General features: G+C 48.4%; 2 protein-coding genes and 1 pseudogene across 4 annotated transcripts; 1 reads left to right on the forward strand and 2 right to left on the reverse strand.

Annotated features, from left to right (window-relative positions):
- Positions 1-5478: 5478 nt before the first annotated feature.
- Positions 5479-18274, reverse strand: LOC147976198 (protein Brevis radix-like 4; annotated as a pseudogene). Its single transcript, XR_015601368.1, has 3 exons — positions 17000-18274; positions 16584-16923; positions 5479-5710 (listed from the first exon to the last, which is right to left on the reverse strand). The product of XR_015601368.1 is annotated as a protein Brevis radix-like 4 (transcript).
- Positions 18275-18336: 62 nt separating this feature from the next.
- Positions 18337-21252, forward strand: LOC147976199 (putative clathrin assembly protein At2g25430). The gene is made up of 2 exons (XM_087518604.1): positions 18337-18676; positions 19039-21252. Exon 2 carries the CDS (start codon positions 19116-19118, stop codon positions 21030-21032), a length of 1917 nt encoding a protein of 638 aa, XP_087374730.1. The 5' UTR covers positions 18337-18676; positions 19039-19115; the 3' UTR covers positions 21033-21252.
- A 2115-nt stretch (positions 21253-23367) lies between these two features.
- On the reverse strand, positions 23368-29294 carry LOC147976200 (uncharacterized). 2 transcript variants are annotated; one of them, XM_087518606.1, is made up of 11 exons: positions 28815-29294; positions 28603-28737; positions 28037-28103; positions 26264-26360; positions 26062-26155; positions 25893-25976; positions 25636-25676; positions 24752-24817; positions 24018-24077; positions 23867-23918; positions 23368-23763 (listed from the first exon to the last, which is right to left on the reverse strand). In XM_087518606.1, exons 1-11 carry the CDS (start codon positions 28978-28980, stop codon positions 23687-23689), a joined length of 939 nt encoding a protein of 312 aa, XP_087374732.1. In that variant the 5' UTR covers positions 28981-29294; the 3' UTR covers positions 23368-23686. The 2 variants fall into 2 exon arrangements, with proteins under 2 accessions (XP_087374732.1, XP_087374731.1); XM_087518605.1 differs by having other exon boundaries at positions 26062-26158; positions 28815-29292.
- Between the last annotated feature and the right edge of the window lie 42442 nt (positions 29295-71736).

Here is a 71736-nt window from a genome sequence, read left to right on the forward strand (position 1 = left end):
CGAGCGCTTCCCTTCTTCCAGCTAATGAAGAAAAAGGGGCCCTTTGAGTGGACTGAAGAGGCCGACAAGGCGTTCCAGGATCTCAAGAGATACCTGACCAGCCCGCCGGTCATGGTGGCTCCACGCCCTCAAGAGCCCCTGGTGCTTTACCTCACCGCCACTCCGTACTCCGCCAGCGCAGCCCTGGTGGCGGTAAGAGAGGAGCGTCGAATCAAAACCGCAGCAGCAGCCCGGGACAAGGCAAAACAGGAACAAGGAAGGCCCACAGAAACCGCCACCGCAGCTGAGGAGGATCAGCTGCCGCAGAGGAGTGCACCGGAGGCGGAAGAGGCCCCTCCCCCAGATGGCCAGCCTCAGGAGGCCTCATCGCCTCAAGAGGCGCCATGGTCTCCGAAGGGAGCCGCCAGCACTGATGCACCCAACCTCGTCGAGCACCTGGTGTACTTCGTCAGCACGGTGTTGCGGGATGCGAGGGCACGGTACCCCATGCCTCAGAAACTCCTCCTCGCGCTACTGGTGGCCTCGCGCAAGCTGCGGCACTATTTTCAGGGTCACCCCATCAAGGTCGTCTCGTCATACCCCCTGGAGAGAGTGCTCAGGAGCCCTAACTCAGATGGAAGGGTCGCTGAGTGGAACATAGAACTGCAAGCGTTTCAGCTCGAATTCAGCACGACCAGAGTCATCAAGGGAGCAGCGTTGGCGGATTTTGTGGCAGAATGAACAGAGGCACCAGGCCTCAAGGCCGACGAGGATCGGTCCCTCTCCCTGGGAAGCGAGGCGCCAGAAGGCTGGGTCATGTACTTCGATGCGGCGTTCTCCAGGCATGGCGCTGGGGCTGGGGCGGTGCTTATATCGCCCACTCAGTACAAGCTCTACTACGCTGTGCAGCTCTGTTTCCAGCAAGGTGAAAAGTGTTGGGGAACGTTGCAGAAAACAAAAAAAAATTCCTACGGTTTCACCAAGATCCATCTATGAGTTCATCTAGCAACGAGTGATTGGATGCATCTACGTACCTTGTAGATCGCGAGCGGAAGCGTTCAAAGAACGGGGATGAGGGAGTCGTACTCGACGTGATTCGAATCACCGAAGATCCTAGCACCGAACGGATGGCACCTCCGTGTTCAACACACGTATGGTCAGCGTGACGTCTCCTTCTTCTTGATCCAGCAAGAGGGAAGGAGAGGTTGAGGAAGATGGCTCCAGCAGCAGCACGATGGCGTGGTGGTGGTGGAGCTGCAGTACTCCGGCAGGGCTTCGCCAAGCTCTATGGAGGAGGAGGAGGTGTTGGAGAGGGAGAGGGAGGCACCAAAGATCAAGGTAAGAAGTCCTCCATCTCCCCACTATTTATAGGAGGGCCAAGGGGGGGGCGCCGGCCCTAGGATATCTAATCTCCTAGGGTGGTGCGGCCAAGGGGAGGAATCCCTCCTCCCCAAGGCACCTAGGAGGTGCCTTCCCCTCCTAGGACTCTTCCTCCTTGAAACCCTAGGCGCATGGGCCTCTTGGAGCTGGTGCCCTTGGCCCATGTAGGCCAAGGCGCACTCCCTACAGCCCATGTGGCCCCCCGGGACAGGTGGCCCCACCCGGTGGACCCCCGGGACCCTTCCGGTGGTCCCGGTACAATACCGGTGACCCCAAAACTTGTCCCGATGGCCGAAATAGGACTTCCCATATATAAATCTTTACCTCCGGACCATTCCGGAACTCCTCGTGACGTCCGGGATCTCATCCGGGACTCCGAACAACATTCGGGTTACTGCATATACATATCCCTACAACCCTAGCGTCACCGAACCTTAAGTGTGTAGACCCTACGGGTTCGGGAGATATGTAGACATGACCGAGATCGCTCTCCGGTCAATAACCAACAGCGGGATCTGGATACCCATGTTGGCTCCCACATGCTCCTCGATGATCTCATCGGATGAACCACGATGTCGAGGATTCAAGCAACCCCGTATACAATTCCCTTTGTCAATCGGTATGTTACTTGCCCGAGATTCGATCGTTGGTATCCCAATATCTCGTTCAATCTCGTTACCGGCAAGTCACTTTACTCGTACCGTAATGCATGATCCCGTGACCAGACACTTGGTCACTTTGAGCTCATTATGATGATGCATTACTGAGTGGGCCCAGTGATACCTCTCCGTCATACGGAGTGACAAATCCCAGTCTTGATCCGTGTCAACCCAACAGACACTTTCGGAGATACCCGTAGTATACCTTTATAGTCACCCAGTTACGTTGTGACGTTTGGCACACCCAAAGCACTCCTACGGTATCCGGGAGTTACACGATCTCATGGTCTAAGGAAAAGATACTTGACATTGGAAAACTCTAGCAAATGAACTATACGATCTTATGCTATGTTTAGGATTGGGTCTTGTCCATCACATCATTCTCCTAATGATGTGATCTCGTTATCAATGACATCCAATGTCCATAGTCAGGAAACCATGACTATCTGTTGATCAACGAGCTAGTCAACTAGAGGCTTACTAGGGACATATTGGTGTCTATTATTTACACATGTATTACGATTTCCGGATAACACAATTATAGCATGAATAAAGACAATTATCATGAACAAGGAAATATAATAATAATGCTTTTATTATTGCCTCTAGGGCATATTTCCAACAGTCTCCCACTTGCACTAGAGTCAATAATCTAGTTACATTGTGATGAATCGAACACCCATGGAATTCTGGTGTTGATCATGTTTTGCTCTAGGGAGAGGTTTAGTCAATGGATCTGCTACATTCAGGTCCGTGTGCACTTTACAAATATCTATGTCTCCATCTTGAACATTTTCACGAATGGAGTTGAAGCGACGCTTGATGTGCCTGGTCTTCTTGTGAAACCTGGGCTCCTTGGCAAGTGCAATAGCTCCAGTGTTGTCACAGAAGAGTTTGATTGGCCCCGACGCATTGGGTATGACTCCTAGGTCGGTGATGAACTCCTTCACCCAAATTGCTTCATGCGCTGCCTCCGAGGCTGCCATGTACTCTGCTTCACATGTAGATCCCGCCACGACGCTCTGCTTGCAACTGCACCAGCTTACTGCCCCGCCATTCAAAATATACACGTATCCGGTTTGTGACTTTGAGTCATCCAGATCTGTGTCGAAGCTAGCGTCGACGTAACCCTTTACGACGAGCTCTTAGTCACCTCCATAAACGAGAAACATTTCCTTAGTCCTTTTCAGGTACTTCAGGATATTCTTGACCGCTGTCCAGTGTTCCTTGCCGGGATTACTTTGGTACCTTCCTACCAAACTTACGGCAAGGTTTACATCAGGTCTGGTACACAGCATGGCATACATAATAGAACCTATGGCTGAGGCATAGGGTATGACACTCATCCCTTCTATATCTTCTGCCGTGGTCGGACATTGAGCCGAGCTCAATTTCACACCTTGTAACACAGGCAAGAACCCCTTCTTAGAATGATCCATATTGAATTTCTTCAATATCTTATCAAGGTATGTGCTTTGTGAGAGACCTATGAGGCGTCTTGATCTATCTCTGTAGATCTTGATGCCTAATATATAAGCAGCTTCTCCAAGGTCCTTCATTGAAAAACTTTTATTCAAGTAGGCCTTAATGCTGTCCAAGAGTTCTATATCATTTCCCATCAAAAGTATGTCATCTACATATAATATGAGAAATGCTACAGAGCTCCCACTCACTTTCTTGTAAACGCAGGCTTCTCCATAAGTCTGCGTAAACCCAAACGCTTTGATCATCTCATCAAAGCGAATGTTCCAACTCCGAGATGCTTGCACCAGCCCATAAATCGAGCGTTGGAGCTTGCACACCTTGTCAGCATATTTAGGATCGACAAAACCTTCCGGCTGCATCATATACAATTCTTCCTTAAGGAAACCATTAAGGAATGCCGTTTTGACGTCCATTTGCCATATTTCATAATCATAGAATGTGGCAATCGCTAACATGATTCGGACGGACTTCAGCTTCGCTACCGGTGAGAAAGTCTCATCGTAGTCAACCCCTTGAACTTGTCGATAACCCTTAGCGACAAGCCGAGCTTTATAGATGGTCACATTACCATCCGCGTCTGTCTTCTTCTTAAAGATCCATTTATTTTCTATGGCTCGCCGCTCAACGGGCAAGTCAGTCAAAGTCCATACTTTGTTTTCATACATGGATCCTATCTCGGATTTCATGGCTTCTAGCCATTTGTCGGAATCCGGGCCCGCCATCGCTTCTTCATAGTTCGAAGGTTCACCGTTGTCTAACAACATGATTTCCAAGACAGGGTTGCCGTACCACTCTGGTGCGAAACGTGTCCTTGTGGACCTTCGAATTTCAGTAGGAGCTTGATCAGAAGTATCTTGATCATCATCATTAACTTCCTCTCTAGTCGGTGCAGGCACCTCAGGAACATTTTCTTGAGTTGCGCCATTTTCCGGTTCAAGAGGTAATACTTCATCAAGTTCTACTTTCCTCCCACTTACTTCTTTCGAGAGAAACTCTTTCTCTAGAAAGGACCCATTCTTGGCAACAAAGATCTTGCCTTCGGATCTTAGGTAGAAGGTATACCCAATAGTTTCTTTAGGGTATCCTATGAAGGCGCATTTTTCCGACTTGGGTTCGAGCTTTTCAGGTTGAAGTTTCCTGACATAAGCATCGCATCCCCAAACTTTTAGAAATGACAGCTTAGGTTTCTTCCCAAACCATAATTCAAACGGTGTCGTCTCAACGGATTTCGACGGAGCCCTATTTAAAGTGAATGCGGCAGTCTCTAAAGCATACCCCCAAAAAGATAACGGTAAATCGGCAAGAGACATCATAGATCGCACCATATCTAATAGAGTGCGATTACGACGTTCGGACACACCATTACGCTGAGGTGTTCCAGGCGGCGTGAGTTGTGAAACTATTCCACATTTTCTTAAGTGTGTGCCAAACTCGTGACTCAAGTATTCTCCTCCATGATCTGATCGCAGAAACTTGATTTTTCTGTCACGTTGATTCTCAACCTCACTCTGAAATTCCTTGAACTTTTCAAAGGTCTCAGACTTGTGTTTCATTAAGTAGACATACCCATATCTACTCAAGTCATCAGTGAGGGTGAGAACATAACGATAGCCACCGCGAGCCTCAACACTCATTGGACTGCACACATCAGTATGTATGATTTCCAATAAGTTGGTTGCTCGCTCCATTGTTGCTGAGAACGGAGTCTTGGTCATTTTACCCATGAGGCATGGTTCGCACGTGTCAAATGATTCGTAATCAAGAGACTCTAAAAGTCCATCAGCATGGAGCTTCTTCATGCGTTTGACACCTATGTGACCAAGGCGGCAGTGCCACAAGTACGTGGGACTATCATTATTAACCTTACATCTTTTGGTACTCACACTATGAATATGTGTAGCATTACGCTCGAGATTCATTAAGAATAAACCATTCACCATCGGAGCATGACCATAAAACATATCTCTCATATAAATAGAACAACCATTATTCTCGGATTTAAATGAGTAGCCATCTCGTATTAAACGAGATCCTGATACAATGTTCATGCTCAAACTTGGCACTAAATAACAATTATTGAGGTTCAAAACTAATCCCGTAGGTAAATGTAGAGGTAGCGTGCCGACGGCGATCACATCGACTTTGGAACCATTCCCGACGCGCATCGTCACCTCGTCCTTCGCCAGTCTCCGCTTATTCCGCAGCTCCTGCTTTGAGTTACAAATGTGAGCAACTGCACCGGTATCAAATATCCAGGAGCTACTACGAGTATTGGTAAGGTACACATCAATTACATGTATATCACATATACCTTTCGTTTTGCCAGCCTTCTTGTCCGCTAAGTATTTGGGGCAGTTCCGCTTCCAGTGACCACTTTCCTTGCAACAAAAGCACTCAGTCTCGGGCTTGGGTCCATTCTTTGGCTTCTTCCTGGCAGCTTGCTTGCCGGGCGCGGCAACTCCCTTGCCGTCCTTCTTGAAGTTCTTTTTACCCTTGCCCTTCTTGAACTTAGTGGTTTTATTGACCATCAACACTTGATGTTCCTTCTTGACTTCTACCTCTGCTGATTTCAGCATAGCAAATACTTCAGGAATGGTCTTTTCCATCCCCTGCATATTGAAGTTCATCACAAAGCTTTTGTAGCTCGGTGGAAGCGACTGAAGGATTCTGTCAATGACCGCGTCATCCGGGAGATTAACTCCCAGCTGAGTCAAGCGGTTATGTAACCCAGACATTGTGAGTATGTGCTCACTGACAGAACTATTTTCCTCCATCTTACAGCTGAAGAATTTGTCGGAGACTTCATATCTCTCGACCCGGGCATGAGCTTGGAAAACCATTTTCAGCTCTTCAAACATCTCATATGCTCTGTGTCTCTCAAAACGCTTTTGGAGCCCCGGCTCTAAGCTGTAAAGCATGCCGCAGTGAACGAGGGAGTAGTCATCGGTACGTGCCTGCCAAGCGTTCATAACGTCTTGTTCTGCAGGGAGAACAGGTGCATCACCTAGCGGTGCTTGTAGGACATAATCTTTCTTGGCAGCTATGAGGATGATCCTCAGGTTCCGGACCCAGTCCATGTAGTTGCTGCCATCGTCTTTCAGCTTGGTTTTCTCTAGGAATGCGTTGAAGTTGAGGACTACGTTGGCCATTTGATCTACAAGACATATTGTAAAGATTTTAGACTAAGTTCATGATAATTAAGTTCATCTAATCAAATTATTCAATGAACTCCCACTTAGATAGACATCCCTCCAGTCATCTAAGTATAACATGATCCGAGTTAACTAGGTTGTGTCCGATCATCACGTGAGACGGACTAGTCAACGTCGGTGAACATCTTCATGTTGATCATATCTTCTATACGACTCATGCTCGACCTTTCAGTCTTCTGTGTTCTGAGGCCATGTCTGTACACATGCTAGGCTCGTCAAGTCAACCTAAGTGTTTTGCATGTGTAAATCTGTCTTACACCCGTTGTATGTGAACGTTAGAATCTATCACACCCGATCATCACGTGGTGCTTCGAAACAACAAACTGTCACAACGGTGCACAGTTAGGGGGAACACTTTCTTGAAATTATTATGAGGGATCATCTTATTTACTACCGTCGTTCTAAGCAAACAAGATGAAAAACATGATAAACATCACATGCAATCAAATAATAATAGTGACATGATATGGCCAATATCACATAGCTCCTTTGATCTCCATCTTGGGGCTCCATGATCATCTTGTCACCGGCATGACACCATGATCTCCATCATTGTGTCTCCATGAAGTTGCTCGCCAACTATTACTTCTACTACTATGGCTAACGCGTTTAGCAATAAAGTAAAGTAATTTACATGGCGTTTCTCAATGACACGCAGGTCATACAAAAATAAAGACAACTCCTATGGCTCCTGTCGGTTGTCATACTCATCGACATGCAAGTCGTGATTCCTATTACAATAGCATGAACAACTCATACATCACATATATATCATTCATCATTCATCACAACTTTGGCCATATCATATCACAAAGCACTTGCTGCAAAAACAAGTTAGACGTCCTCTAATTGTTGTTGCAAGTTTTACGTGGCTGAAGTAGGGTTCTAGCAAGAATGTTTTCTTACCTACGTGAAAGCCACAACGTGATTTGTCAACTTCTATTTACCCTTCATAAGGACCCTTTTCATCGAATCCGCTCCAACTAAAGTAGGAGAGACAGACACCCGCCAGCCACCTTATGAAACTTGTGCATGTTAGTCGGTGGAACCGGTCTCACGTAAGCGTACGTGTAAGGTTGGTCCGGGCCGCTTCATCCCACAATACTGTTGAAGCAAGATAAGACTAGTAGCGGAAAGAAAGTTGACAACATCAATGCCCACAACAAATTTGTGTTCTACTCGTGCAAGAGAACTACGCATAGACCTAGCTCTGATACCACTGTTGGGGAACGTTGCAGAAAACAAAAAAAAATTCCTACGGTTTCACCAAGATCCATCTATGAGTTCATCTAGCAACGAGTGATTGGATGCATCTACGCACCTTGTAGATCGCGAGCGGAAGCGTTCAAAGAACGGGGATGAGGGAGTCGTACTCGACGTGATTCGAATCACCGAAGATCCTAGCACCGAACGGACGGCACCTCCGTGTTCAACACACGTACAGTCAGCGTGACGTCTCCTTCTTCTTAATCCAGCAAGAGGGAAGGAGAGGTTGAGGAAGATGGCTCCAGCAACAGCACGACGGCATGGTGGTGGTGGAGCTGCAGTACTCTGGCAGGGCTTCGCCAAGCTCTATGGAGGAGGAGGAGGTGTTGGAGAGGGAGAGGGAGGCACCAAAGATCAAGGTAAGAAGTCCTCCATTTCCCCACTATATATAGGAGGGCCAAGGGGGGGGCGCCGGCCCTAGGAGATCTAATCTCCTAGGGTGGTGCGGCCAAGGGGAGGAATCCCTCCTCCCCAAGGCACCTAGGAGGTGCCTTCCCCTCCTAGGACTCTTCCTCCTTGAAACCCTAGGCGCATGGGCCTCTTGGAGCTGGTGCCCTTGGCCCATGTAGGCCAAGGCGCACCCCCTACAGCCCATGTGGCCCCCCGGGACAGGTGGCCCCACCCGGTGGACCCCCGGGACCCTTCCGGTGGTCCCGGTACAATACCGGTGACCCCAAAACTTGTCCTGATGACCCCAAAACTTGACCCCAAAACTTCCCATATATAAATATTTACCTCCGGAACTCCTCGTGACGTCCGGGATCTCATCCGGGACTCCGAACAACATTCGGGTTACTGCATATACATATCCCTACAACCCTAGCGTCACCGAACCTTAAGTGTGTAGACCCTACGGGTTCGGGAGACATGTAGACATGACCGAGATCGCTCTCCGGTCAATAACCAACAGCGGGATCTGGATACCCATGTTGGCTCCCACATGCTCCTCGATGATCTCATCGGATGAACCACGATGTCGAGGATTCAAGCAACCCCGTATACAATTCCCTTTGTCAATCGGTATGTTACTTGCCCGAGATTCGATTGTCGGTATCCCAATATCTCGTTCAATCTCGTTACCGGCAAGTCACTTTACTCGTACCGTAATGCATGATCCCGTGACCAGACACTTGGTCACTTTGAGCTCATTATGATGATGCATTACTGAGTGGGCCCAGTGATACCTCTCCGTCATACGGAGTGACAAATCCCAGTCTTGATCCGTGTCAACCCAACAGACACTTTCGGAGATACCCGTAGTATACCTTTATAGTCACCCAGTTACGTTGTGACGTTTGGCACACCCAAAGCACTCCTACGGTATCCGGGAGTTACACGATCTCATGGTCTAAGGAAACGAACTATACGATCTATACGATCTTATGCTATGTTTAGGATTGGGTCTTGTCCATCACATCATTCTCCTAATGATGTGATCTCGTTATCAATGACATCCAATGTCCATAGTCAGGAAACCATGACTATCTGTTGATCAACGAGCTAGTCAACTAGAGGCTTACTAAGGACATATTGGTGTCTGTTATTCACACATGTATTATGATTTCTAGATAACACAATTATAGCATGAATAAAGACAATTATCATGAACAAGGAAATATAATAATAATGCTTTTATTATTGCCTCTAGGGCATATTTCCAACAAAAAGGTCTCCAACAACATAGCGGAGTATGAAGGTTTAATAGCGGGCTTGAAGGCCGCAGCTGCCCTGGGGGTGAAACGCCTCACCATCAAGGGCGATTCGCAGCTCCTTGTCAATTTCTCCAACAAGGTGTACGAGCCGAAAGATGAGCACATGGAGGCCTACCTTGCGGAGGTCCACAGGATGGAGAAGCAGTTCTGGGGGTTGGAGTTGCAGCATGTGCCCCGTGGCACCAATCAGGAGGCCGACGACATCGCCAAACGGGCGTCCAAGCGGTTACCTCAGGAGCCTGGCGTCTTCGAGGAGCGGCTCTTCAAGCCCTCAGCCCTGTCGTCATTGTCAAACATGGCTCAGCCTCGGGAGAAGCTCCCCCAGCCACCTGCCTCAGGAGCTCCGGCCTGTGGCCCGGCCTCAGGAGCACGCCTGCTCCTGACGATGGAACCTCAGGAGGGATGCTGGATCACGGAGCTCCAGAGTTACTTAACAAAAGGGACCCTACCGAAGAAGGAGGAGGAAGCGGAGCGAGTGGCACGCCAGGCCACGACATACTGCATCAAGGATGGGGAGCTCTACCGGAAGCGACCAAACGATGTATCCCTACGCTGCATCTCCAGGGAGCAAGGGAAGGAATTGCTGAAAGATATACACAGCGGAGACTGTGGACATCATTCATCATCACGGACCCTCGTCGGCAAGGCGTTCCGCAGTGGGTTTTATTGGCCCACCGCGCTCAATGACGCCGTCGAACTAGTGAAAGCTTGTGAGGCCTGCCAGTTCCACGCCAAGCAGATCCATCAGCCAGCAGGAGGCCTGCAGACTATACCCCTTTCGTGGCCATTCGCAGTCCGGGGGCTGGACATCTTGGGCCCGTTTCCTCGGGCGCCAGGGGGCTACTGCTACCTCTACGTCGCCGTGGACAAGTTCACCAAGTGGGCTGAAGTAGAGGCTGTCCGCACCATTCCCGCGGGTTCCGCGGTCAAGTTCATCAAGGGCACCGTGAGCCGGTTCGGGGTGCCGAACCGCATCATCACGGACAACGGTTCGCAGTTCACCAGTAACCTCTTCAAAACATACTGTGCTAACCTTGGAACGCAGATATGCTACGCTTCGGTGGCGCACCCCCGAAGCAACGGCCAGGCCGAGCGAGCCAACGCAGAGGTCCTGAGGGGCCTCAAGACCAGGACGTTCAAGAAGAAGCTGGAGGCCTGCGGCAGAAGTTGGTACGACGAGCTTCAGTCCGTGTTGTGGTCCATCCGCACAACCGCGACCAAGCCGACTAGAGAGACCCCGTTCTTCCTGGTCTACGGAGCCGAAGCGGTCCTCCCTCACGAGGTCAGACGTCGCTCCCCGCGGGTCCTGGCGTTCGACGAGGCGCAGCAGGACGCCATGCGGGGGATGGACCTCGTGCTGGGGGAGGAACATAGCCGAGAAGCCGCGCTGCGAGCGGCGAGGTACCAACAAGCACTGCGGCGATATCACTGCCGCAACATCCGCCCCAGAACTCTCGAGGTAGGAGACCTCGTGCTCAGGAGGGTTCTCTCCAGGGAGGGGCTGCACAAGCTCTCTCCCATGTGGGAGGGCCCGTTCAAAGTTGTTCATGTTTCCAGGCCCGGCTCCGCGCGTTTGGAGACTCAGGAGGGGGTGCCGGTCCAGAACGCATGGAACATCCAGCACCTCCGAAGGTTCTACCCCTAAAAAGGCCCAGAGCCTGTGAAGAAGGCGAATGCCTGTGAAGCTGTCGCATTTTGGAAAAGGCCCAGAGCCTGTGAAGAAGGCAAATGCCTGTGAAGCTGTCGCGTTTTGGAAAAGGCCCAGAGCCTGTGAAGAAGGCGAATGCCTGTGAAGCTGCCGCGTTTTGGAAAAGGTCCAGAGCCTGTGAAGAAGGCGAATGCCTGTGAAGCTGTCGCGTTTTGGAAAAGGCCCAGAGCCTGTGAAGAAGGAGAACGCCTGTGAAGCTGTCGCATTTTGGAAAAGGCCCGGAGCCTGTGAAGAAGGCCAACGCCTGTGAAGCTCGCCGCCCGTGACACTCTCACGTAATAATGAGTTGGGGTTGTACACGCCCCAGAGTCTCAGGAGCGCCGGCCTCAGGCCCTGGGGCTCCCTCCCACGCCCAGTGGCAGCACTTAGCTCCGCGCTGGTGAGAAGACGTCGAAGACTAGATTAGGTGCCGGACGCGGCTTTTCATTTGCTTTCCGCAGTTGGCTTGTTCCTTCTCATTCGAAGTTTTATTGAAGTTGTTGCCGTCTTTGGCTTGTGGTTCTTCGACTTTTCACTCTCCTGCCCCGATTTCTCTTGTGCAAGGCCTCGCGAGGGGGGGGACAGCCGAGCGTCCTCGCGAGTGTTCCTGTCCTAATCGTTCAAAGGGTCCATGACCTGGGTCCATTACAGGACCACCCCTCCAGTCCGTGCCCCACGGGCATCGCGACATGAACACAGGGCCTGGGTCGGTCGCCCCCCACGGCTGGGGGCCGGGAACTATCCACACACGGGCACGTAGCCGGAAGGCACGATAACGAAAGCAAAATGATGATTAACAGCAATAACCCAAACACGCCCCCGCGGGGGCTCCACACTACTGTCTTTTTTACGCAGGAAAAAGGAAGAGAAAGAACAGATCAGGCGCAGCTCGCCTCACACCGGCCTGCAGGGAAGACTCGAGCTACCTTCGGGGCTCAGGCAGACTCCCTCTCGCGCTTCACCGGGGCGCGACGGAGGGCGGACACGCTACCACCTCCCAAGCAGATGCGGCGGCGTGGAGACTGACCGCTGCCACCGCTGGAAGAGTCGCCGCCTGAAGAAGAAGCGGAGAAGCTTGGGGAACCCCTAGCGCCGCCAGCCACGCGAGCGCTGTCCTCTCCATCATCGCCGGAGCTGGGTTCCCAGCCGCGGTCGTCGCCCTCGGGGCAGCACCCTGCGCGGCGACCATCTTCCCCAAACACCCTCATGTAGAGGGTGGCATCGCCGTCAAACTTGAAGTGCAGGGTGCAATGACGGCTCAGGCCACGCGCGCGGGCAAACGTCTGCCAACCGCGGGCCGGGGCCAGGCTCCCGGCTGCGGAGACCTCCAGTGAAGCCCATGAGGCCCGGCTGCAGCAGACGTCGGCCTGAAGCCAGAGGCCGCCCGGGGCGCCGGCCGGGAGCTCGCCGAGGAGGAAGAGAGGAAGCGGAAGCCGGGTGCTAGTCGGCTCCGCCGACCACACAACGAACTCCGGCAGCACCTCTGCAGCGCGAAAGCGTGGCCTAGGTGGACGCGCGACCGGAGCGCGGCCCCCGGCCGCAGCAATCCGCCCGTCGCCGTGCTGAAAATCGCCTCCACGGCCGCGGGGAGCTGCCGTGGTGGCCACAGGATGTTTGCGAGGGCGCCCTCGGCCGCGCTTGAGCGGGGGAGAGGCAGGCTCAACCTGGCGAGCCTTCCCCTTCTTTGCGGCCGAGAACCTCCTCGACAGGGCCATGAAGCAGAAGGAGAAGCAAGGGTGGATGAACTGGAAGGGCGCGTGCCGATCCGTACTTATAGCTGGCGAGGGCCAACCGACGGCCCCCACGATCGCAGGTAATTATGACCCGCTTTGCATGCAGGGACTTGTCCAACCCGTGCAGTTGCTGGGGCACCATGGGAAAGTGGAGATGCCCACGTCCAATCAACCGCCACGCGGCGCCCAAGACCGCAGGCTGTTAGGGCCGGCGGCGCTTCGCTCTTGCCCTTTCGCCTCCCTGCACGGCCAAGCCCGGGCGCGCCTTGGGCCCGGGGGCTACTGTCGGCGTTCTGGGAACGGGGGTCCCCAGACTTGCCTGCCTGCGGCCTGTGGCGTGGCTCAAAGGGGGACCCAACACGGCCCATCTTCATCAACACAGACCCAAGACCCTCGCGAGGGGCCAAGCCTCGCGGGGCGGACAACGCGGAGTTTCCTCAGGCGCGGCCTCATCAGGCTGGCTCGCGAGGAGGCGGAGAGATCAAGGCGGGGTATCTCACGAGGTGCCCGTGACGCAAGCCATGACGACCAAGGGTGCCAGGCGGGTGCCAGCCCGCGCAGTGTCCTCCTTTCCTCTTTGGTGCAAAGGGGGCAAGCGCAGCCGCGGATTACCGAGGCATCAGGCAAATGTTGCCATTTCGGTGCAACAAGACCAGGATCAGGAGGACTGCAAGACGGAGGTCATTGTGGAGCCCAAGACGGCGTCACCACCAGAGCTTTGTGCAGGCGAAGACTATTTTTGTCAGGATAGCTGGTACTAGCTGTGCCCCTTCAAATTAGCCTGCCATTGTTGGCTCCCTTCCCGCTCGATATTTGGGAAGAGGACCAGGACCTCTATAAATAGGACTAGCCACCCCCAGGGAAGGGGGGCATCGACAATCGGAGAGAGAGAGAAGGGTGACTGAACTTCTCCCAGCAGTTCATCGCCCCGGCCAAGAACAGACCCTCGCGAGGTTGTTCTTCCTTGTATTGTTCATCATCAGCCCAAGAGGCAATCCACCACGCCACACACTGGAGTAGGGTATTACACCACAACGATGGCCCGAACCAGTATAAACCCTGTGTCTCTCGTGTTGTTTTTCCCATAGTTTAGATCTTAGCGAGGCGGAGGGGTGTAGGTAGGTAGGAGGCGAAATCTCCGCGCGCATCCCAGTGTTCGAACCTCAAGGGTCTGCCGAAACCCGAAATCCGACATATATATGCTCACGAGGCTCAAGCAATACAATAACTATTTCATCAATCCTCTCTTTCCCTTCTAACAATCACTGTGAAATTACATTGAAGAAACTGTGCTAATGCACACTACCAGCCTAGTACTTTCTTCATCCCATAATATAAAAGTATTTTTAACACTAGTATAGTGTCAAAAATGCTTTTATATTATAAGATGGATGAAATAGAACTGAACGGAAAGGCAAGCAATCCGCACGCCAGAGAAGTTGACTCTTGATGCGCAGACAATTCACGCGTACCTGAATCTAGAGCGAACGATCTTCAAGCTGCGTTCGGACACTAAAAAAGTTCAGCATCTCTTGATGGAACGGATGCATTTTACTTGCTGACTAAGAGTCAGGGATGCCATTCCTTCCGGTGATCCAGTGCCAAGGCCTGCTTTTCGCCCCCACTAAACTAAATTAGCTTCACCTCTTCACCAAAGAACACGGTGCCTCCTCATCTTTACCTGAAAAATTGTCCTCTCTTGATTTTAGATAGAAAGGAGAGCATCCAAAATTCCTGCCATCATCCATTGGTCCATCGCCCAGCGCTTCTTGCCAACGTCGTTAATCACGCTGCTATGCGTTGATGCATAATCATAAACGCCCATTTACAGCGCACTCCAGCTACATCCCCTCTCCCAAAAAAAAAAAACAGGTCGTTACCATGACAACTCGTAAGGCGAGGTTAATGAGATACGCCCGTCGGGATAGACACGACAATTCAGGGGGAATTTCCTATTCGCCGCTTACTGCGGCAAGTAGTCGCCGCTTCGCACAGGGCGCAGCTCACCCTGAGCCGGCCCATTTAACTGGTTTCGCTTCGCGATATTAGAAAACCGCGAAAAATGGTCGAAACAGGGATCGAACTAACGACCTCCTGTAGAGCTACACGCCGCGGTAGCCATCGCGACCGACTCGTGGATGTAAATGAACAACAAAACTAAACTTAAAGAAACTGAAAGCGACGATAAAACTTAAACTTCTATTGGTTCTTTCTGGTTTTTCTTCACAATCTTATTCTGTTATTTCTTTTTTCTCGTTTTCTTTGTTTTTTCTTTTTATTTTTTTTCCTTTTTCTTTTTAAGCTTTTCAAAAACTTCAAATATGGTTTAGAATTTTCAAGAATGTTCTTTTTGTCAAAATTTGTTCATATTTTTGAAATAGTGTTCGCATTTTCAAAATTTTGTTCACAACTTCGAAAAATGTTCCTGACTTTTTTGTTTTCTTTCTATTTCTTCTCTTTTCTTCAAAATAAATTCAAAATATTCAAATTTTGTTTGTATTTTTTTTATAAAAAGTTCAGTTTCCGAAAAATGTTCTCAAAATTCAAAATTTGTTCTCGTTACACAAAAAAGTTCAAAACTTTCGAAATGCAGAAAATGTACCAGATTTCATAAGATGTTCACGTTTTCATAAAATATTCGCGCTTCCAAATTTGTTCGGGATTTTTCAAAATTGTTCTCTGTTTCAAATTTTGTTCTCAAGATTCAAAAAATGTTCGTGATTTAAAAAATTGTTCGCTCTTCCGAATTTGTTCGGGATTTTTCAAAATTGTTCTCAAGATTCAAAAAATGTTTGTGCTTTAGAAAATTGTTCGCTCTTCCAAATTTGTTCGGGATTTTACAAAATTGTTCTCAAGATTAAAAAATGCTTGTGCTTTAAAACCTTGTTCGCTCTTCCAAATTTGTTTGGGATTTTTCAAAATTGTTCTCAAGATTAAAAAATGTGTGTGCTTTAAAAAATTGTTCACACTTCAAAATTTGTTCTCCATTTCAAAATTTGTTCTCAAGATTCAAAAAATGTTCGTGCTTTAAAAACTTGTTCGCGCTAATTTGTTCGGGATTTTTCAAAATTGTTCTGAAGATTCAAAAATGTTTTGTGCTTTAAAAAATTGTTCACGCTTCCAAACTTGTTCTCCGTTTCAAAATTTGTTCTCAAGATTCAGAAAATGTTTGTGCTTGAAAGAAATGTCACAAATTCCATAAATGATTGAGAAATTCAAATTTTGCTCGTTTTCAGAAAATTTGTTTGCGTAATCGTACGTTCAAAATGTTGTTCACTACAGTAACTAATTCCGGTTCAAAAATTTGTTTGCGTAATCGTACGTTCAAAAAAGTTTGCGCTTTTGAAAAATTGTTCCCATTATCAAACTTTTGTTCTCAAGATTCTATAAAGGTTCAGGTTTTCGAAAAAATTTCAGGAATTTTTTAAACAAATCTGTCGAAAATGTTCATGTCTTTTGTTTAAGATTACCTGAAGCGGACGCGGCGGAGCTCGCGGGCGCTGTCGGCGAGCTCGCGGACGGTGATGTACACGCCGGGCTCGTCCTGGATCACCAACTCCGTCACCTCCAGCTCGTTGGCGTTGCTGATGGACACGTCGTCCGGCATGGACGAGGTGGTCGTCCGCGCCGGCTCCGGGACGTCCGGCTCAGGGCGCTGCGGGTGTTGTTGCTGCTGCTGCTGCCAGGCGCGCTCCGACGGGTTGGACGACGACGGCGGCGGCGGGGACAGCGGGCCGCGGCGGCGCCGGTCGCTGCGGAGGGCTGCCCATCCGTCGAGCCCACCTGCGACTGCGAGTAGAACGACTCCCTCTGCTGCAAACAAATCCTTGAGCCTTAAGCAACGATGCACGACGATGGCGCCGTCGGCGCACAGAGTGACAGTGACACTGACCTCGGCGTCGTCGTCGTCGCGGGGCAGGTCGGGGAGCACCTGGCGGGTGAAGCGGCGGACGTTGTAGAGCTCCATGATGCGCTCGTTGTTGTCGCCCCACCACCGCTGCGCCTGCCACTTGTAGTACATCTCCCGGCTGAACCGGATGCGCTTCAGGTCGTTGCCGGCGCCGCCCGCCAGCGACACGAACGTGATCTGCACCCCGGGCTCCACCTGCGCCACCCACTCCCGCAACGCCGCCTCGCCCTGCCCCCCGTTGGGCGGCCGCTCCCACGCCGGCGTGGAGCTCGCGCTCGACGCCGCCGTGCCGCCCCCGTCCCGGGCGCCGTGGCCCAGGTACGTGGCCGGCGGCATCGCCACGCCCGGCCAGTAGTACCCGCTCCGGTACAACGACGTCGTCCGGCCCCTCGGCGGCGGCGAGCCGCCCCGCTTCGGCACCCCCTGCCTCTGCGTGCCCGACAGCTTCAGCACCATGTCCTTGAGTACGGGTTGACCGGGTATGCACCATAACATGAGAATCAGAGAAGTGCTCATCTGCGCGGGTTGATTCACAGCAATGCCAGGGGCCTCTTTGCAAAAGAGCACGCGCTGACCGGGTATGCACCCACACATCCACATGGCGCTCTCTGATTCGCCAGGACCAAATTTGCACATCTTATGCAAGTTGAGGGACTGGATAGGGTCAAATTCAAGTTGTAGGACTAAAGCATCACATTAAGAGCAAGTTCTAGGACTCCTGGTGCTTTTAACTCGAAAAAAACAACTATCCATTCACATGCTTCTCATCAGCGGCATGGAGCCATGCAAAGATTCTCTCCTCGCCCGCTGCGCGTACGGTGCACCGCGCGAAAGGAAAGAAATGCTTGACAGCGAAAACAGTCACAGTCCTGGGCAAAAGAGGAACGAACCAGCTACTGACTCTGTTCATTCACAAATGGACAGTCTCCATTGAGAACCAAATCAATGGTCCGTCGGTCCGAAGCACCAGATCGCCCTACCCACGACAGCGACAGCGCGCGCGGTAGAGTGCGGACTGTGGACGTGACGGGGCGCGGCCGCAAGCCGTCGTCAACGGCACGGCGACCCGACCCTCCGGCGTCACGCCCCCGGCGTGCGCGGCGGCAGCTGGCACCGTTTTGCATGATCACCGCCGCACCGCACCGTATGCGGGGCTGGCATAGCGTCGCCGCATTGACCTCGTGCCCTCCCACGTCGGCGCAAGGAGGTAAAAAAGTAGTACGGGGGTAGGCGCCGAGCCGCCGACCGACACAGGGGCAGGGTGCGCGTCGGCGCGACCAAGACGGACGGAAGGAAGGCACGCGAAGCTCGCTGCTTTCCTTGCCTGCCTCCTCCCGCGCCCGAAATAAAAATCTGAAAACAGCAAGGCACCAAACGCCCGGGAGCCCCCAACACACCACCACACACCATTTCTTCCCCCTTCCGCCTCTCGCCTCGTCTCCCCCGCAGACCACCTCAGCCGGCCTACCCTCCCTCCCTCCCGCCGCCTCCTCCTCTAAAAGCCCGGGTCAAACTCCCCCGGCCAGCGAGGGAGACGGGGGAGAGAGAGGGAGAGGGGAGAGGCTCTCGGATCCGAGCTGCTCCCTCCCGCGCCCGCCCAGATCTCCTGCGCAGCCCAGCACCCGACGCCTCGGATCTGCGCCTGTCGCAAAGGTATTCCCTTTTCCGTCCGATCTCGCTCCCTGGATCTGCGCCGGAGGTGGCTTCTGTTCCTACCTCTGCGCCGGAGGTGGCTTCTGTTCCTACCTCTGCGGCTGCTGCGTCGGCTGCGGAGTAGGAGTAGCTACCTAACGTAGCCGATCTAGTCTAGATTAGATGATGATAAGCATCGAGAGCGGAGTTTATGGTAGGCCCACCAGAGCAAATCTCGCCTCTCGGGTCCGGGGATCTCGACCTCCGGTAGAGTAGATATCTTTACGTGTTTCCAATTAAAAGCGGGCCTGCAAAATGTTAAAGGATCTGCGTCTGGCTTTGATGAAATCTCCGGGGCTCATGTAGTGCTTCTTTTTGGTCAGATCTACAAGCGACCGGCCGGCAGCTTGCCGCCGCTGGTGGTTGGTTCGTTGGTGAGGAGGAGGATTAGGCGGCGGAGATGTCGTCCAGCACGATCCGGAAGGCGCTGGGCGCCGTCAAGGACCAGACCAGCATCGGGCTCGCCAAGGTCACCAGCAACATCGCGCCGGAGCTCGACGTGCTCATCGTCAAGACCACCAGCCACGACGACGAGCCGGCCGAGGAGCGCCACATCCGCGAGATCCTCCACCTCACCTCTGGATCCCGCGCCCACGTCGCCGCCGCCGTCGCCGGCTGCGCCCGCAGGCTCTCCCGCACCCGCGACTACGTCGTCGCGCTCAAGTCGCTCATGCTCGTGCACCGTCTCCTCACCGACGGCGACCCCTTCTTCCACCGGGAGCTCCTCCACGCCACGCGCCGGGGCACCCGCCTCCTCAACCTCTCCGACTTCCGTGACGAGGCCCACTCTGGCTCGTGGGACCACTCCGCCTTCGTCCGCACCTATGCGCTCTACCTCGACCAGCGCCTCGAGTTCCTCCTCCACGAGCGCAAGCAGGGCTCCAACGCTAATGGAAGCGCCAGCCTGAACGGGCCATCCCCGCGTGACCGTTGGGGCTCTCCTGACCCGTATGGCCGCCGGTCACCCTCGTACACCTCCCCTCCAGGGAATGGGTATGGAGGGTACGATGATAACCGTGACAGCAGGAATGGCGCCAACTCTGATGACAAGAGGCCACCTACCCCTGTGAGGGATATGAAGCCGGAGCGGGTCCTTGGCCGTATGCACCACCTGCAGCAGCTGCTTGACAGGTTCCTTGCCTGCCGCCCCACAGGTGGCGCGAAGCAGAGCAGGATGGTGCTGGTTGCACTGTATCAGATGGCGAGGGAGAGCTTCCAGCTCTACGCCGATATCTGCGAGGTACTTGCGGTGCTGCTGGACAGGTTCTTCGACATGGAATATGCTGATTGTGTCAAGGCCTTTGAGGCATATGCCAGTGCGGCAAAGCAGATTGATGAGCTTTGCTCATTTTATGCTTGGTGTAAGGACACCGGGGTAGCGAGATCATCGGAGTACCCAGAGGTGCAGCGGGTCACTGATAAGTTACTGGAGACACTGGAGGAGTTTATGAGGGACCGGGCAAAGCGCCCCAAGAGCCCACCACAGGAGCCTGAGCCGGAGCCTGTCAAGGAGGAAGAGCCAGAGCCGGACATGAACAGCATCAAGGCGCTTCCTGCACCAGAGGACTACAAGGAGCCTGAACCTGAGAAGGTGGAGGAAGAGGTGAAGCCAGAGCCCCCGCCGCAGCCCCAGGGTGATCTGGTGGATCTTAGAGAAGACACTGTGAGTGCAGACGAGCAAGGTAATAGGCTTGCTCTGGCCCTCTTCCAAGGACCACCTGCTGCTGGTGGTAGCAATGGGTCATGGGAGGCCTTCCCTTCCAATGGTGGCAACGAAGTGACTTCTGCGTGGCAGAATCCTGCGGCTGAGCCCGGTAAGGCCGATTGGGAACTCGCCCTTGTGGAGACGGCTAGCAACTTGTCCAAGCAGAAGGCTGTAATGACAGGTGGTATGGATAATCTGCTACTGAATGGTATGTACGACCAAGGTGTTGTGCGTCAGCATGTCAACGCACAGGCGACAAGTGGGAGCTCCAGCAGTGTTGCCCTACCTGCGCCTGGACAGAAGACACAGATGCTGGCTCTTCCAGCTCCAGACGGTTCGATGCAGAACGTTGGTGGAGATCCTTTCGCGGCATCCCTTACCTTTGCACCACCATCCTATGTGCAGATGGCTGAGATGGAGAAGAAGCAGCAGTTCTTGACACAGGAGCAGATGATGTGGCAGCAGTACCAACGGGACGGCATGCAGGGGCCGTCGAGCTTGGCCAAGCTTGATCGGACCTACAACAACGGCTTCGGCCCAAACCCAGCCATGCCATACGGGATGCCAAACGCGCCAATGGCGAATACAGGGTATTACTACCCCACTTACTGAGCTATTCTTTGTTCAAATCCTTACAGTTGCTGTGAATTTTGTTCTGTATTTGTGGTCTTACTCCTCGGGGCTGTGTCCAGCATCAGTTGTTGTGTCCCCTGTCTCTGGATCAAACCTTTTGGTCTCTTATATATATGTAATTCTATTTGTTTGGAACCAAATGCGGCATCTACGGGTTGGTTATAGTTGAATACATAATCTGAGCTGATGTTCCTTCATAGTACCTGATAGTACTAGAGACCTGTGCATATTGTCGGCCGCTTGGTGCTACTTCCCCCGGTTGTTGTTAGTATACCTGTTGGCAGTGTACTGCATGTCACATCTGTCATCTACCTGCTATGATGAAAAATTGTTCCGTTTCTCAGATCTAGATCTCCTTGTTCGCTGGAGAAGTTTGTTGCTAGTTGTTGGCATTAAGGACGTCCTGGTAGGTGGTTTCCTTTGATCAATTATAACTTCGTTGAAGCGATTGCTTTCGGTGATGGACTTTGGAGCAAAGTTCCCTTGTGAAAATAGAGCTCGAATGATTTGCCTTGCTGCTCGTCGAAGTTATGGAATATCTGTTGCTGGAACCTATCAACTATCATAATGCCACGTTCACATCTCTTTGATTTGCATGATTCTCAAAATGTAGGGATAGAAAAAAAAAATTACAGGATTGAAGTGACATTGCCCACTTGAATCTTACTCCCTCCGATTCAAAATAAGTGAGTTCAACCTCAATTCAAAGTTGCGACAAGTTCAACCTTAGTTCAAAACTGCGATACTTATTTTGGATCGGGGGGAGCATAGAATGGTTGATGTCACACACCAAAAAAAAGAGATTGTAAAAAGAGGGTGTACTGGATGCTAGATTTCCAACAAAGCGTACATATGATTCCTTCGAAAGAATTCCTATAGGATTCAGTCCGATGAATCAAATGACCAACATAGAATTCCTTTATAAAGATTCTAACCCTAGGAAAATCCTATTGAATCAAAGGAGCCCGCCCTCAGTTGTTGCTCCCCGATGTATAAGTTCTCAATATCAACCCCGTCAACAGGATGAAACATGGTTACAGATTTTTTTATGAGGGGACGGTGCTCGGCGGTGGGGGCTAGGGATGGTTTCACCAACTACACCATGCGGGTTAGTGGTCGCTAAGGACGATCAAATCAAAGCGATCGGGTACGTCGTGCGTGATTGACTCTTTCGCTTGGTGCTGTGTTTTCCTGGGGGAAAAAACTGAGCTTAGTTTCCCTAGGTCGCTTTCTTGTCCTGACGACCCTTTCTTCAGTGCTGCTTGCGGTCATCTGGTTACAATTCCTTTCCTTTATTTTCTCTCGGCCCTTCTTTTCCAACTACGAATGATTGGACGCTTGGAATACACCTCGACATCTTTATCTCCTCCGTTTCGGAATCAGAGCTAGCACTACACTCCTCAAGAGGAAAGGCAACAAAAAATGTTCAATAAAAAAAAAGGGTACAGAAAATGGAAATGGAGCCCAAAAGGTGGAAACACACCATCGCTGCCGCGAACGACCCCGAGTCCCCCTTCCCTAGCCCGTTTGAAAATTTCACTTCACCGTTTACATTTTCAAAAAGAAGTTAGACTTGGAAGTTCAGATTTCATGAGAGGAGAGGGCGGGTTAAGACGACGACGCTTGGCACAATGCGGCGTGGATGCACACAACATAGACATCCCCAAATGCAAGCTGAGAGGTCCGGAGTGTGCTTTCCCCGCACGGCAACGCACTTTCTTAAACCGACTGGCGGCTACCCATGGGCCATGGCGGATAAGCAGCACGTCCTTGTCATTTGGGGCACGTTGTTGTCTTCTCTTTTTTTTCTTTTGGACACGTCGTTATCTTTCTTTCTTTTTTGCGCGCGAGGGGAAAGAAGTTTCATTCCATAGTGAGAGAATTACACTCAAGAGGCAAAAGATCTTCAATACGTGATGGTCCTACGTGCATCCACATAGCCGTGATACACTCTATACGACTAAGTTTGCCAAACGGTCGGCAATTCTATTTCGATCCCTAATCAACATCTGAGAAATAAACTCCCTGTCTCTCATCAACTTCTTGATTTCAGCCACGAGATGACCATAGGCAGAACGATCAAGTCTGTTCCTGATAGACAAGATAAGGCCTGAAACAGATTGGACAATGAGTGAAATGTTGTATAGCCAACACCATTCCTTGCATAATTCCATGTATCTCAGTTTCCACTGCATTGCCTATCGCTAGTGCCTAGTGGGGCAGCAAAAATTATGCAGTAAACCTTTGTCAAATTTAAACTAAAACCGCAACACTTATTTTGAAACTAAGGAACAGAACGACCTGCTCAAAGGTGTAGCGCTCAAAACAATGAGATGTAATATTAGCATTTGCAGTAATATAGCCTGATTGCCATACTGATGAACCACCATACTTGTGCGGCTGCCCAAATCACATTTGCAGCGACACGGCATTCATCAGCATGCAGATAGCGTTCAACGAGGATTTTCAAAAAATGTTAATTGCTCGTATTAAGGCAGACTCTGAACTGCCACAGTCCAAATGATACACAAACCAATGAATATGAATCAGTGGTACAGTAACAGGCAAAAAATATCTTCAGGAATCTTGAGTGGGTGTTCTCCGGTCTCGGTGCGTTTTAGATTATACTTGTATTATTTCGGCTTCAGGAACTCCCTAATGTTACAAAGCATGCCTTTGTCGTATGGGTTGACAAACTTGACTTCAAAATCTGCATTTGTGGTTTGGAAAAAGAAGGTCAAACATGTACCATAATTTAAAAAGCAACAAGAGGAATTAATCAGTCAGCGGTAATGTTTATACTGGTAAAGCACCTGACTGAGGCTGTTCCTTCATTTGGAATTCAGGATATTTCTTCCAGTTTATCTGGATAAATCTCACCTCTTAGCTATAAGAAACAGCAAACGAGAAGACGACCTGCAATTGGTGAAGAAAGAGTCCAAAGCATGGGAAATTTGACATTACCCACTCATCCGTCCTGATGTTGAAGCAGATGCCGTACACATGCCATATCAGGAACACAACCTGGCAAGGAGCAGCAAAATTCATACCCCAAGACTTAGGAGAAACAACATGGATCATAAAAAGTCATAATCAGCACATTTGGTCTAGACAAAGGCTCACAGCAACACAAGTGCAGTCATGGCCTTGCATAGGAAGATAGATTTCAAGCTGTGCCAAAAATAAAAAGATCCACCAGCTGACATATTTAAGACACTTGGTCAATCATAGAAAAAGCGGCCAGTGACTGAGATTAGAGAGAGCAAACTAGTATTTCTAGTTGCATGCTTTCAGTGTGCATCTATATCAGGATCGGCGTAGCTGAATACAATTTTATAAATGTTGGCACTTTCAGTACAGTTGAGACATGAAAAACCATGACACCGTATATCACTAGTTGTAAACCTCTGCAGTGTACAGTACATTGTTTGTGTTCCTTTTCTGTCCGTAATTCATGAAGCATGATCTGTTGAGCCATTACCCTCAATTCTATCCAAAAAATATATTCTGATTATCTTGTCAGATAAATTGTTGATTGCATGCAGACAACTCTATCTCATAAGCGAATATTGCCACAGTTCAGACACATGAGATGCTTTTTCTCCTTCCAAATAATACAGCTCATTCATGTGCAGAGGTAAATGGTTACAGAAGCAAAAACTATGGTCAATGTGGCTTCCAAGAGGTTAACAACGAACCTGCCATACCACTTGGAGGACTGAGAAGAGCATTGTGCCGATCACCATGTTTAGAGATAAATGATTCTGTAAAATTGCCCAAATTAAGTATCATGCAGTGATCCTTACATACAATGATGCTATCTGATGGCCAAATCAAACAAATGAATCATAGGGGAAAAACTGAAAAGAATGTTCTGTAATTAAAATATGACAGGGTTTTTCAAAACACTCTGAATTACACGTTCTCTGGAAAATCATACCGAACTAGACTACAGATGCACTTATTGTGCCTAAATATCTGAATCTACTAAGATAGACCAGCATTGGTTGAAAATCATAAATCCCATGATGCCTACTCCCTCTGTTCCAAAGTAAGTGTCGTGGTTTTAGTTCAAATGTGAACTAAAACCACGACACTTATTTTTTTCGCGAATACGCAAAAGCTTTGCGTATCATTGCATAGATAGGGGGTAGAAAAAGGTAGCGGTTACAGGGGTAGCGTCGCAAGCACGTACACCTAGGGCGTGAGCGAGAGCTACAAGGGCGCGGAGGGGGGGAGTACAAGACAACCATTGCGTGTTAACATGAGCTGTTGGTTTTGTGCCTTTGAAAAACAGAGTTTGCCTTGCCTAACTTTGACCAAATTTTGCTAACATCTAGTTTGATGCAAAAGTTTTGGGTTTTCTACTCTAATACTATTTTCGGAACAAAACTTAGCCAAAACACTGGGGCCACCCAGATTTTGCTAAAAAAATGCTTTCCATGTTCTACGTTTGGGCATAAGCCAAACCTGATCAATGTATGAGACCTTTCATGCAAGGAACAAAAGATCAATTGGCTTGACAATGTAATCATAATATCACTTGGCAAGGTATGCAAAATAAGATGATGGAAAGAGATACCTCAGTTCTTAAAGTTCCTGAGGTTATGCATCTAGTTATATCTGTAAAATAGAATAAAAACAGTTACAGATGCAGCGAAATCCATGATTGCAAATACTATTTGGATATAAGAAACGTGAAAGTCCAAAAAGAGTAAATGTATGTACAATGTCTTTAATTAGAAAAAAAGACATTTCCAGCTGTGAAAGCATGTAGACCAGCTATCCCGGGAAACAGTTAATTTATTTCAGACGTGAAGGAGATAAAAAGCCACATACATTTAGTTGAACACATTGTATATGTCGATTCAGCAACAACAAATCCTGTCAAAAGTGCCATAAATAGCCTATGATTTTTCTGTCCTGCAAAACACGGTATGCAGGTTAAAGTGTGCATCTATCTATAATGCAAAAACAGAAGCAAAACTAAAAAAATGCAATATAGTACCTATGCAATTACCAAATGCAGGGCAATGGTGGTCATAACCTCTAACATTTGCTTTGCAACAGTTACAATGCCTCACCCTTGAGAGTGATGGGTACTTCTACACCAAAAGTACAAAAGATTCAGCATGTTAATGCACGACGTCCAGATTTCAGGTTAGCAACTTAATATAACAACTTCATTGAAAACTCTACTTTCTCAACACCTCACTCGAGCATATAGCATCCACGAAATCCTTGCAGCCAGCCTCTTCCAAAAATGAAGATTCGTATGCAACAATGCCAGGATCACCAGAAAGAATCCTGCAATAAAAAAATCAAACTAAACCCCTAATCCCAGAGGCAGTTGTATGCTAAGGCCAATAAATGTTAAGCGGAGTATGTCCAAATGGACTTTTGTTGTTGTTGTTTTAAAGCCTGAACTTCATTATGGAGTCCAAGATGAACCTCGAACTTCCAATCTCCAAAATCTGAACCCTTATCTTATAATCCTAGCCCGACCCTTGGACCTTGAAGCTTGTTTGACTTTGACACACCCACGATGATACGGCCACGTCTACACACATGACTGAATATGCTACGCGTGGTGTTCAAGGTGAACCTATAATTATTGTTGACGTTACTGTTACGCCAAGCTTGAAAACAGGAGAAGTACATGTACCAAAGTACATACGTTTTGATCTGGAAGAGGAGAAGGACACATAAGAATTAATGGAAATTACAAGTAGGCATTTTGTGGTACTTCCATTTATGTGCGTACAACCATGCATGCATGAGGAACATGATGCATTGGTGAGTCACATTGATGGATAATAATTTCCATCGGTTTAAACCAGAGAAGACAGCCTATGTTGTGCATGATAAGGAATCTACGACTGAAGAGTTTATTTACAGTACTACTTGCTACGTCAGGGTCAAATCTAGAAGATCTTTTACGTTTTTATTCCTGCCCAGCAAAGAGAGGATCAGCGTGAGGATTCTAATTATTTGGGATTTCTTAAGCTTGAAGGACATCGTGTTTAGAGATATCTTGTCAAAATCTCTACTGGCATGTGAGTTCCTGCAACGCGTTTACAAGCTGAGCCTATACGGTTCGTCCACGTTATTCCTTTAGATCGAAGGGTTGGCGTGTTGTTTCCGTGGGACTTGCAAACATCTTCGTAAACCTGCTGCGATGGAGGTTCGTGCCGTGAAAGATCGGGCCAACAACGACCGATCCTTGCCTCGAGGTTCACCCCACATAACACGAAAAGAGCGATCACAAATTCACAATCAAAAACTCATATCCTCGCACACCCTTGTCACTGACATTCCTAGCCCTCCCCAAATTCACTCCCATTTCTCTCTCATCGCCGAGCTACCTCCGATGCAACCGTTGAAGTGTATATGTGGATTGCCTAGCCCTTTCCATCAGTTCAGACTTTTGATTGTGTTGGCTAGTGCATGAAGCTTAACATGGTATGGCCCAAGGTCTTGAGTTCAAGTCCTGGCTTTTGCAATTTATCCAAAAATTGTTGTTCCCGCCTTTGTGTCCACGTATAGGCCTCTCTTTCCGCGTCACACGTGAGAGTGGGTGTTGAAGTGTATATGTGGATTGCCTAGCCTTTCCATTAGTTCGGACTTTTGGTTGCGTTGGCTGGTGCATGAAGCTTAACAACCTCCCTTCCCCTAGCTGTTTTCCCTTCCTTGCCAGTGTCCATCTCCACCGCCGGCCCCATTCCACTCATGTCTCTATTTCTCCTCACCATCATCTCCCCCACCACACCCTTTTTCCTGGTGTGCCGAAAAAGTATAAAATCAAGGTTAGGATCAGGATTAGAAAGTTCAAAGTTCCACTTTCAATGTCTGAAAGTTCAGAGTCCATCTTGGAACGAGAACCATAGTTTAAGGTTTACAATGAACAATTTCCTTAGTGACTAAATAGAGCTTAGAGATCGGTAAGTGCATCGCAAAAAATATGTTCCAGAGGAGTAGCTAACCTGTAAAGTCCCCACAGAAGCAGTGCACACTCAGCATTAATTAGCATGTCTAGTAGAGAAGAGGTATCTACAAAACATAAGGCTAGTTATAGAACAAGGATATTCTAGAGTATAGTTAGAAAACTATCAGAAGCTCTATACACTTATTTAACTACACCCTGCTCCAAAGTGGCATAAATTTTCAAACAAGTTATGCATAATGCGAGGAGGCGAGTATAAACTACATGCTGGGATCCTAGAAAAATTATGGCACCTGATGTCCTGATCTACAATTCCATCCCAAATCATAACAAAATGTCAGGTATTACCATATTTATTTAAATAGAACTATGCTCTAGAATTGCAATACATCAGGAACGGCTCTTAGCTCCATCCACAAATATAGCATATATCTAAAGCAATAAACACCGTCCAAATGGCATTCCACCAGTGCACTGAGCTATAATAATGAATGCTTATCTCTATTAAAAAAGGAAAAGGAGACACACATAATATGCAATTTCAAACACTAAAGACATACGCACACTCTGCAAAGTCCAAACAGATGTAATGCACGGGGATTTCACCTCTCCGGATGACGAATAGGTAGACGCCCCACAAAAATAGCACGTTAAACAGCACGAATAGCGGGGCCGACGCGGCCACTCCGATGAACCTCCTCCAGAACCTGCCCACCAGAATAGCCGCCAGGAATACCAAACCTGTGCAGCACGCAACCGAAGCAAGGTCAAAATTGCACTAAAAGAGGCACAGGAAAGGAAAGCAAGCACGCACTGACCTGCGACAGGGAGCATGGCGAGGAGGGAGATGGATGGGAGGAGGCGGGGCACTATGGCCACGGCGAGCTGCGAGAAGAGAACCAGGCCGCATGATACCAGCGCGGAGCACAGCACCTCCCATGGCGACCGCCGCAACCGGTGGAGCTCCGACGCCAGCCTGCTCATCGCCGACAACTCCTCCGCCACACCCTCTGGATCCCAAGAACCATCAATAACTCTTGAGCCCGCAGATCCAGCCGGGGTCGGTACGGCCAGCGCCGGGTTCCGGCGAGACCTCCGATCTTGGCGGATTCCGAGACAAACTGAGGAAGGAATCGAAGAAGATGCGGGCGAATCTTAGTGGAGAACTCGCGGGGGAATTTCGTCGAACATGTGTAGTGGGCGGTGGTGTGGGAACAGCAACAACTAGCAACGCGTCAAAGGAAAGGGCACCAATAGGCGCCGGTGCGCCGGCCGAATCGTTCGGCCGGTCAGCCCCTAGCCGCACGATGCGCACGTTTACACCGCATGATTCCTTCCCTGGCCCCCTCGTGCAGTCGTCTTCTTCTCCTCGACAGCTCCCCTAAATCTCCTACTTCCTCCCCTCACTGACCAGTCATGACTCTGCGCTTGCCCCTGCGCCGCGCGCTCCCATCGCCGTCGAGTGGTTGCAACTTTTTCGCCGGACGTTTCCAGCATCCTTGATAGAAAGTTCCCACACTGCCGATGGTGACCACCGCAACTTTGGGGAGTAGCGTCGCCGGCGCTCCATCGGACTGGTTCCGGCACCGATCTCGCTCCGCCGGTCCACGTGTGCATCATCCCAAAAATCAAGAGGTTGCCCTCCCCCCCTTGCAGCTCCACTGCACCGCGGTTCCAGCTCGCCGAACAACGGTTGCAACATCCCAGCTACAGGGGGGTCGCCTTGCAGCTCCACTGGACCGCTGTTGCAGTTCCGCTGGGTTGCAGTTCCAGCTCTTGTGGCCATGGTTTGCAGCACCCCTTGCCTGGTTGCGGCATGCCATGCCGGCGGCCATGTCGTCTCGCTGTCACCGATGCAGCAAATTGGTCGCCCGTAGTAGCAAAACAAAACCACGGTTGCAGCTCCCGTGCATCGCCATTGCAGCTCTAGAATACTGTTGTAGCTTTCTCCTGTGGCCGTCGGTCGCAACTCGTCTTCGCGCCCCCACCCATCACGGATGTAGCAAATTTGATCACTGGTTCCAGCAAATCTAGATGCCCGTTCCAGCAAAAATAACTGCCACCGTCGTTGCTCACACCGATTGTAGCAAAAAAACGTCTGATTCCAGCATCTGGTGTGGTCAGTTATAGCAACAAAAATTGTTGGTTGTAGCTCCAACCCTGGTCGGCTCCAGCATCTGGTGTGGTCGGTTGTAGCTTTTTGGTGGATGGTTGTAGCTTTTTTGGTGGACGGTTGTAGCTTTTCTGTCCACCGGTTGCAGCTTCCCCGCGTGCTTCCTCCTTTGCCCCCGTCCTCCCGTGTTAACCTCGTCGGAGAAGCCGCGACCCTCGTGGGAGGCAGGACGAGGAGAGAGGCAGAGAGGTCCGCGGAGATAGAGACAGGGGGGAGAGAAACTGCAGCTCACGCGTAGCCTGATGTAGCTTTTCCGTCCACCGGTTTCAGCTCCCCGGCGTGCTTCCTCCTCTGTCCCCGTTGTGCCGTGTTGTCCTCGCCGGAGAAGCTGCGACGCTCGCCGGAGGCAGGACAAGGAGAGAGGCAAAGAAGTCTGCGGAGATGAAGATGGGGAAGAGAAATCCAGAGACGAAGCATGCGCGGATGAAATGTGTGTGGATGAGAGGATAGGGGAAAGATGACTGCGTGCGGGCCCTTGTGCTGCGTGGCATCCGCATGGGCGAGTGACCAGCCAAATCGTTCGGCCGGCACGCCGTTCTAAAATGTTTCCCCAAAGGAAAGGGCAGTGCTAGGCGCCGGTCGCATCCTGTGCGCTAAGAGCATCCCAACAGAAATGCACATGTAAAAATACCTAACTTTTGCATCTTCAGACGCCAAAAAGATGCAAAAAAATACATCTCCACCTCCCAAAGATGTAAAATACAACACTTAAATATACATCTCCACCTCCCTCCACAGCCACGTGCCAACCACCGTTTCCTTTCACTTCCCTCCCTTCTTCCTCTCACCTCCCGCCACACCACCGTCGCCGGCCACCCGCCCACGACGCAGTCGCCCCTGCGCCAGATCCGGCCCCGTCGTCGCCCCGCTGCCGGTTCCGACGTCCACCATCGGCCACTGCCCGAAGCCATGAATCGGCGGATTTTTCTCCTTTTCTCCCCGCCGTCGATTCGGCCTCGTCGCCGCCTGATTCGCCCCCTCCCCGCCGCTCCTCCGTCGTCTACACTCCGTCGCCGCCCCACCCCACTCTGTCGCGGCCCTACTCCACCTCGGATCGCCGCCACACATCGTGGTTTCGCCGCCCCTGACGCCGTCCAACCTCACCATCGCCCGATTCGCCCCCCCCCCCCCCCGTCGCTCCTCTGCCAGCCCCAATCCGTCGCCCCCAAATCCACCTCCGACTACAATGCCCCGCCCGTCGTCGCCATGCCGCCGAGGAAGACCCCGAGGGGCAAGACGGGGTTCTCCAGCGTGAGGGAAAAGCCCTCCGGCAACTTCGGGGTGGAGTTCAGCGACACCGGGCACTGCTTTTGGCTAGGCACCTACCCCATCGTTCACGAGGCCGCGCGTGCCTACGACGTGGCGGTGTGGCATGCCGGGAGGCCGAAGAAGGACCTCAACTTCCCGGAGATCGAGACACGGGCGGTTGCTCGTGCCGGGGGGCATTTGCACGAAGGAGATCACGGCATAGAAGATGAATAAGAAGAAGAGGCTTGCCACTGTCGTCAGTCCTAGCGATAGCGATGAGGCAGCGATGGCGAGGTTCGCGCGTGAGCATCCGGAGTATGTGCAGGCCGAGCAGGAGTTCTTTTGGAAGCGCGACGCTGAGGGGGAGGAGGAGGAGGAGGAGAAGAAGAAGAAGAAGAAGAAGAAGAAGAAGAAGAAGAAGAAGAAGAAGAAGAAGAGGAGGAGGAGGAGGAGGAGGCCTGCCCCTCGATGGTGACCCCCATCGAGTCCTCGGAGGAGGACTGGGGTGACTCAGAGGAGGAGGACTGGGGTGACTCGGAGGAGGAGGACGAGGGTTGTGATGACCCAGACAAGGATGAGTTCTGGGAGCAGTTCAAGAGCTCCGATGACGAGGAGTAGTTTTATCTTCGGTGTAGTAGATGAATGTAGTACTTCAAACTAGTAGTAGTTGAACTAGTAATAGTTGAGTTTGTTATGTTTTTATTAATTAGAACTATGTTTAATTATGTTTGAAATGAAGTAGTAGTTGAATTTGCTATGTTTGAAGTATAGGTTTCTAATGAAGTAGTAGTTGAAGTATAGTTTTACATCTCCATTTGCATCTTCTATTGGAGTTCCTGTTTTACATCTCCAATATACATCTTCTGTTGGAGTCAGCACTTTTTTGGAGATGCAAAAGGCACTTTTTGGAGATGTAAATTTTTACATCTCCATATTTGCATCTTCTATTGAAGATGCTCTAATTGTGTTGTTTCCCGGCCGTTGGATCAAGCCCTCATATCGTCCCCCTCCACCCCCCCCCAAAAGAGTCACACACCCATGCACGCAGAGAGAGTGAAGTGGGCGTCGCCGAACACCTACCATGGACGCACGCAACAACCGCCCTCAAAGCATCGCCGATCGATGCCCTCGAAGCACCCATCCTCATGTGTTCCTCTATGATGTTGTCGCATCACCTAATTGCCGTCCTCGTACACGGTCGACAATGATTGTAGCACAACCATTGACTGTTTGCTACTCCCGCCCCCATGATTGCAGCTTTTGTCATCAACGGGTGGAAGCCCTGTCGCAGCTTCACCCAGAGTCTTCTCCAGCACTGGCGGGTGTCGGTTGCAGCTTCAGCCAGCCCCCCGTTCTAACATCACCGTTGAGAGGTTCCAGGAAATCTGACATGCGGTTCCAGCAAATCAAACTAGTGGTTCAAGGAAAAATCGTCCGGCGATCCCACCATCTTCACTCTATGGTCCCAACAAATTCACTCGACACTCCCAGCAAAAAATCACACTGGTGGTTGCAGCACCATCGCTGGACGTTGTGTCTCATAGGCTCGCCGCCAGGCCGTTCCAGCACCTTTGCGCAATGGTCCCAACACCGCCACCAAGCTGTTGCAACACCTTCGACAGCAACATCGATCCCAGTCTCACGGGGGAGGAGCACGACACCGATGATGGCCACCAAGGATGCGCGCGTAAGTAGTGGAGATGTTCTCTCACGACGAGGAGAGGAAGGTGGAGGAGAAAGAAGAAACGAGGGGGAAGCCCGCATGTGCGTTGGGCGAACTTCGTCAGATCTGTGTTGCAGCGTGCGAAGCTCACCGTATTTACGCGCGATATGGTGGTTATCACTGAAGAAGGAGAGAAGAGATCACAATGCATTGTGAGATAAAGGGATAAGGCAGTGTTGCCTCCCTCCCGTGTGGCCTACCGTGGGACAAGTGTAGCATTTCCCCGGGTAGATACCACGCAACAACACAATGTCGATCGAGGTTTGGTCTATCGATCAAGTTTGATCGAACGACCAGCATGCGAGAGACGCAATCGCTCGGCTGGGTGGGTGGCAATGATGAATTATCCAAAGTAAATACTACTACACTCTCTGAGGCGTTGTCAAAGTTCGAGGTGGCCGAAGCGGAGGAGCCGACTGATGTGTCCATTTTGCATCATGTGCTCATACTGTTATTTATAATGTTTTGGGTTAATATTTCACTTCATGGGGCAATTCTAATGACTTTTCCCTCTTATTTTGCAAGTTCAACATGAAGAGGGAAATTACCGGGAGCTGGAATTCTAAACCTGAAAAAGCTACGGCATAGATGGATATTCCTCGGAGCTCCAAATGACCTGAAAATTTACGGAGAATTATTTTGGAAATAAAAAAATACCGGAAGAAGGATCATCGGGAGGCCCCCGCCATGGAGTCACAAGCTCAGGTGGCGCCCTCCCCTCCCGGGGCGCACCAGGTGAGTGTTTGCCTCCACCAACAAGCCTCTGTGGCCCCCCTTCTCCTATATGATGCCATTTCCCTAGAAAAAAAACAAAAGAAGACTTTCGGGACGAAGCGTTGCCGTCTCGAGGCGGAACTTGGGTAGGAGCACTTTTGCTCTTTGGTAGAGCGATTCCGCCAGGGATACTTCCGTTTGAGTGGGGGGGAATCGAAGCCATCGACATCATTAACATTCCTCTCATCGTGGGAGGACCAATCTTTATCAACATCTTCACCAGCACCATCTCCTCTCAAACAATTCATCTCTTGTATTCAATCTTTGTCTCAAACCTCACATTGGTACTGGTACGTCCCAAACGTATCTACTTTTCCAAACACTTCTGCTCTTGTTTTGGACTCTAATTTGCATGATTTGAATGAAACTAACCCGGGCTGACGTTGTTTTCAGCAGAACTGCCATGGTGTTATTTTTGTGCAGAAATAAAAGTTCTCGGATCGAGCTAAAATTTTATAGATATTTTTTTGGAATATATAAAAATTATTGGCGAAAAGATCTGCTAGAGGGGGGCCACCATGGAGCCATGACCTCAGGTGGCGCCCCCTAGGGTGCGCAACGTGAGATCATGGGTCTCACAAATCTCCGTCTGCCTCCAACTCCATAAAGACCGTCTCGTGGACAAAAACTATCAGAGAGAAGGCGTCATCATGTTTTACGATACGGAGTCGCCGCGACCTCCTATTCTTCATCGGGAGGACTGATCTGGAGTCCGTTCAGGGCTCCAGAGAGGGGGAATTCATCGTCGTCGTCATCATCAACCCTCCTTCATCAACAATTCCATGATGCTCACCACCGAGAGGGGGTAATTCCTTCATAGGCTTGCTGGACGGTGATGTAGTTGGATGAGATTTGTCATGTAATCGACTCAATTTGTTAGGGCTTGATCCCTAGTATCCACTATGTTCGGAGATTTATGTAGCTATGACTTTGCTATGCTTAATGTCTGTCACTAGGGCCCGAGTGCCATTATTTCAAATCTGAACCTATTATGTTTCCATGAATATAAGTGAGTTTTGGATCCTATATTTCAAGTTGTATGCACCTACTATGTTTTATGATCCGCAGACCCCAAAGTGAAAACAATTGGGATTCACTCCGGTGATGACCGTAGTATGAAGAGTTCATGTATTCATTGAGTGTTAATGCTTTGTTTCGGTTCTCTATGAAGAATCTGAAAAACGCTAAAACCAAGATCGTACCCTCTAAGACGAGGGGAGGTAAGGAACTGCCATCCCACTCTGCACTTGATTCACCTTCTTTTTTAGTAGACTTGCGACACCGCCATCTGCTATTCAATTTGATATGTCACAAGTAATTGACGATGCTACTTCTGCTATGAAATATACTCGAGATGATGCTGGTACTTTGCTTGATGAAACTATGCACTAGGTGAATTTCTTAATGAAAAAATTGCTAAAGCTAAAGAAATTGAGAATGCTGAAATTACTAGAAATTATGATTCACCTCATTTGCATAGCTCTCCTACTAGATTTGAAATGCCTAAAGTACCCGAGGGTTATGTTATGGATGGGGAGATTGCTAGAGGCTTTATTTCTTGTAATGATAGAGAAGATATTAAGAAATTACCGAGTAAGCTAAAAGAAAAGGATATGATAGAGAGAAAGAAATGTGATCCTAAATTTGCTACTTCTCCTATCTTTGTTACTGACAAGGATTACAAATTCTCCATTGATCATGAACTTATTACTTTGGTAGAATCAGATCCTTTCCATGGTTATGGATCTGAAACTGTTGTGGAACACCTTACTAAATTAAATGATATAGCCACCATGTTTTATCATGAGGAAAAACTCACTACTAGTATACTCTTAATTTGTTTCCTTTCTCATTAAAGGGTGATGCTAAAGAATGGTTTAATACTCTTGCTCCTGGTTGTGTGTGTAGTCACCAGGATATGATATATTACTTTACTGAGAAGTATTTTCTTTCTCGGAAAAAACAAGCCGCCTCACAGGAAATATACAACTTTGTGCAATTTGAGGAAGAGCATCTCCCTCAAGCTTGGGGGAGGCTTCTCCAATTACTTAATCCTTTTCCTGGTCATTCTCAAACTCATGAGATCCATTTATATAACAAGCAAATCACCACTTTGGGTACTGTTCTAAACCCATTCATATTTTATTATTGCATACCCCCTACTGTATTCTAACTTCACCATGACTTATACCCCCGATACAATCCATAGTAGATTCAAACAAGTAAACAATGCAGCGAAAATAGAATCTGTCAAAAACAGAACAGTCTGTAAATTCAAACAATGACCATACTTCTGTAACTCCAAAAATTCTGAAAAATAGGACAACGTGGGAAATCTGTATATCAATCATGTGTAACAAATTCAGAAATTTATCACGTTCCAGTGAACCTAAACAATTCTGCTAGTGGGCGAAAAAGTTTGTGTTCTCTCACAGAATCAAATCAACCATCATCCCAAAGGCTTTACTTGGCACAAACACTAATTTCAACAGAAAAACAGAACCATAAAAGTAGCATAATTGTGTGCACACCAAAAAATAGGAAAGAAACAAGAAAAATAAAGATAACTGTTGTCATTTTTAGTTTTCTCATCTTTTGATGTGTTCATTATGAGGCTTTTAAAAAACAATATGGAACACATCATCAACCAAAATCTTAGCACCATTAAGTTGGCTATCCTTAAATACTTGTTGGTTCCCTTTTACAATCTAAGAATACCGTTGATTAATACCATTGAAAACTTGTTGGATTATGTTTAAAGGTGGTACTTCCTTTGGATTATGTTTAAAGGTGGTACTTCCTTCTTGTTATTTTCATCAAAAGTGTGGTTATCATGAAACAAATACCTCGATAAATAATCTTCATTGTATAAAATCTCATCACTCACGGGATGTTTATGGCTCATATTGTAAAATTCAAAGATCTCTCTAGCCTCTCGCACTATGTAATCAAATTCATTCATGAGGACAAGAGTAGCTATCTTTTTAGCCTTAGGGTTATCTATAACAGGCAACTCATAGAACAAATCTTTGCAAAGTGGGATGAGTGCGAATAAATCTTCTCTCAAGCTTAATAACAAGTGTGGAAATAGCTTCAACATAATTTTTGGTTCTTTTAGGAATACGAATATCATCACAAACCAAAGTTCCTGTACAATTAAAGAATTCCTGAATAACACTTTTTCCTATGATGTTACTGTCGGTGTCAAAACCGGTGGATCTCGGGTAGGGGGTCCCGAACTGTGCGTCTGAGGCGGATGGTAACAGGAGGCAGGGGACACAATGTTTACCCAGGTTCGGGCCCTCTCGATGGAGGCAATACCCTACTTCCTACTTGATTGATCTTGATGATATGAGTATCACAAGAGTTGATCTACCACGAGATCGGAGAGGCTAAACCCTAGAAGCTAGCATATGGTATGATTGTTGTTGTCCTATGGACTAAAACCCTCCGGTTTATATAGACACCGGAGGGGCTAGGGTTACACAGATTCGGTTACAAGGGAGGAGATCTACATATCCGAATTGCCAAGCTTGCCTTCCACACAAAGGAGAGTCCCATCCGGACACGGGACGAAGTCTTCAATATTGTATCTTCATAGTCCAACAGTCCGGCCAAAGTATATAGTCCGGCTGTCCGAGGACCCCCTAATCCAGGACTCCCTCAGTAGCCCCTGAACCAGGCTTCAATGACGACGAGTCCGGCGCGCAGATTGTCTTCGGCATTGCAAGGCGGGTTCCTCCTCCGAATACTCCATAGAAGATTTTTAACACAAGGATAGTGTCCGGCTCTGCAAAACAAATTCCACATACCACCGTAGAGAGTATAATATTTCCACAAATCTAATCTACTGACAACTTTTCATAACATGACATCACGCTATGGCTCCGGTTATTATTCAAACCGTTTTTCTCAACCAGCTACTGCACATATTGCGAGGCGGTTTTCTTGGCACGTCTTGTCGAAGCAGAGATCGTGTCCCCTTATCACGGGATTCTCATCAATACGGGTGTGGGTAACCCAATCGTGCCATTAATCACGATGCTTGGGGAATAAGTGAGTTTTACCAGGCAAGTGGGGAGGCGCATAGTTTCTTCCGCCCTTATAAAGGGGTAAGTGAAGGAAATATGCCCTAGAGGCAATAATAAAGTTATTATTTATTTCCTTATATCATGATAAATGTTTATTATTCATGCTAGAATTGTATTAACCGGAAACATAATACATGTGTGAATACATAGACAAACAGAGTGTCACTAGTATGCCTCTACTTGACTAGCTCATTAATCAAAGATGGTTATGTTTCCTAACCATGAACAAAGTGTTGTTATTTGATTAACGAGGTCACATCATTAGTTGAATGATCTGATGGACATGACCCATTCCATTAGCTTAGCACCCGATCGTTTAGTATGTTGCTATTGCTTCCTTCATGACTTATACATGTTCCTATGACTATGAGATTATGCAACTCCCGTTTGCCGGAGGAACACTTTGGGTGCTACCAAACGTCACAACGTAACTGGGTGATTATAAAGGAGCATTACAGGTGTCTCCAAAGGTAGATGTTGGGTTGGCGTATTTCGAGATTAGGATTTGTCACTCCGAATGTCAGAGAGGTATCTCTGGGCCCTCTCGGTAATGCACATCACTTAAGCCTTGCAAGCATTGCAACTAATGAGTTAGTTGCGGGATGATGTATTACGGAACGAGTAAAGAGACTTTCCGGTAACAAGATTGAACTAGGTATTGGATACCGACGATCGAATCTCGGGCAAGTAACATACCAATGACAAAGGGAACAACGCATGTTGTTATGCGGTCTGACCGATAAAAGATCTTCGTAGAATATGTAGGAACCAATATGGGCATCCAGGTCCCGCTATTGGTTATTGACCAGAGATGTGTCTCAGTCATGTCTACATTGTTCTCGAACCGTAGGGTCCGCACGCTTAACGTTACGATGACAGTTATTATGAGTTTATGCATTTTGATGTACCGAAGGTTGTTCGGAGTCCCGGATGTGATCACGGACATGATGAGGAGTCTCGAAATGGTCGAGACATAAAGATTGATATATTGGAAGCCTATGTTTGGACATCGGAAGTGTTCCAGGTGAAATCAGGATTTTACCGGATTACCGGGAGGTTACCGGAACCCCCCGGGAGTCATATGGGCCTTATTGGGCTTTAGTGGAAAGGTGAAAGGGGCTGCCCATAGTGGGCTGCGCGCCTCCCCCCCTCCCCTAGTCCTATTAGGACTAGGAGAGGTGGCCGGCCACCTCTCTCTCTCTTTCCCCCTTGGGAGTCCTATTTGGAATAGGATTGGGGGGGGAGTCCTACTCCCGGTAGGAGTAGGACTCCTCCCGCGCCTCCATAGGGCTGGCCGCATCCCTCCCCCTTGGCTCCTTTATATACGGAGGCAGGGGCACCTCTAGACACACAAGTTGATCATTGAGATTGTTCCTTAGCCGTGTGCGGTGCCCCCTGCCACCATATTCCACCTCGATCATATCGTTGCAGTGCTTAGGCGAAGCCCTGCGTCGGTAGAACATCAAGATCGTCACCACGCCGTCGTGCTGACGGAACTCTTCCCCGATGCTTTGCTGGATCGGAGCCCGGGGATCATCATCGAGCTGTACGTGTGCTAAGAACTCGGAGGTGCCGGAGTAACGGTGCTTGGATCGGTCGGATCGGGAAGAAGACGTACGACTACTTCCTCTACGTTGTGTCAACGCTTCCGTTGCGATCTACAAGGGTATGTAGATCAGACTCTCCCCCTCGTTGCTATGCATCACCATGATCTTGCGTGTGCGTAGGAAATTTTTTGAAATTACTACGTTCCCCAACAGTGGCATCCGAGCCTAGGTTTTATGGTTTGATGTTATATGCACGAGTAGAACACAAGTGAGTTGTGGGCGATATAAGTCATACTGCCTACCAGCATGTCATACTTTGGTTCGGCGGTATTGTTGGATGAAGCGGCCCGGACCGACATTACGCGTACGCTTACGCGAGACCGGTTTCCCCGACGTGCTTTGCACAAAGGTGACTTGCGGGTGACTGTTTCTCCAGCTTTAGTTGAACCGAGTGTGACTACGCCCGGTCCTTGCGAAGGTTAAAACGGAGTCTATTTGACAAACTATCGTTGTGGTTTTGATGCGTAGGTGAGATTGGTTCTTGCTTAAGCCCGTAGCAGCTACATAAAACTTGCAACAACAAAATAGAGGACGTCTAACTTGTTTTTGCAGGGCATGTTGTGATGTGATATGGTCAAGACGTGATGAGATATAAGTTGTTGTATGAGATGATCATGTTTTGTTGAAGTTATCGGCAACTGGCAAAATCATTATGGTTGTCTCTCTATTGCATAAGATGCAAGTGCCCAATAATTGCTTTACTTTACCGCTATGCGATAGCAATAGTTGCAAGAGCAATTGTTGGCGAGACGACCATGTGATGACACATTGATATAGATCAAGATGATGGAGATCATGGTGTCATGCCGGTGACGATGGAGATCATGACAATGCTTTGGAGATGGAGATCAAAGGCACAAGATGATCATGGCCATATCATGTCACATATTTTGATTGCATGTGATGTTTATCCTTTTATACATCTTATTTTGCTTAGTTTGACGGTAGCATTTTAAGATGATCTCTCACTAATTATCAAGAAGTGTTCTCCCTGAGTATGCACCGTTGCCAAAGTTCGTCGTGCCCAGACACCACGTGATGATCGGGTGCGATAAGCTCTACGTCCATCTACAACGGGTGCAAGCCAGTTTTGCACACGCGGAATACTCAGGTTAAACTTGACGAGCCTAGCATATGCAGATATGGCCTCGGAACACGGAGACCGAAAGGTCGAGCGTGAATCATATAGTAGATATGATCAACATAGCGATGTTCACCATTGAAAACTACTCCATCTCACGTGATGATCGGTCATGGTTTAGTTGATTTGGATCACGTAATCACTTAGAGGATTAGAGGTATGTCTATCTAAGTGGGAGTTCTTAAGTAATATGATTAATTGAACTTAAATTTATCATGAACTTAGTCCTGGTAGTATTTTGCAAATTATGTTGTAGATCAATAGCTCGCGTTGTTGCTTCCCTGTGTTTATTTTGATATGTTCCTAGAGAAAATTGTGTTGAAAGATGTTAGTAGCAATGATGCGGATTGGATCCGTGATCTGAGGTTTATCCTCATTGCTGCACAGAAGAATTATGTCCTTGATGCACCGCTAGGTGACGGACCTATTGCAGGAGCAGATGCAGACGTTATGAACGTTTGGCTAGCTCAATATGATGACTACTTGATAGTTTAGTGCACCATGCTTAATGGCTTAGAATCGGGACTTCAAAGACGTTTTGAACGTCATGGAGCATATGAGATGTTCCAGGAGTTGAAGTTAATATTTCAAGCAAATACCCGAGTTGAGAGATATGTAGTCTCCAACAAGTTCTATAGCTAAAAGATGGAGGAGAATCGCTCAACTAGTGAGCATGTGCCCAGATTGTCTGAGTACAACAATCGCTTGAATCAAGTGGGAGTTAATCTTCCAGATAAGATAGTGATTGACAGAATTCTCTAGTCACCATCACCAAGTTAGTAGAACTTCGTGATGAACTATGATATGCAAGGGATAACGGAAACGAATCCCAAGCTCTTTGTAATGCGGAAATTGACGAAGGTAGAAATCGAGAAAAACATCAAGTGTTGATGGTAGACAAGACCACTAGTTTCAAGAAAAGGGCAGAGGGAAGAAGGGGAACTTTAAGAAGAACAGCAAGCAAGTTGCTGCTCAAGTGAAGAAGCCCAAGTCTGGTCCTAAGCCTGAGACTAAGTGTTTCTACTGCAAAGGGACTGGTCACTGGAAGCGGAACTACCCCAAGTGATTGGCAGATAAGAAGGATGGCAAAGTGAACATAAGTATATTTGATATACATGTTATTGATGTGTACTTTACTAGTGTTTATAGCAACCCATCAGTATTTGATACTAGTTCAGTTGCTAAGATTAGTAACTCGAAACGGGAGTTGCAGAATAAATAGAGACCAGTTAAGGGTGAAGTGACGATGTGTGTTGGAAGTGGTTCCAAGATTGATATGATCATCATCGCACACTCCCTATACTTTCGGGATTAGTGTTGAACCTGAATAAGTGTTATTTGGTGTTTGCGTTGAGCATGAATATGATTTGATCATGTTTATTGTAATACGGTTATTCATTTAAGTAAGAGAATAAATTGTTGTTCTGTTTACATGAATAAAACCTTATATGGTTACACACCCAATGAAAATAGTTCGTTGGATCTCGATCGTAGTGATACACATAATCATAATATTGAAACCAAAAGATGCAAAGTTAATAATGATAGTGCAACTTATTTGTAGCACTGCCGTTTAGGTCATATTGGTGTAAAGCGCATGAAGAAACTCCATGCTGATGGGATTTTGGAATCACTTGATTATGAATCACTTGATGCTTGTGAACCATGCCTTTTGGGCAAGATGACTAAAACGCCGTTCTCCGGAACAATGAAGCAAGCAACAGATTTGTTGGAGATCATACATACTGATGTATGTGGTCCGATGAATATTAAGGCTTGCAGCAGGTATCATTATTTTCTGACCTTCACAGATGATTTGAGCAGATATGGGGATATCTACTTGATGAAACATAAGTCTGAAACATTTGAACAGTTCAAAGAATTTCAGAGTGAAGTGGAAAATCATCGTGACAAGAAAATAAAAGTTTCTACGATATGATCGCAGAGGTAAAATATTTGAGTTACGAGTTTGGCCTTCAATTAAAACAATGTGGAATAGTTTCACAAACTCATGCCACATGGAACACCACAACATAATGGTGTGTCCGAACGTCATAATCGTACTTTATTGGATATAGTGCAATCTATGATGTCTCTTACCGATCTACCACTATCGTTTTGGGGTTATGCATTAGAGGCAGCTGCATTCACGTTAAATAGGGCACCATCTAAGTCCGTTGAGACGACACAATCTAAACTGTGGTTTGGCAAGAAACCAAAGTTGTCGTTTCTTAAAGTTTGGGGTTGCGATGCTTATATGGAAAAGTTTCATCCTAATAAAGCTCAAACCCAAATCGGAGAAATGTGTCTTCATAGGATATCCAAAGGAAACTATTGGATACACCTTCTATCACTGATCCGAAGGCAAAGACTTTTGTTGCTAAATTCGGAAACTTTCTAGAGAAGGAGTTTCTCTCGAAATAAGTGAGTGGGAGGAAAGTAGAACTTGATAAGGTAACTGTACCTGCTCCCTTATTGGAAAGTAGTTCGTCACAGAAATCTGTTCCTGTGACTACTACACCAATTAGTGAGGAAGCTAATGATGATGATCATGTAACTTCAGATCAAGTTACTACCAAATCTCGTAGGTAAACCAGAGTGAGATCCACACCAGAGTGGTACGGTAATCCTATTCTGGAAGTCATGTTACTAGACCATGACGAACTTGCGAACTACGAGGAAGCGATGATGAGCCCAGATTCCGTGAAATGGTTTGAGGCCATGAAATCTGAGATATGATCCATGTATGAGAACAAAGTATGGACTTTGATGGATTTGCCCGATGATCGGCAAGCCATAGAAAATAAATGGATCTTCAAGAGGAAGACGGACGCTGATAGTAGTGTTACTATCTACAAAGCTAGAATTGTCGCAAAAGGTTTTCGACAAGTTCAAGGTGTTGACTACGATGAGAGTTTCTCACTCGTATCTATGCTTAAGTCCGTCCGAATCATGTTAGCAATTGCCGCGTTTTATGAAATCTGGCAAATGGATAAACAAAACTGCATTCCTTAATGGATTTACTAAAGAAGAGTTGTATACGATGCAACTAGAAGGTTTTGTCAATCCTAAAGGTGTTAACTAAATATGCAAGCTCCAGCGATCCATCTATGGACTGGTGCAAGAATCTCGGAGTTGGAATATACGCTTTGATAAGTTGATCAAAGCATATAGTTTTATACAGACTTGCGGTGAAGCCTGTATTTACAAGAAAGTGAGTGGGAGCACTACAACATTTCTGATAAGTATATGTGAATGACATATTGTTGATCGGAAATAATGTAGAATTATTCTGTAAAGCATAAAGGAGTATTTGAAAGGAGTTTTTCAAAGAAAGACTTCGGTGAAGCTGCTTATATATTGAGAATCAAGATCTATAGAGATAGATCAAGACGCTTGATAAGTTTTTTCAATAAGTACAAACCTTGACAAGATTTTGAAGTAGTTCAAAATGGAGCAGTCAAAGAAAGAGTTCTTGCCTGTGTTACAAGGTGTGAAATTGAGTAAGACTCAAAGCCCGACCACGACAGAAGATAGAAAGAGAATGAAAGTCATTCCCTATGCCTCAGCCATAGGTTCTACAAAGTATGTCATGCTGTGTACCAGATCTATTGTATACCCTACCACTGAGTTTGGCAAGGGAGTACAATAGTGATCTAGGAGTAGATCACTAGATAGCGGTCAAAATTATCCTTAGTGGAATAAGGAAATATTTCTCAATGATGGAGGTGACAAAAAGGTTCGTCGTAAGAAGTTACGTCGATGCAAGTTTTGACACAAATCTGGATGACTCTAAGTCTCGATCTAGATACATATTGAAAGTGGGAGAAATTAGCTAGAGTAGCTCCGTGCAGAGCATTGTAGACATAGAAAATTGCAAAATACATAACGGATCTGAATGTGAAAGACCGTTGACTAAGATTCTCTCACAAGCAAAACATGATCACACCTTAGTACTCTTTGGGTGTTAATCACATAGCGATGTGAACTAGATTACCGAATCTAGTAAACCCTTTAGGTGTTGGTCACATGACGATGTGAACTATAGGTGTTAATCACATGATGATGTGAACTATCGATGTTAATCACATGGTGATGTGATCTAGATTATTGACTCTAGTGCAAGTGGGAGACTGAAGGAAATATGCCCTAGAGGCAATAATAAAGTTATTATTTATTTCCTTATATCATGATAAATGTTTATTATTCATGCTAGAATTGTATTAACCGGAAACATAATACATGTGTGAATACATAGACAAACAGAGTGTCACTAGTATGCCTCTACTTGACTAGCTCATTAATCAAAGATGGTTATGTTTCCTAACCATGAACAAAGTGTTGTTATTTGATTAACGAGGTCACATCATTAGTTGAATGATCTGATGGACATGACCCATTCCATTAGCTTAGCACCCGATCGTTTAGTATGTTGCTATTGCTTCCTTCATGACTTATACATGTTCCTATGACTATGAGATTATGCAACTCCCGTTTGCCGGAGGAACACTTTGGGTGCTACCAAACGTCACAACGTAACTGGGTGATTATAAAGGAGCATTACAGGTGTCTCCAAAGGTAGATGTTGGGTTGGCGTATTTCGAGATTAGGATTTGTCACTCCGAATGTCGGAGAGGTATCTCTGGGCCCTCTCGGTAATGCACATCACTTAAGCCTTGCAAGCATTGCAACTAATGAGTTAGTTGCGGGATGATGTATTACGGAACGAGTAAAGAGACTTGCCGGTAACGGGATTGAACTAGGTATTGGATACCGACGATCGAATCTCGGGCAAGTAACATACCGATGACAAAGGGAACAACGCATGTTGTTATGCGGTCTGACCGATAAAAGATCTTCGTAGAATATGTAGGAACCAATATGGGCATCCAGGTCCCGCTATTGGTTATTGACCAGAGATGTGTCTCAGTCATGTCTACATTGTTCTCGAACCGTAGGGTCCGCACGCTTAACGTTACGATGATAGTTATTATGAGTTTATGCATTTTGATGTACCGAAGGTTGTTCGGAGTCCCGGATGTGATCACGGACATGACGAGGAGTCTCGAAATGGTCGAGACATAAAGATTGATATATTGGAAGCCTATGTTTGGACATCGGAAGTGTTCCGGGTGAAATCAGGATTTTACCGGATTACCGGGAGGTTACCGGAACCCCCCGGGAGTCATATGGGCCTTATTGGGCTTTAGTGGAAAGGTGAAAGGGGCTGCCCATAGTGGGCTGTGCGCCTCCCCCCTCCCCTAGTCCTATTAGGACTAGGAGAGGTGGCCGGCCACCTCTCTCTCTCTTTCCCCCTTGGGAGTCCTATTTGGAATAGGATTGGGGGGGGCGGAGTCCTACTCCCGGTAGGAGTAGGACTCCTCCTGCGCCTCCATAGGGCTGGCCGCACCCCTCCCCCTTGGCTCCTTTATATACGGAGGCAGGGGCCACCTCTAGACACACAAGTTGATCATTGAGATCGTTCCTTAGCCGTGTGCGGTGCCCCCTGCCACCATATTCCACCTCGATCATATCGTTGCAGTGCTTAGGCGAAGCCCTGCGTTGGTAGAACATCAAGATCGTCACCACGCCGTCGTGCTGACGGAACTCTTCCCCGACGCTTTGCTGGATCGGAGCCCGGGGATCGTCATCGAGCTGTACGTGTGCTAAGAACTCGGAGGTGCCGGAGTAACGGTGCTTGGATCGGTCGGATCGGGAAGAAGACGTACGACTACTTCCTCTACGTTGTGTCAACGCTTCCGTTGCGATCTACAAGGGTATGTAGATCAGACTCTCCCCCTCGTTGCTATGCATCACCATGATCTTGCGTGTGCATAGGAAATTTTTTGAAATTACTACGTTCCCCAACAGTAAGGGTTCCACCTTTTTACCCACGCCTTCTTCTCTCCTGCCCATCCATTCTTGCACACTTGAGCTCCAGCACCCAAGTTCGCATTTTCTTCGAAGAACCACTCCAAATATGTCCGAAGCGGGAGGCAAGTGGATGGCCTCTACCGTCCGGAAGAAGGACATCAAGAAACTTTGGGAGGTCGGGTATCTAGCCCAGGAAATCGGCCACCATCTCCCGACGGCGGGACATATCGTCCTTACCCCAGAACCCCACAAAAGGGTCGTATTCCTCCCTCATTTTATCCGCGGGCTAGGGTTTCCCCTCCACCCATTTGTTCACGGCATCATGTATTATTACGGGATTGATTTTCATGATCTATCCCCCAATTCCTTCCTCAATATCTCGACATTCATTGTTGTGTGTGAGGCTTTTCTCCACATCCCGCCACACTTTGGCTTATGGATGAAGATCTTTAATGTGAAGCCCAAGGTAGTGGGCAGTGAGCACGCTGAGTGCGGGGGCGCTATGGTGAGCAAGATGCCCAACGTCACATGGCCAACAGGTACCTTCAATGATTCCGTCAGGGAGTGGCAACAGGAGTGGTTTTACATTACTGAGCCACGCGGCGCGAAGTGGGCCGCTGCTCCCGGGTTCCGATCCGGAGCCCCTCTGCGGCTCACGTCCTGGCTCAAGAAGGGCATGGACTGGTCTTCGTCCGACGAACTGTTGGTGCTCCAGACGCGCGTCAAGGATATGGAAGACAAGAATATCAAACTTGTCAATGTAGTCCAGGTGATGTTAGTCCATCGGATCCTACCTTGTCAATAGCGGACTTGCAATCTATGGGAATTCGATCCGACCAAGCACCAGACCCTGCGAGAGCTCTTTGGCTCATTGCACGAAGACATCTGGAAGGTGCGCTTTAAGCCCGACAAATCATGGCCGGACTCGGCCGAGGACCATGTGTAACACCCCGGATGTAACTTTCCCAATTTGTACTCCAACTCTTGCCGTTTTCGGCGTTAAGTTATTTTATTTTCTCGAGTTCGGGTCTTTGTCTCCGTGTGTTGTTATCGTTGTCATGTATCTCATATCATGTCATCTTGTGCATTGCATTTGCATACGTGTTCATCTCATGCATTCGAGCATTTTCCCCGTTGTCCGTTTTGCATTCCGGCGCTTCGTTCTCCTCCGGTGGTCAATTCCACCTTTCTTTCGTGTGTGGGGATTAAACATTTCCGGATTGGACCGAGACTTGCCAAGCGGCCTTGGTTTACTACCGGTAGACCGCCTGTCAAGTTTCGTACCATTTGGACTTCGTTTGATACTCCAACGGTTAACCGAGGGACCGAGAAGGCCTCGTGTGTGTTGTAGCCCAACACCTTTCCAATTTGGCCCAAAACCCACCTAAACCTGCTCCATCATCTAGAGCGTTCGATCACGACCGCGTGGCCGAAAACCGCACCTCTTTTGGACTCTCCTAGCTCCCTCTATGCCTATTTAAAGACCCCCTCCGAAATTCTCCTTCTCCTCCCCCCGAAACCCTAGTCCCCTTCGTCTCCACGCACCGGCGGATGATTTTCCGTCCGACCGGACACGTCCGAATCTGCCGCCGCCGCCACGTGGCGCTCCGCCATTCGCCCGCCGTCCCGGCCCACATCGCCGCCCCGCCGACCCGCCGAGGCCCGGATCGGGCCCTCCCGGCCCGGGACGCCGCCACCGCCACCCACGGGCACCCGAGCCCCGCGCCGCCGCTCGCCACATCGCCGGCCGCCGTGCGCCGCCGTGCGCCACCCGACGATGACCTCGCCTCTCCTCTCCTCGCCTCGCCTCGCCGCCACCCCGCGCCTCGCCGGAGCGCGCGCCACCGCCGCCCTTGCCGCGGATCTGGTCGGGCCGGACCGGATCCGGCCGTCCCTGACCTCCCCGGCCATCCTCCGGCGCCGCCCCGCCGCCACATCACCGGCGAAGCCACCGGCGTCGCCGTTGACCTCAAACCCTTGATCCGGAGGTCGAATTCTACTAAGTCCCCGATTTTTCCAGTTTCAAGTGCCTATGTTCACCATGCCGTAACTTTGCGTCCGTAGCTCCGATTTGGGCATATAGCATATCAAAATGTTCATCTCAGAGAGTACATCATTTCATTCCATTGCATCATTTTCATTTGAGTTCATCTTGATGCCCGAAATGCTGTTAGAAGAGGGCTACTTGGGATAATTGTCAGATCTGCTGCTCCATTTAGCTTTTTGTCATTTTTGCCATGATTATTGTGTGCATGCTATGCCCATGAGTTCTACATATGTTTTGTTAAGGGTTTTGCCATCTTTCCAGAGGTGCAACCCATGTATTTTTGTGATGTGTGTGGTGACTAGCACAAGCTTGCAAAGTGGTGCACTTGGTAACTCTGATTTCAGGGACTTAGCATTTCCACCAAGTCCTTGATCTGGTTATCTCATATTGCCATATGTTCATGTTGTTTCATAGTGATCCGTGCCTCTTTTGAGGATGATCAGTAAGGATGTTTTGTTAATCTTGTAGTGCTCTATCCATCCAGGTCTTTGTTTGCAATTATGGAGCACCCTAGCTTGAGTCAATCGAGCTCTACTTTTGCTACTTTGTGAATCTGGGCAGATTGTCAACTTGTTTGCAATTTTGTCGATAATGTTGTAGTTGATCCGTGCATGCTATGTTATTGTTCTTGCCATGTCTAGCTTGAATTTTGTGTATTCTTGATGGTTGCATGCTTAGATTATCATGACTTGCTCCGTAGTGAGTGCATCGAGCTCGTAAACATGCCTACTTGATATCTGTTTTCAGCATGCTCCAGTTTTCACTAAGTCTGTGATCTGTTTATGTTTTTGCTATGTTCACATGCTTGCAATTGTATTTTATGATCCCTTTTGGCTCAAGGTCACTAAGGGTCTTTTGTTAAGCTCTTTGAGTAGCTCCATGCCATGCTTTGCTTTGCCATGCTCAGGTCCTGTAGCATGTAGTTTTGTTGCTCCGAAGAGTGCTATCTGATCTGAAATTGCAAACAAGTGTTAATTTCACTAAGTCTGAAATCTGGTTGCCATATGCATTTTTGCCATGCTTGTTTGAACCTGTTAATGGATGAATTGGTCGTAGCTCAGTGCTAGACTTTAAGCATCATGAATGCATCCCTGCCATGTATTTTGTTGTCATGTTTGGGTGCTGTAGCATGTTTATCTCATTGCATTTAGATGGCTACTTGCTGTAAACCGCAGACCGGTGTCATATTTGAATTGCTTGCCATTTCCTAACCGTAACTCCGATTCCGGCGTTCTTTATATCGTTTTCAAGCGATTTCATCTCATCTTTCCAGTGGCACACTTGGATTTCCAAGTTGAGGCCAGGTTCTTGCATCCTTTATCAAATCTTGCATATGCATCCCGCATCGCATCCCGCATAGCATACCATCCTTGCATCATATTGTTTGATCCTTGCACGTGGTTGATTGTGTCCTTGTTGCTTGTTTGTCTTGTTTGGGTAGAGCCGGGAGACGAGTTTGCTAACGAGGAGCCCGTTGAGTTTGCTTTCGAGGATCCAGTCAACTCTGACAACTGTGCAGGCAAGATGATCATACCCTCGAAATCACTACTATCTTTGCTATGCTAGTTTGCTCGCTCTTTTGCTATGCCAATGCTACGATGCCTACCACTTGCTTTCAATCCTCCCAAATTGCCATGTCAAAACCTCTAACCCACCATGTCCTAGCAAACCGTTGGTTGGCTATGTTACCGCTTTGCTCAGCCCCTCTTATAGCGTTGCTAGTTGCAGGTGAAGATTAGAGGCTGTTCCTTGTTGGAACATTTATTTACTTGTTGGGATATCATCATATTGCCATGTTATCTTAATGCATCTATATACTTGGTAAAGGGTGGAAGGCTCGGCCTCTCGCCTAGTGTTTTGTTCCACTCTTGCTGCCCTAGTTTCCGTCATATCGGTGTTATGTTCCCGGATTTTTGCGTTCCTTACGCAGTTGGGTTATAATGGGAACCCCTTGATAGTTCGCCTTGATTAAAGCTTTTCCAGCAATGCCCAACCTTGGTTTTACCATTTGACACCTAGCCTCTTTTTCCCTTGGGTTTCTGGAGCCCGAGGGTCATCTTATTTTAAACCCCCCCGGGCCAGTGCTCCTCTGAGTGTTGGTCCAACTCGTCAGCCGCCGGTGGCTACCAGGGGCAACTCTGGGCTGGCCTACCAGAAGTTTAGACAATCTGAGTGTGCCCTGAGAAAGAGATATGTGTAGCTCCTATCGGGATTTGTCGGCACGTTCGGGCGGTGTTGCTGGTCTTGTTTTAACCTGTCGAAGTGTCTTGAAGAACAGAGATACCGAGTCTGATCGGAACATCTCGGGAGGAGGTCTATTCCTTCGTTGACCGTGAGAGCTTGTCATAGGCTAAGTTGGGACTCCCCTGCAGGGATTTGAACTTTCGAAAGCCGTGCCCGTGGTTATGGGCAGATGGGAATTTGTTAATGTCCGGTTGTAGATAACTTGAACCTTAACTTAATTAAAATGAATCAACCGAGTGTGTTACCGTGATGGCCTCTTCTCGGCGGAGTCCGGGAAGTGGACACAGTGTTGGAGTAATGTTTGCGCAGGTTGTTCTCTAGTTTCTCGCTCGCGCTTTGCCTTCTCTTCTCGCTCTCTTTTGCGAACATGATAGCCACCATATTTGCTAGTCGCTTGCTGCAGCTCCACATATTTACCTTGCCTTACCTATAAGCTTAAATAGTCTTGATCGCGAGGGTGCGAGATTGCTGAGTCCCTGTGGCTCACAGATTACTATTACACCAGATGCAGGGCCTAATGATTCCGCTCCAGGTGATGCGCTCGAGCTCAAGTGGGAGTTCGACGAGGACTCTCAACGATACTATGTTTCCTTTCCTGATGATCAGTAGTGGTGCCCAGTTGGGGGTAATCGGGACCGTGTCGCATATTGGGTTCTCTTTTACTTTGGCGCCGTAGTCGGGCCATGAGTGTTTGGATGATGTAATGTCATTTATGTACTTGATTGACGTGGCGAGTGTAAGCCAACTATGTTATCTCCCCTTTATTATTTATATTACATGGGATGTTGTGAAGATTGCCTAACTTGCGACATATGCCTTCAATGCGATTATGTCTCTAAGTCGTGCCTCGACACGTGGGAGCTATAGTCGCATCGAGGGTGTTACAAGTTGGTATCAGAGCCTTCCCCGACCTTAGGATCCCCATTGCTTGATCGTTATTAGCGGCCGAGTTGTGTCTAGAAAAATGTTTTGAGTCATTTAGGAATTATATATCGGAGAGTTTAGGAATTCTTTTTACTTCCCAGTCTCCTCATCGCTCTGGTAAGGCATCCTGACGTAGAGTTTTGACTCTTCTCTTCTCAAATTTCACTAAAATTTTTTTTAGGATCACGCGGGTATCTTGGAATCGTTCTGATGGTTTTATGATGAGAACATTGTCTTGGTGCCTCCTGTCAGGGGTTTTGTGGAAGTGTCCCGGGGAGTTGAGCTCTGAGGTGTTGTCGTCATAATTTTATCGTTGCAGTTCTGGAATACCTGAGTTTAGTACGCCGACATCGAAAATCTCTTTTATGCAGTTCGTTGGTGAGATAACCTCGACGCCACCCAGTACTGGGGCGGGAGTTCGGGAGTATCGCCGTAACTTGTATAACGTATGCTTTTCGAAGGTTGAGGTAGATGGTTTCTGAAGTTTTTCTCGGTTATGTGTTGAAGGATGGATACAGCTGGATGTAGGATTTGCTAGATTTGGGTGAGATATTATGCTTCCCTTGTATCCCCAACACCTGATTGCATAACCGGAAAGGTTCGGGAGTTTCATAGGTGGGAATTCTTGTAGCTCTAGTTCTTCTTCCACGGATATTGGTTTGAGATTGGGATTTCTTACCGATTATTCGTTCTTGATCCGTACCTTGTTGATTTATTTCTCTACCTTAATTCTATGTGGCTTCTCAATTTGTGGATATGTGACCATTTCAAGAGGAATGCATTCGTTCATTTTGTTCGGATGTGAAGACTATATGTTGCAATTTTCATTCCGTTGGATTCAGCTTCAATATTTGTCTATCAATGTGCTAATGGATGTCAACCTCTCCAGGATGGCTCCTCCAACGCGCACGACTCCGAATCCTGATCCGCCACCACCTCCCCCTCCTCCGGAGGCATGGCAAGCTGTGATGGCCGCAACCAATGCAAACACACAGTTGATCATGCAAATTCTTCAAGAGCGCAATCAAGGCAACCAAGGGAACCAAGGGAACAATCAGAATCACTTTGCTTCACTCAACCAGTTCCTTGCTAATGGGCCAAAGACTTTCAGCAATTGTGTTGAGGCAACCGATGCTGACGATTGGCTTGTGGATCTGTGCAAGCATTTTGAGTGCAGTAACATCAGGCCTGAGGACTTTGTCAAGTTCGCTTCCTTCCAACTCAAAGATCAAGCTGCAGAATGGTTCCAGCAGTACAAGGATTCCAGAGGTGGACGTGTTATCACTTGGGATGAATTCTGTCAAGATTTCAGAGCTCATCATATCCCTCAGAGCGTGGTTGAAAGCAAGCGTGAGGAATTCCGCAACCTGAAGCAAGGCTCTTTGTCTGTCTATGACTACAACAAGTTGTTTCAGAAGCTCGCCCGCTTTGCCAAGCAGGACGTGCCTGATGAGAAGAGCATGATATACCAGTTCAGGGGTGGTCTCAGAGAAGAAATCCAGCTAGCTCTTGTTCTCTTTGAGCCCTTGAGGTACGATGAGTTCTACAACATGGCATTGAAGCAAGAGGCTGCTCAATTGAGGTGTGATGCTTCCAAGAAGCGAGTCAGAGATGTTACTCCTCCTTCCTCTACTCAAGTGGCCAAGCAGTAGAAGTATTGGCTTCCTCCTCCTCCGTTCCGTCAGCCGTATCAGCAGAAGAGCAAAGGTGGCAGTGGATCTTCCCACCCACCCAACCCGGGCTTTCAGAACAAGACTTTGTCTCAACCTCCAAGATCGAGTGCTCCGTAGCACCGTCCGCTTTCAGAGGTCACGTGTAACAAGTGCCAACAGAAGGGTCACTATTCCAACAAGTATTTCAACCAGAGGCATCTTCCTCCTCCTCCTGTGAGATCGGCAAGTACAGCTGTGGTCAAGCATAACCCCAAGTACGCCAAGGTCAATATGGTGAATGCAGCTCAGGCAGAGGATTCATCAGATGTCATCATGGGTAACCTCCCTGTTAATGATATTCCAGCTAAAGTTCTTTTTGACACTGGTGCATCGCACTGTTTTATCTCGAGACCTTTTGCATCTAAGCATGGGTGGTTTTCTCAAGTTATGCATAAGCCATTAGCAGTTGTCTCTCCGGGTAGATGTTTGCTCGCTAACTACGAGGTTCCGGATATTTCTATCTCTATGGGTGATTTCAAGTTTCTGGCTTCTCCAATGATCCTTGGTAACTCGGATATTGATCTTATTCTCGGGATGGATTGGCTTTCTAAGCACAAGGCTCAGCTTGATTGTGCAGCCAGGCAGATTCAATTGACTCATTCGTCTGAGGATGTAATTGTCTTTGCTGCTCGGGATAATACTATCCGTCTATTTTCTCTCAATGAGAAGGGTGTTACACCACGGGTACCAAATGTCCCACCCTGCAAGCTCGGTAAGTTACCATACGTTTTATTTGCATAACTCAAGGGAAATTCTTAATGTGTTTTACACAACTCTCCTAGGGTTGGACGAAGAAGGCGAGACGGATCCAATGTCCAGCCCCGCTGCCTGAAGAACCGGCCGACCCACTTCTGACGAAGATGTTGGACCCGACGCCTTACAAGGTGCGGGAGAAAGAAGACCGAAAAGGAGGCTAAAAAGACCCAGGGCGGCCTTCGTCACCGTGCCCGACCCGCCTCCGAAGAGGACAAGGAGGAGGAAGACAAATCCCCAGTAGGGGGAAGAAAGAAGAGGACGGCCTCCGTACACTTGGAGGTTGAGTCGCCTAAAAGGGGGAAAACTCTTCTTCCGGAAGAGTCCACTACCGTCGCCGATAGCAGCCCGGCGTGGGATCCTAGGGCCCAGCCCCTAGTGAACTCGTAAGTATATAAAATCCGAACACGTTCATGTGTCCAGACCCATCATGGCATAGTATTTTAACCTAAGCCATATTTTTTGTAGTCCGACGGGGTACCATTCCGAACAATCCTCGTCCGAGGATTTGCTGAGCTCGGATGCTATGGAGAGCGGGACGCCTTCGAAGGCCCCTCCCCCCGAACATGTGATCAACACTGAGGCTTCGTCCTAGAGGGACTCCGTCCAAGGAGGGGTGGAGAAAATCGTGAAGGCAGCGCCTGGAGGTCAAACTTCAGGGGCCGGATACATGGGGGAGAAGATCCCCACAGGAGTCGACGGCGGGGACCATCTTGAATTCGGCCCCCAGCCGGACACGGTTTCGGAGACCAATACGGCTCTGGAATCAAGCAGGCGATCTTCCTCGGCTGGAGAGGGCGTCCCTGTTCCACCGGCGACCTCTGTCCATCCAGAGGCGTCGGGTGCTTTATTGGCGGCGCTGAAGAGCGCCTCCATCGTCGATGAACACCGTGCCCTTATGGGTGCGGTGATTGAGAAGATTCAGTCCGCTGAAAATGGACTAAATGAAGCATGTATCGACCTTATGAGAGGTTTTGAGGTATGTTTTATACGGTTTCGAAGAGTGTCATAGTATGGATAGTAGCCCCTGATACACTGTCCGGTGAACGAAAGAACCTGACAGAGGATCAAATATATTTTCCGTAGGAAGACTCATTTGATGACATCTACCTCTCTTCTTTTCTAAGCAGGCGTCTGTAGCGGCTACTGTCGCTCATACCGCGGAGGTTTCCGGACCGAATCAAAGTCTAGAGCGGGCCAAAGCAGAGCTTGGCTAGTTAAAAAGGCAGTTGGAAGATCAACAAGGTATGCACAAATCTTGTTTGCATTTAGTGCGAACGAATTTTCAGTATGATAGAATATGTGTCATGATTTGCGCCAGGGGTGATGACCGAAGTCGAGGCTCTGAAGAAGGTTGTTGCCGAGGCCGAGGAAAAGGCAGCCGCAGAGCAGGCTCTTCGTGAGAAGCACGAGGCCAAGGTTGTGGAAGCTAGGCAAGAGCTCCAAGAGGCCATGAAAAAATGTGAGACCCCGGAGCAGAGTTTAACGGAGAAAGAATCCAAACTCACCAGGGCTCATCAGGCCGTGTGCGATGCCTGTGGGAAAACCCAAGACGCCCTGCAGGAGATCCAAGAGGCGAGGGAGATCACGGCAGGTAAGGTCTTTTTCCATGTAAAGCAAGTATTTTAGGAGAAAATTATGCTTTATAATTTAAGTTCGGATTTCTCCAAGGGTATTTGCGGAACTTCCTCGCAGCATATCGGATGCCGCCCAATTCTACCGAGCCGAAGAGGGGAATACTGTGGATAAGCTCTTCTGGTCGCAGTATCTGGCACTGAATTATCCGGTGCCTTTTACCGATCAACTGAAACAGCTGATCGAACTGCATAAGGCGGCCGAACTAGCCATGAAGGATTTGATTATCCGGCTATGGCCCGCCGAGCCGATTCCAGGTAGCTACTTCGGACTCGTGAAGCGGCTTGTTAGTGCGTGCCCTCGACTTGACATCATCAAGCGGTCGGTCTACATAGAAGGTGCACGAATGGCCTTTGCCCGCGCAAAGGTGCACTGGGGAAGATGGACACTGAAAAGTTGATGACCGAGGGACTACCAGAGGGAAAGGAGCACCGCAAGCCCGAATTGTATTATGAAAGTGTCCTGAAAGGATCCTGCCTTGCAGCGGAGCAATGCACCAAGGACATTGTATTTCCATTAATATAGTCATGTTGTCCTTTGTAATGTGTGAACAAGGTCATTTCTATTATTTATTGCCTGTTGTAAAAGTTTACCCTCTTGCATGGCTGTTTTATATATTAAACCTGAGAATTGGCCAATTGTCGGCTTCTGCCCCCTCGTAAGAAATACGGGGGTGTTCGGGATAAACCTGATCACTCTTTACCCCAGTGTTGGGTCCTTTGAAGGAGGTGTTCAGCACAGCGAACCAGGCAATCGGACTATAGGGCTTTATCATTCTCACTTAGCCATAGGAGCATTAGGAAGGTAGGCGCATACCCTGGTGTTCGGAAGACTGCACGAGGGGCCCTATAGGCACCTGATCGGAAGAAGAACCGATCCATCACACGCTGCATTGGTTATGGCATTATGCGAGAGAAATCCTTAAAGATTTTACAACCTCTCGAACAGCTGACCAGCTCTCACCGTATCATGACAGTCAGTTTTCGGCTTTCTCTACTAAGGTGCTCGTCCGGAAGAACCGGGACACAATCGCAGTAGTTCTCCCTGTGCCGCCTTAGCCGATATAGCGGAACGTAAGGCAGCAAAACATGGGAGCCGGGCAAACCCAACATTTGACCCAAGACATGATTCGGAGCTGATGCATATAATGCTATAAGTTCGGGGTGCCGAACTTCCGTGAAGGTGTTCGGACTTTATTGCCGTATTATGGGTAAAACGAAGCCCCTGGCAAAGGCATATCGCGGTGTACGGATGCCACTTAACAAAAGAGTTTCAATAAGAAATAACAGCAAATAAGCGTCATATAAATCCACATGTTGTATTTGAATATTACGTCGAAGCGTATGAGTACAGGTAATGCGATAAAAAGGGGAATATGACTGTGGAACCTGCTGGGACCGGGGAGGGAGAAGATGTGTGTAGATCCGGAGTATAGTCGGATGGACGTCGCGAGGAATATCTAAAGATTCCTTTGTGCGTTCGAGCTGGTACCATGTCACCGGTCCCGGTCTATGCAAAGGTGAGCCTGCAAAGGAAACGTAAGAAATATTTGTGTGCCGGAGAGTGGTTGAGCCACGATATGTGGCATGTTCTGGACTTCGCCGGAATGTTTAGTTGAGCCCTGGACGATCCGGGCTATCCTGCTGTGAAGTAGTTCGGACTACTTTGAATGTGTCCGGGGTTTTAGCCGTCGACTCAAGATTTGACTGAAGGGTGCCCTCCATTGCTTCTGCTGTTAAAGCGGCGGCGTACTCTGTGGTACCGAGGGAGAGTTCGGCCTCGCCATTAACCGTGATGACGCCGCGCGGGCCGGGCATCTTGAGTTTATGGTAGGCATAATGTGGCACCGCGTTGAATCGAGCGAACGCAGTTTGCCCGAGCAATGCCTGATAATCACTGCGAAAGGGGATGATGTCGAAGATTAACTCTTCGACACGGTAATTGCCTGGTGATCCGAAGACTACCTTGAGGGCGATGGAGCCGGTACAGCTGGCCTCCACGCCTGGTATAATACCTCTAAAGGTGGCTTTAGTGGGTTTGATCATCGAATGATCGATGCCCATCTTGCACACTGTGTCCTGGTAAAGAAGATTTAGACTGCTGCCTCCGTCCATAAGGACTCGTGTGAGGTGGAACCCGTCAATTATTGGGTCAAGGCCTAGTGCGGCTGGATTGCCGTGACTGGTGTTGACCGGACGATCCATTTGGTTGAAGGTGATCGGCCCTAGTTTGTATTGCGGGCTGACTGGTTTCGTTAGGTCGACATCCCTAAGGGTGTGCATCCGGTCCGGGTTGGGAGTGTGGGTGGCGTTTACCATATTCACCGTTTGGATTTGCCGGAGAGATTTCTTTTGTCCTCCTCTATTCGGTGATCTGGGCTCCTCATCGCTGTCATCGCTTTGAGACCCCTTATCTTTGTTTTTGGCGCCTAGCCTGCCAGCTTGTTTGAAGATCCAACATTCTCTGTTGGTATGATTGGCGGGTGTTCCTGGTTTGCCATGAATTTGGCATGGACGGTCGAGTATGCGGTCCAAACTGGACGGACCCGAATTGTCATTTTTGAGTGGCCCTGTCCGCTGACCGGACTTAGAGCTATTAAATCCGGCATTGACTGCCGTGTCTTCGGCGCTTTCACCATGTTTGTGGCGTTTGTGTTTGTTGCGCTGGGGTTTGCCGTTGCTATCTTTGGCCTCTGATTTGCCAGTGTTTCTTGCTGTATTGTTGCTACGAGCCAACCAGCTATCCTCGCCCGCGCAGAAGCGGGTCATGAGTGTCGTGAGGGCTGCCATGGACCTTGGCTTCTCTTGGCCGAGATGTCGGGCGAGCCACTCATCACAGATGTTATGTTTAAAGGCCGCTAGGGCTTCGTCATCTGGACAGTCCACAATTTGGTTCTTTTTGGTTATGAACTGGGTCCAGAATTTCCTGACTAACTCTCCGGGCTGTTGCGTTATGTGACTCAAATCATCAGCATCCGGTGGTCGCATATATGTGCCCTGGAAGTTATCCAGGAATGCGTCTGCCAGGTTCTCCCAACTTCCGATGGAGTTTGCTGGCAAGCTATTCAGCCAATGCCGAGCCGATCCTTTGAGTTTCAACGAGAGATACTTGATGGCGTGTTGATCATCCCCGCGGGCCATGTGAATGTGGAGGAAGAAATCCTCGATCCATACCGCGGGGTCAGTAGTACCATCGTATGATTCAATGTTCACGGGTTTAAACCCTTCTAGGAATTCATGATCCATTACTTCATCAGTGAAGCATGGGGGGTGTGCGGCGCCTCTGTGTCGGGCTATGTCACACGCAGTTCGTACGAGTCTTGTCTGTTGTGTTCGGCCCGGCCGGATTTTTTTTGGTATATCCGGCATGATGATGACCCACAAGTATAGGGGATCTATCGTAGTCCTTTCGATAAGTAAGAGTGTCGAACCCAACGAGGAGCAGAAGGAAATGATAAGCGGTTTCCAGCAAGGTATTCTCTGCAAGTACTGAAATAAGTGGCAACAGATAGTTTTGTGATAGGATAATTTGTAATGAGCAACAAGTAACAAAAGTAAATAAAGTGCAGCAAGGTGGCCCAATCCTTTTGTAGCAAAGGACAAGCCTGGACAAACTCTTATATGATGTAAATCGCTCCCGAGGACACATGGGGATATCGTCAAGCTAGTTTTCATCACGCTCATATGATTCGCGTTCAGTACTTTGATAATTTGGTATGTGGGTGGACCGGTGCTTGGGTGCTGCCCTTACTTGGACTAGCATCCCACTTATGATTAACCTCTATTGCAAGCATCCGCAACTACAACAAAAGTATTAAGGTAAACCTAACCATAGCATGAAACATATGGATCCAAATCAGCCCCTTACGAAGCAACGCATAAACTAGGGTTTAAGCTTCTGTCACTCTAGCAACCCATCATCTACTTATTACTTCCCAATGCCTTCCTCTAGGCCCAAATAATGGTGAAGTGTCATGTAGTCGACGTTCACATAACACCACTAGAGGAAAGACAACATACATCTCATCAAAATATCGAATGAATACCAAATTCACATGACTACTAATAGCAAGACTCCTCCCATGTCCTCAGGAACAAAAGTAACTACTCACAAAGCATAAACATGTTCATAATCAGAGGGGTATTAATATGCATATAGGATCTGAACATATGATATTCCACCAATTAAACCAACTAGCATCAACTACAAGGAGTAATTAACACTACTAGCAACCTACTAGCACCAATCCCGGACTTGGAGACAAGAATTGGATACAAGAGATGAACTAGGGTTTTGAGAGGAGATGGTGCTGATGAAGATGTTGATGGAGATTGCCCTCTCCCGATGAGAGGAGCGTTGGTGATGACGATGGCGATGATTTCCCCCTCCGGAAGGGAAGTTTCCCCGGCACAACAGCTCCGCCAGAGCCCTAGATTGGTTCCGCCAAGGTTCCGCCTCATGGCGGCGGAGTTTCGTCCGAGAAGATGGCTTATGATTTTTTTCCATCGAAAGACTCCATACAGCAGAAGATGGCCACCGGAGGGCCACCAGGGGCCCACGAGGTAGGGGGGCGTGCCCAGGGGGTAGGGCGCGCCCCCACCCTCGTGGGCAGGGTGTGGCCCCTGGTGAAGTTATTGCTCTCAGTATTTTTTATATATTTGGAAAACATCTTCCGTGAAGTTTCAGGACTTTTGAAGCTGTGCAGAATAGGTCTCTAATATTTGCTCCTTTTCCAGCCCAGAATCCCAGCTGCCGGCATTCTCCCTCTTTATGTAAACCTTGTAAAATAAGAGAGAATAGGCATAAGTATTGTGACATAATGTGTAATAACAACCCATAATGCAATAAATATTGATATAAAAGCATGATGCAAAATGGACGTATCACATGACGGTCATCGTCATGTGTTGGGGCGCGCCCTCGTGATCCGAAGATCGATATTTTGTGTCCTGCTTTGTTTTCCAATACGTCTCGCAGGTCCTGCGTGTTACCCCGGGCCTTGCTGTTTTTGTTTGAGTGGCGATGGGGTGCAGGCTGGACTTCGGGCTTATATGCCACTTTGTCGCGGCCACGAGGTGGCCGGTCTGCCGCATCATACGCTGGAAGTGCAGGCTTTAATGCTTCCTCTTCAAGTTGGGGTAGCAACCTGCGCTTTGGGAAACTTTTGATTGGGCGCTCGAGTTCGTGTTCCTCGGCTGCCAGGACCTCAGTCCATCTATCTGCTAGCAGATCTTGCTCAGCTTGAAGCTGTTGTTGCTTTTTCTTCCGGCTTTTTGTTGTGGCAATAAGCCGGCGCTTGAAGCGCTCCTGTTCGACGGGATCCTCAGGCATGATAAATTCTTCGTCGCCGAGGCACACCTCGTCTGCGGAGAGAGGCATGTAATTGTCATCCTCTGATTCTCCGTCTGCTGCCTGTTCCTTGGCGCTGGCTTGCCCATCCTCCTGCTCAAAGTCTGGCTGGAGGGGATTGTCTTCGTCTTCGGCACTATTTGCAGCGTTATTGTCTCCTGTGCGGGTATCGCTGTTTTTGCTATGGCGGGGCTTAGAGCGGTGCCGATGACGCTGGTTCTTGGATTGCTTCTCGGGGGATTATCCTCCGTTGCCTTATTGCCATCGCTTTCTTTGGGGGTGTCCACCATGTATATATCATATGATGAGGTGGCAGTCCAGCGCCCTGTGGGCGGTGGTTCCTGTTCATCTCCCGCATCATCATCCATACCGTCGATGTCTTTAGAGTCGAAGTCGAGCATGTCGGTTAGGTTGTCAACAGTGGCTACCAAGTGGGTGGTGGGTGGGGAACGAATTTCTTCGCCGTCCTCTTCCCCCTCGAGCCAGACATAGTTCGGCCAAGGGTCTCCTGACAAGGAGAGAGACCGTAATGAGTTTAGCACGTCGCCTAGGGGCGAGTGCTGAAAGATATCCGCGGAGGTGAACTCCATGATCGGTGCCCAATCAGATTGGATGGGCACGGAAGCGAGCGGTTCGGAGTCTGTGGCCGGGGACAAATCCGAGTGTCCAGCAACACAGGTCTCATATGAGGTGAAGTCAGTATTCGGCTCTATCGCCGCTGAGTGTGCGGCCTCCGTGGTGGGGTCCATCCACCCGTTCTCGGACGGTGCGATCTATTCTGGATTGAGGGCCGGAGTAGTTACAGGTGTGATCTCCCGAACACTGTCCGATGGCAGAGCTAAATCATGCTCATCGTGACTGTCGGTGTCAAAACCGGTGGATCTCGGGCAGGGGGTCCTGAACTGTGCGTCTAAGGCGGATGGTAACAGGAGGCAGGGGACACGATGTTTTACCCAGGTTCGGGCCCTCTTGATGGAGGTAAAACCCTACGTCCTGCTTGATTTATTCTTGATGATATGGGTATTACAAGAGTTGATCTACCACGAGATCGGAGAGGCTAAACCCTAGAAGCTAGCCTATGGTATGATTGTATGTTGTCCTACGGACTAAAACCCTCCGGTTTATATAGACACCAGAGGAGGCTAGGGTTACACAAGGTCGGTTACAAAGGAGGAGATATACACATCCGTATTGCCTAGCTTGCCTTCCACGCCATGTAGAGTCCCATCTGGACACGAGACAAAGTCTTCAATCTTGTATCTTCATAGTCCAACAGTCCGGCCAAAGGATATAATCCGGCTGTCCGGATACCCCCTAATCCAGGACTCCCTCAGTAGCCCCCGAACCAGGCTTCAATGACGATGAGTCCGGCGCGCAGTATTGTCTTCGGCATTGCAAGGCGGGTTCTTCTCCATCTTTAGAACGTTTGTAAAGCAGTGTCCGGTCCCATAAATGTTTGGGCCTCTTGGCTTCTGTGCCCAATAAGGGCTTTCTCCCACGCGTCGAATGAGTACGAGGCGCCAGGGCATTTTTACATTCGCCCCCTAGCCAGATATATAAATTGTCTATTAAAGGGATGGGGATCCTTAGATCCGATCCATACCATCCTCCCCCAGCGAGAGTCCATCAGAGCGCGTTTCGGAAAGATCCATTCCAGCATGGCCGGCCTCCGCAGCTCTTCCTCCCGCCCCCGAAGCCCTAAGCCCGGTGATTGGGAGAGGTGTCCCACACAGTCGATTAATCGAACTGCAGACTAAGGGATTTCTCCCTCCGGCATACATGGTGCCCGTTCGAGCCGGGCCTACCACCTATAATGGCGGGGAGCAAGCGGAGAGCTTTCCCTGTCCCTCTATGGGGGAACGGGTCTGCCTTGTCCCCTATCTATTAAGGGGACTTGGATTTCCAATTCATCCGTTCCTCCGCGGGCTCCCAGAGTTCTACGGCATCCAATTACACAATTTCACCCCCGCTTCCATCCTACATATCGCCGGCTATGTGGCTCTCTGCGAGTTGTTCCTGGGCTGCGAAGCTCACTTTGAGCTGTGGAAAAGGCTATTTTGCCTCATCCCTCGCACACAGAGGGGGTCACTTTATCAAGTGGACGGAGCCGAAATATGGCGCATCACTGATACCGGATACCTGTCTGGTACTCTGAAGAAGTCACCCGAAGATGGGCCTTCAGAATGGTTTTATATGGAGGACGCTCCCCTTCCGGACCCCGTTCGGCGGGGTCTTCCCGATCTCAACAATGCTCCTCTGAAGAAACGCCGAAGTTGGCGCCCACGGAGCCCCCAGGTGGAAGACAATGGAGAAGTCCTCTATTTGATGAACTGAATTAAAGAACTGGCTCGATCAGGATTGACAGTAATCGAAGTTATGTCGATTTGCATAATGCGGGGAGTGCAACCACTTCAATATCGTGGGCACCCCTTGTGGTGTTATAACGGGGTGGATGACGCCACCCGTTGCGGGCGTAAGGGTCCGGACAATGCTGCCGCCTTAGCGAAAATTCTGTCCGAATTGTTCAAGGGTGAGGAAGAGGAGTTCACCCACATCAAGCCACGAGATGGATTCTCCATGTACAATCCTCCAAGCTGGGTAAGTTATATCACCCTGCTCCCATTTTTCTTGCATTGTTTGTCATAAGTATTCACCTTGCCACTTTGCGGCGGGAACTGCGAAAAGCCATAAAGGAGGTCAGCAGCCCTTCTCCACAACCAGAGGACCCTGACCGGGCCCTCGACTCCGGACTTGAAGAAGATTCAGTTATATTCGTGGAGCTGATAGACCGACAGTTCTATCAGTTGAGCTGCGACGATGCCATGGTGGCCATTACGGCTGACTATCCCAGACTGCTCCCTGCATCGCACGTAAGAAAAACCAAAAATCCCAACTCCAAAACTAGGATCCCCTTTTAGACACTTCACCCACCATATACACATGGCATTTTTACAGGGAAAGCATTCGGGACGCCCTGCCGAACCCGCAGCAATGTGCTAACAAGAGGCACCGAGGCTGGGTAGGCCAAAAAGGAAGGCGGTCAGGACGGAGACGCCGGCGCAAAGGTATAACAAACCCCGCTCCGTGGTTGTCGTCTTTCTCGAAATATAATGACGCCCGTGTTTCTTTAACAGAAAAAACGCTCGCCGAAATATGTCCGGCGATGTTACTAATCACGCTTCCACCAGCCGGGCGCCAGGATCGGACATAGAGGTGGAAGCCGATATGGGGCGGGCGCTGGATAACCCCCCTATAGAGGATGCAGATAGATTATCCGCTACAAATTCAGAGGTGGAAAGCGCCATGAATCATAGGCGCCGCCGGGCCGTACTCCGTGACGCTTGTTTCTCACCAGAGGCATTTGATGCCTTCAATTCTGGAGAGGCGTACCTCCGAGCTGCTCAAGATGGTCTAGCCAGAGCCACGGATCAGTATGTAAAGGATGTACGGGTAAGTAAATCTGACGATCTATATGTATCAGTAGCCCCTGAGACTTGAAACAGTTAGCAGAACTGATTTAGGGATCATCTTTATTGTGCAGGTTCTTACAGAGAAGAATACTAGGCTGTCACAGGAGCTAGAGGAATGCAAGACCCAACTGCGGGCTGCTGTGGCCGCATTGCAGGAACCGAAAAAGTCACCTGCTGGTAACATTTACTTTAAAGAATGATGGTTACCATATAATGTGCGGCATGGCTGCAGATCTAACAACAGATGTTGCAGATGAATCCAGAGAAAATCCGGAGGACCAGCATGTTATGCCACAGCTAGAGGCTGGCAAACGGTGCTGACTGAGGTTAGGCGGGAGAAAAACAATCTCCAAGATGCCAATATTAAGCTGAACGTGGAACTAAAAGACGTTCGGGGCCAGCTTGCAGACTCCGAGAAGGAGAATAAGCGGCTTCGGCGCGGCATTTTCAGTAAGTGCTTGAACGAATCCTTTTAAAGGAGTTCAGCGAAGAAGCCGACTAACAACGTTATGTTTGTAGGTATGCTGACGGGTCGTCCGGCGGAGGAAATGCCCGGGTCTGCGGGTGATCTTCTATCCGAGCTGTCACATCTGTACGAACAAGTTTGGCAGGTGATGCAGGGTGTTGCCCAAGCCTTGTGGCCGTCCGTCTCCCTGCCAGAGGGCGCTGCAGAGCTTGCAGAGAAGCTCAAGGAGCACGGCAGCGCTTCCAATTATGGAAGATATCAGCCTGCCGGTAGGGCGCCAGAGAAGCCTGGGCCATGGTGAAGATGCGGTATACCAAGGAAGACCCAAATCACATGGCCGAGGTCGGACCTGTGGGGCCCGACGGAAAAGAGATCCCCGTTAGCTTAGTTTATGGGCAAGTAGAATTAGCCGCAAAGTATTCCCAACAGGATTGTAGGCTAGACCGCCTGTTGGATGGTATAGAGGAGGAATTTAGTCAGTCTGCATGACTATGTAATTAAAGTGACATGTATAATGCCTTCTAGCCAGATTGTAGATCATTTGTCATGGCGGACCTTTTCGCTTCAACCTCGGGACCCGATAGTTCGGAGTGTATCCGAATACCCGCTCAGTTATATAAGAACCGGGGTATGCGTGGAGACCAGGCGTAGGGGTCATTGGTGCTTGAACAGACAAGTGCCCAACTAGTTATGTTATATTACATGGGTAGTAAGAAACATCTTCCAGGGAGAATAGTTCCGTTAAGGGTTCCTTTCCCTGGGTAAGCATGCCCTAAAGTGCATGTCCGGACTGCGGTAGGAAACACAGGAAAAAACATCCGGGGGTAGATATGGAAAATAAATAAAAATCATCTTTTGTTCACCGACCGAATATTCCCTTAAGAACGCTAGCTTTCGGCTTCACCCAGTCTGAGGTACATGTCCGGCTGACCCGGCAGTAACAATCGCAGAGGTGCTCCCCTTATGCCCTAGCCGAATTAATGGGAACGTAGGGCATAAGTACAAGAGTCAGGCAACCCAGCTTGGCCAAAACTTAAGTCATATCGATGCATATAATGGCAAAAAAAGGTACATGTGGAAGCATGACACATGTTTGGGGCCTGAGGCCCAGATAAATAATTAAGCTTCTGTGAAAGAAGCCCCCAGGTATTATGAGCACGGCTAGCGCATCCATAATGTGCAAGCGACGCACAAGTTGGCCCTTAAAGGCCTAGAAAAATAATAACAGAAAGGAAGAAAGAAAAACAAGACAGATAATGTACATGCAAAAAATGGACAAAGGGAGGGGACGAACATAGGGTCCGGCGCTAGGCGTAGAATCTTCGGAGCCTGGCCGCGTTCCATGGGTTCGGCTTGAGTCGACTAGTCGATGCATCCCGCAGTCGGTACGCTCCACCGGTTAGAACTTGGTCAATAATGAAGGGACCTTCCCATTTGGGCTCGAGCTTGTTCTTTTTCTTATCCGACAGGCGTAGAACTAGTTCACCAACGTTATAAGTTTTGGCCCGTACTTCTCTGCTTTGGTATCTGGGAGCCTGTTGCTGATAAAATGCGGAACATGCTTTGGCTACGTCGTACTCCTCCTCCAGGGTGTCCAGACTATCCTGCCGATCTAGCTTGGCCTCTCTTTCTTTGTACATGCGCACTCGAGGTGAGTCATGAATTATGTCACAGGGCAAGACTGCCTGTGCGCCGTACACCATAAAGAAGGGTGTGTATCCGGTACTACGATTCGGCATGGTCCGCAGCCCCCAGAGTACGGAGTCGAGCTCCTCTACCCAGTGCGTGTTAGACTCCGTTAAGGAACACACTAATATGGGTTTAATGCCGCTCATTATAAGACCGTTTGCTCGCTCGACTTGGCCGTTGGTTTGTGGGTGATAGACTGAAGCATAATCGAGCTTGATGCCCATTTTGCTGCACCAGAGTTTTACCTCATCGTCTGTGAAGTTTGTGCCGTTGTCAGTGATGGTGCTATGGGGGACGCCATAACGGTGTACGACCCCAGATATGAAGTCTATCACTGGTCCCGATTCGGCTGTTTTAACAGGCTTGGCCTCTATCCATTTGGTGAATTTATCCACCATGACCAGTAAGTATTTTTTCTTGTGGGTTCCCCCTTTAAGGGGTCCAACCATGTCAAGCCCCCAGACCGCGAAGGGCCACGTAATGGGGATTGTTTGAAGGGCGGTGGGTGGCATGTGGCTTTGATTTGCAAAGAGCTGGCAACCGGCGCAACATTGGACCAAGTCATGTGCATCTGCCCGGGCCGTTGGCCAATAGAATCCTGTACGGAAGGCCTTGCTGAAAGTGCAACTATCCCTAGGTGGTTTTTGGTAATTCATAACAACATATAGCTCATTGAGCTAATGCTATTCCAAGATGATTATTTCAGGAAAGCTCAATGATTGGCATGGCATGGATGTGAAAGTGGAACCCTCAAAATGCTAAGGACAAAGGATTGGCTCAAGCTCAAAAGCTCAAGACTCCTCATTTTATATTTTAGTGATCCAAGATCACATTGAGTCCATAGGAAAAGCCAATACTATCAAGGAGGAATGAGGTGTTGCTTAATGAGCCTCTTGCTTCATGTGCTTAATGATATGCTCCAAAACCCTCAACTACTTTCCCATATCCACATATGACCTAAACTCTAAGCCAAACTCGGTCCTACCGATTTTTCCTATCCGGCGCCACCGAGTTTCAATTGTCATTAGCCACTGCCAAACCCTAGCAATTCGGTCCTACCGATAAGGATCTCGGTCCCACCGAGATGGGGTTGCAAACTCTCTGTTTCCCTTTCGTAACTTTTCGGTCCCACCGAAAGAGCGAATCGGTCCCACCGAGATTGCAATGTAAACTCAGTGTTTCCCCTTTGTAACTTTTCGGTCTCACCGAGTTTCACTCGGTCTCACCGAAAGAGCAAATCGGTCCCACCGAGTTTGCCTGACCAACTCTCTGGTTAGCTAATTACCAAACTCGGTCTCACCGAGTTTGTGTAATCGGTCTCACCGAGATTACGTTATGCCCAAACCCTAACCGAATCAGTCCTACCGAGTTGCATGTCAGTCCCACCGAAATTCCTAACGGTCACTAGGTTTACATTTTCGGTCAGACCGAGTTTATTTATTCGGTCCCACCGAGATTGGAAAACTGTGTAACGGTTGGATTTTGTGTGGAGGCTATATATACCCCTCCACCTCTTTCTCATTCAGTGAGAGAGCCATCAGAACACACACATCACTCCTACTCATTTGTTCTGAGAGAGAACCACCTACTCATGTGTTGAGACCAAGACATTCCATTCCTACCATATGAATCTTGATCTCTAGCCTTCCCAAGTTGCTTTCCACTCAAATCTTCTTTCCACCAAATCCAAATCCTATGAGAGAGAGTTGAGTGTTGGGGAGACTATCATTTGAAGCACAAGAGCAAGGAGTTCATTACCTACACACCATTTGTTACTTCTTGGAGAGTGGTGTCTCCTAGATTGGCTAGGTGTCACTTGGGAGCCTCCGACAAGATTCTGGAGTTGAACCAAGGAGTTTGTAAGGGCAAGGAGATCGCTTACTTCGTGAAGATCTACCGCTAGTGAGGCAAGTCCTTCGTGGGCGTTGGCCATGGTGGGATAGACAAGGTTGCTTCTTCGTGGACCCTTTGTGGGTGGTTGCTTCTTCGTGGACCCTTCGTGGGTGGAGCCCTCCGTGGACTCGCGCAACCGTTGCCCTTGGGTGGAGCCCTGTGTGGACTCGCGCAACCGTTACCCTTCGTGGGTTGAAGTCTCCATCAACGTGGATGTAGGATAGCACCACCTATCCGAACCACGGGAAAAACATCCGTGTCTCCAATAGCGTTTGAAATCTCCAAACCCTTCCCTTTATATTCTTGCAAGTTGCATGCTTTACTTTCCGCTGCCAATATACTCTTTGCATGCTTGCTTGAATTATGTGATGATTGCTTGACTTGTCCTAAAATAGCTAAAATCTGCCAAGAACTAAAATTGGGAAAAGGTTAAGTTTTTATTTGGTCAAGTAGTCTAATCACCCCCCCTCTAGACATACTTTCGATCCTACAAGTGGTATCAGAGCTTTGGTCTCCATTTGCTTGATCTCCATAGCTTTTGGTGGTCATAGCCTTGGTTTCACAACCTAGGAGAGTATGGCGTCGGAAATTATCACCGTAGAGGTCCTTACTTTGATGGTACTAATTTTGCTAGTTGGAAGCATAAAATGAAAATGCATATTCTTGGACATAACCCTGCCGTTTGGGCTATTGTGTGTGTTGGTTTGCAAGGTGACTTCTTTGATGGGAAAGAGCCAAACCGTGAAGCTACCGCGGATGAGTTGAAGATGTTGCAATACAATGCTCAAGCTTGTGATATTCTCTTCAACGGATTGTGCCCCGAAGAATTCAACAAAATCAGCCGCCTTGAGAATGCAAAGGAAATTTGGGACACTTTGATTGATATGCACGAAGGTACCGACTCCGTCAAGGAATCCAAGTTGGATGTGCTTCAAAGCCAACTTGACAAGTTCAAGATGAAGGATGGTGAAGGTGTCGCTGAAATGTACTCTAGGCTTGCTCTCATCACAAATGAGATTGCCGGCTTAGGAAGTGAAGAGATGACCGATAAATTCATCATCAAGAAGATTCTAAGAGCCTTGGATGGAAAATATGATACCGTGTGCACATTGATCCAAATGATGCCCAATTACAAAGATCTCAAGCCAACAGAGGTGATTGGAAGGATTGTTGCTCATGAGATGTCACTTAAGGATAAAGAGGAACTTCACAACAAATCAAGTGGTGCCTACAAAGCCTCATGTGAAGCCCCTACATCATCAAGTGAGAAACAAGACTTCAATGAAGAATTGAGCTTAATGGTGAAGAACTTCAACAAGTTCTACAAGAATAGAAGCAAAGATAGAAGCTCCAAATCAAGGTCCTACAATGACAAAAGATCTTCTAGTCGAGAGCGAAACTGTTACAATTGTGGAAGACCCGGACACTATTCCAATGAGTGTACGGCTCCCTTCAAGAAAAGAGAAGATTCTCCAAGAAGAAGAAGCAAAGGATCAGCGCCAAGAGAGAGAAGGAGTAGAGATGATCGTTATGAACGAAGATACTCACGGAGAAGCAAGGATTCGGAAAGGAAGGAAAAATCATCAAGGAGCTACACAAGACGAAGACATCAAGCTCATGTTGGTGAATGGGTATCCGGCTCCGACTCCGACAGCCACTCCGAGAGAAGTTATCACTCCGACTCCGAAGATACTCAAGATGAAGGTGTTGCCGGTCTAGCACTTGTGTCATCCAACTCCTACGACATATTTGACTCACCAAATGAAGGAATTGGAAGATGCTTCATGGCCAAAGGTCCTAAGGTAACACACCCCGAGTATGTTGATTTCAATAGTGATGAAGATGACTTGTTAGGTGATGACTTGCTTGGTGACAACTCTAGTGATGAATACTATGATGAAAGACCATTTAATCATGCTAATCAAGATAAAACGAATGACAATGATAAGGAGAAGATTGAGGCTCTAACTAAAGAACTAAAAACTCTTAAGTTAGCTCATGACACTATCTTGGAAGATCATCGAGAACTTTTAAGAGCTCATGAGAAGTTACGCTTTGAAAAGCTCAATCTTGAGCAAGAGCATGAGTTCTTAAAGGCAATCAATGATGATCTCCGTAAGAAAAGTTCTTCTTACATTGCCAAGCGTTTACTCTTATCCACTTACATGCCTCAAGTCAAATCTAACAAGAAAGATTCTTCCTCTAGTAGTAACAATGATCATACTAAATCCAATATTGTTGCTTCTAGTAGTTCTCTTGATTCCACTAATGATTCTCTTAGCCAAGTTACACTTGAGCAAGAAAATAGCTTATTGAAGGGAATTATAGAGAAAGGAGTGTACAAAAGCCTTGCCGGGAGTAAGCAATTCGAGGAAATTGTGCGCAAGCAAGGAATGCACCGGAAGAATCAAGGTGTTGGTTTTGAACGAAAGTTCAATGCCAATGGAGTTGAATGGGAAGAAGATCAATACCCCAAGACGAAGTTTGTCCCTCAACAAGAGAAGTATACTTCTTTCAAGGGGACACAAGCTCAAGATGATCTTCCACCACAAGACTACGAGCAAAAAGGCAAGGACAAGCTTCAAGAGGAAATTGATGCATTTGAAGAAGCTCCAAAGACCTTAGTCAAGTGGATTCCCAAGACTACTTCAAGTTCCACTTCATCAAGTACGACTACAACTCCAACGATTCCCATCAAGATGATGTGGATCCAAAAGAAGAAGAACTAGAGAGTTCTTGAGGGTGACTCCGCCAACATACTTCACTCTTATCATTTTGGCAAGAACAAGTGCAATCAACTTCCACATCTTGCACTAGTTCAAGGAGTCACAAACCCTCTTGTTGGTAAGACAAGGGACAAGGTAACCTAAAAAGCTTGCATGGACATCATCTTTTGCGTGCATCACTCTATGTCTATGGATATCCTT

Source organism: Triticum urartu, chromosome 4A, assembly GCF_056163025.1.
Source record: "Triticum urartu cultivar PI428250 chromosome 4A, HENAU_Tu73, whole genome shotgun sequence".
NCBI classification, from domain to species: domain Eukaryota; kingdom Viridiplantae; phylum Streptophyta; class Magnoliopsida; order Poales; family Poaceae; genus Triticum; species Triticum urartu.

Coding starts and splice junctions, on each gene's coding strand:
- LOC147976200 (XM_087518605.1), bottom strand. CDS start 28,980: ATGAGCAGGCTGGCGTCGGAGCTCCACCGGTTGCGGCGGTCGCCATGG. Junction 25,977..26,061: donor TGCATTTGGTAATTGCATAG/GTACTATATTGC, acceptor CGTGTTTTGCAG/GACAGAAAAATCATAGGCTA. Junction 23,919..24,017: donor ACATCAGGACGGATGAGTGG/GTAATGTCAAAT, acceptor AGATTTATCCAG/ATAAACTGGAAGAAATATCC.
- LOC147976199 (XM_087518604.1), top strand. CDS start 19,116: ATGTCGTCCAGCACGATCCGGAAGGCGCTGGGCGCCGTCAAGGACCAG.